This window comes from Jaculus jaculus, chromosome 11 (genome assembly GCF_020740685.1).
Source record: "Jaculus jaculus isolate mJacJac1 chromosome 11, mJacJac1.mat.Y.cur, whole genome shotgun sequence".
NCBI classification, from domain to species: domain Eukaryota; kingdom Metazoa; phylum Chordata; class Mammalia; order Rodentia; family Dipodidae; genus Jaculus; species Jaculus jaculus.
In genome coordinates this window covers 5389305-5443855 of record NC_059112.1, presented here as the reverse complement: position 1 = coordinate 5443855, position 54551 = coordinate 5389305, and the positions used below count along the sequence as shown (strand labels likewise).

At 41.8% G+C, this 54551-nt stretch overlaps 1 protein-coding gene across 1 annotated transcript; it reads right to left on the bottom strand.

Annotated features, from left to right (window-relative positions):
• Positions 1–1730: 1730 nt before the first annotated feature.
• Positions 1731–35994, bottom strand: LOC101617634 (transmembrane serine protease 11F). Its single transcript, XM_012950343.2, has 11 exons — positions 35899–35994; positions 27993–28102; positions 27681–27832; positions 27422–27540; positions 13330–13397; positions 10273–10436; positions 9606–9644; positions 7744–7945; positions 4356–4615; positions 2692–2834; positions 1731–1889 (listed from the first exon to the last, which is right to left on the bottom strand). The coding sequence occupies exons 1-11, from the start codon at positions 35992–35994 to the stop codon at positions 1731–1733; spliced, it is 1512 nt and encodes a 503-aa protein (XP_012805797.2).
• Between the last annotated feature and the right edge of the window lie 18557 nt (positions 35995–54551).

Genomic DNA, 54551 nt, shown 5'->3' with positions numbered 1-54551 from the left:
GCAGAGGTAGGAGGATCACCGTGAGTTTGAGGCCAGCCTGAGACTACCTAATGAATGCCAGGTCAGCCTGGGCTAGAGTGAGACCCTACCTTGGAAAACCAAAAAAAAAAAAAAAAAAAAAAAAAAAAGGAAATGCCAGACTTTGCTTTGATACAGACACAGGCTGGAGGTGGACACAGATCATCTCAGTGGTCAGAACGAGGGTAGCAGGTTGTGGTCTGTGGCTCTCTCCACAAGGAAGCACAGCACAAAATAAATGACAGAGACATAAGTGACCTTGAAAACATAATACTTCACTTCATCTTTTACAATGTAATTTAAGGGATTTTTGGAATCACCTGCATTGTTTTAAGGAAGCAAGGGGGACTTATTGTATACATTTAAAATAACATATATAATATATAGAGTATATTTGTTGAACCCAAAGCACATTATTACAGTAGCTTATTTATTTTTGGTATCTTACGGTGTGTACATGCTATTGTAAATACTTTGCATTAACATATTGAAGCCTCATGAGAACTTTCTGAGGTAGTATCATTTCAGTCTCATTGCAGAGATGAAAGAACCAATGAATGAAGAGATTCTGCGTCACTTGTAGACAAACGCACATTGCATGTGGTACAGATGAGCTTCACACTATAGCTTCCTTGTTCAGAGAGTACTGGCTAACTCTGCACCCACCAGTGCACGTTGGTCTGTAGCTAATGCCCAAAGTCATTTGGGTAACAAAATCCTTTGTCTTCAAGATTCCTGAGGCATTCATTTACTTCTATCTAGGGTGCAAAGCACACCAGGGGCTGACTGCAAAAGTACTCCCCACCAACATTCTGATAGACATATGACTAGAAACAAGATAAAAACTTACAAAAGCACCATTTACCATGTGGTGATGTAAATATTTCTAAATATTTGGATAGCACATTCCATTGACAATCTAGAGTGTCCCGCTTCTAATCATTTGAAACCAATACTATCTTCATCTGCTTCTAACTGTCCTTCTATTTCTCACGGAATTAATATTTCTGTAGTTTTCTTTCTTCCTCCTCTCTGGGCTGATCATAACTGATGTATGGACGGCAAGATGCTGCTAAAGAGTGAGACAGAAATGCTTTTAACAGTGCAACACGCTCCTGGAGCTGGTCAGCGCTCAGTGAACAGGGCAATGCTACTCGCAAGAGGAGGAGGTCCATTTCAGTAAACCCCAACCCTGATGGCCGATGACGCTGCTCTGCTCTATTAGAGATAAATCCAGACTCACATCCAGGTTAAATTGCAGAAACCACGCTCCTTCATTCTAGCTATTGAGTGTCTGGTCATCAGTTCTAGAATGCGGAAGTCTTGATTCCTTAAGGAAGATGCTATGCTTTTTTCAAGATGAACTCCCGGGGCTCTGGGTATTGTGAGGTACGTTTGTTGCAGCCGGGAAGTTCTTCATATCCAGTGGAAACTGATGTTTCTAGTCTTCCCTTGAGGGAACCACTTAAAAGTATTTGTAAGAAGTATCACAGTTTCCCTACAGAGCACGGCTTGTCACCGTCTGAGTCATGTGCCTCCAGAGTAGACAGCTTATGTTCACAAGGCCACCCCATGATACCAGATTTGTCCCGGACTGAAAAGTTCCTTCCAGCAAAATCACTGATTCAACTGACATGAATCTAAGTCATAACACACACTAGGCAGCTATTTCTGCTCCATGTAACATGAGCTTAAGTCATAAGCCATCTACATTAGATGCCAGTCTTGGAGGCAATCCAGTCTCTGTATTTAGTCACTCTTGTGTAGACCCCAGGTTTTTTTGGAAGAGCACATGACTGTCCCCAACTTACTATACCCACAATGTACCAGATGTCCCGATTGTCATAAACCAGAGGTCCTCCAGAATCGCCCTGGAATAAAAACAAACACGTTCTTGTCCACTTTCAATTAATTCAAGCTCATTGTAATCATCTCTATTCCATCGACAGAACAAGGACACTATTATGTGGACCATGCAGCTGGACTACACTGGATCACGCCCTTCCTTCACCCTTCATTCGGTGGAGCTAAAATGTTGTGCTAAACCTTAAAGCATATTTTTTTTTTAGAAAAGCCAACACTTATTCACATGTAATGCCTACATTATTTCTAGTTTAGTGTCCTTAGATTTTTGTTTGTTAAGTCAGATATTTTATGAATAGCTTAACATTTTATGCATATAACATGTAAATATGAGCTGAGTTTTTACAGTAGTACAGGTAGAGAATTTGAAAGGTCTCTTCTGAATAAGCTTGACTATTTTATTTCCATAGGCTTGGTTTTCTTTTCTTTTACTCATCTATTTCTAATTTATGTTTTCCTCCTGAATTTTGGGAAAACTTCACCAATTTTCTTATATAGTCAGGAGATAAAGAAAACAAACACATGAGGAGGGAGAGTGAATCCAGGGAAGCAAAAGAGAACAGCAATCCTAATTTCCTCATCTACAAAATGGGGACAATTATAACACTGGTTGTATCTTATTTGAGTAAAATAATATATTAAGGTGTTTTGTTTTGAGCTTTGTTGACATTAAACACTCAATACAGTAATATTTATTGTTATCATTATTAAATAAACAGTTTGATGGGATAGACACCAATTTCCTTGCAATTAACTAAATACCTAATGGAAATGTTCATTTTGAGGGCTTGAGCTTGATATTCACCTCACCTTACACGCATCTACTTTTCCTTCCATGAATCCTGCGCACAGCATCCCTGGGGTAATCAGGCCGTCGTACACGTCCTTTCTGTTGCACACATCAGTGCCAATGGTCTCCACTCTGGCTTGCCGGAGCTTGTTCTGTGTGGGCCCTGCCCAGAAACAAACAAACAAGCAAGCAAGGTATTTTTCAAATGCAATCACATCTCAGACGTCACAGACAGGACAGAAGCACAAATGATTGTTTTAATGTTAATTGTTGCCTAATTATATTTACTGTGCATGCATAAAAAAGACACAAACTGTGATATTACATCTTATTAAGTAAGTCTTCCAAGGCACCCTTTGAAACTGTGTACAGATGTTATAGTTATGCAATTTTTGGAGAAAAGAGTCCAGAATTCTCACAGGGTTCTCAGAAAGATCCACAACACTGATCTAGCCCAAGTGGTAGACGTTCCTGAAATCCACTGGTTTTCCAAAAGGTGACCAGGTAGAAGGCATGATGCAGCACACACGTCTATTTTTCCTGCTATTTTCTCTACTGCGCTATTCAAATCTCCCAGCACAGGAAAAGGAGAACCTACAATTTATGCCGTGATGAGATGCCAACACAGAGTGGGGCTAGGATTAGGGGTAGATACCGCATAAGTAGATGCAGAAGGAAGGTAAATTAGGGCTTCTGGGTGATGCTATTGGTGTTTAGCCATGAGCTAGAAGAAAAGAATACTGAATTTCAAAAGACACAAGCATCTCTCACAAAGCCAAGTTGGATATACATGGAATGTTTGAAAAGTTTTCATATAACATAATTATATTCTTAAAATAAAAGAGCCAGGGCAGGAGAGATGGCTTAGCAGTTGACACTTGCCTATACAGCCTAAGAACCCAAGTTTGATTCCCCGGGACCTACATAAGATAGATGCATATGGTGATGCATGCATCTGCAGTTCAACTGCAGTGGCTGGAGGACCTGGCACACTGATTCTCTCTCTGTCTCTCTATCTGCCTCTCTCTCTCTCAAATAAATAAATAAGCAAATATTTAAAAAATAAAAAGATCTACATTAAAGTATATTAATATTTAAATTAAAGTATATTAATATTTGTCTCCCATTCTCTTTAATATAGTCCTGATAGAACTTTATATCATATTTTCCACTTTAAAAGTCTGAGTAGTCTCTGTGTGGAGCAAACTAGCACTTAGAATTCTGAAGGGCTAGTATTCCATTTATGAAATTCTTTAACTTGATGTATTTTAAAACATCTGAAGAGGTAGAATGAAGGAAAAATGAAAATTCTCACACCATTCATTACCCATGTTCACATTTGTTACCATCATATGTTCTCAGTGAGATGATGGAGAATTGAAATAAAGAATTTTCATTGAGATTGGGATTCCTAGTATTTCCTCTTCCCGATCAAAAGGATTTACATCTGACAAGTATACAGTTTCCCTGTCTCTCCTTTGCTGAACTCTCTGACTCAGTCTGTTCTTTCTTCTGTGTTTTTCCCTCCCCTTTCAGTTCCGGTTTATTATTTCTGTAGTGAGCTCCAACACAGGCCTTCTCATGCACAGCTTCCTGTCCTACCAAGGGTCACACACTTGGGCACACCACTGTTATTTTTATACAACGCTTTTTGTACCACAGAAATGAAATTGAAACTACTGACCATCATCCACAATTGATCCAAACCCTGTGACAAAGACACTTGTTTGCGGTGGCAGCTTCATGGAGGAGTCTGGAAGGCAGACCCTCTGGACTATATTTGAAAACTCTACTCGGGCAGTGAGCTGGGCCACAGCTATGTCATTCTCATTGGTCTCTCGGTGGTAATCTTCATGGACGATGATTTTCCCCAAGTTTCTTTTCACTGCAGGTGGTGTTATAGTTGTCCCAAAAGTAGCAATCCATTGACTTGGGTCTTTATTCCTACCAAAAAATCAAAGAGTAAGACTTCTGATACCTAACTCTAACATCTAAAAGAAGAAAAACTGTGATCATACTTCTCCCCAACTTTTAGAAATATGCTCCTGAAAAATCCCTATAGTGAGAACATTTACATGTGGTGGCTTTGTGGGGGAAATATTTTCTATGCTTAAAGAATTGTATGTATTTTATTAAGGAATTTCAAATTATAAGTTCCTGGTTCATTAAAGGCTCGTTAGGTTCTCTTTCTTCCCTCATTTCAGTGAATTGTGAAAAACTGATTTTGATTTGTGTTATATAATAAACACACTAGTCAGCATTTTTCCTCTGTATCAAATCATCCGCTTTTGTCCCATGATTTACTTGCTGGTTCTTGTTTGCTGCGATCTTTGAGGCTATGTGGAATGTGTCTACTGTGGAGCCCTGAGTGCATGCTGAGTCGTTCCTCACCTACGCCCACACCCCTCCCTGATAGCACAGGCTGAGCTGACCTCTCTGGAAGCCAAGCTCCCACCTCCCTGAGCTGCTCTGGCCAAATGCCCCTCTTACGAACTCCTCCTTCCCACACATGCTGTTCTCTCCTGTGGTTTCATCACAAGCTCTGTTCTAACCAATTAACTATTTACTACCCAGATTCTTCTCCGAGGTCCATTTCACGCTTTTAAAAATGATCCCCATCAGGAATGACTGGACTTGGGCTGAAGAGATGGCTTAGAGGTTAGCGTGCTTGCCTGCAAATCCAAAAGATGCAGGTTCTGTTCCCCAGGGCCTGTGTAAAGCCAGATGCACAAGGTGGCACATACTTCTGGAGTTTTTTTGCAGAGGCTGGAGGCCCTGGCATGCCTATTCCCTCTTTCTCTCAAATAAATAAAATTAAAAAAACAAACAAACCACAATGTGTCTGCCAATAAAAGTTAAGGAAAAAAAAAAAAAGAAGAATGATTGGATGCTGGCGTGGTGGCGCACTTCTTTAATCTCAGCACTCAGGAGGCAGAGGTAGGAGGATTGCCGTTACCATGATTTCGAGGCCACCCTGAGACTACATAGTTAATTCTAGGTCAGCCTGGGCCAGAGTGAGTCCTTACCTTGGAAAAAAAAAAGAATGATTGGACTTACATAGGAATTTAGAGTTCTTGGGGTGAAGAGAAATTAGGTAGAAGGAAATAACTCAGAGGAACATTTAAGTGGGGGATTTCCTTCTTCATAAGGGGTGACTGTTTAGGTGAGTCATCCACTTTTAAAGTAATGCAGACCTGAAATATCAGTAGCTTAGCGCAGGCCTGCCCCTGGGATGATGAGGCGCAGCCCAGAGACGAGGCGGGCCCTCTTGTGTTGTGCTGGGGAGATTTCGCACAGTCCAGAGAGGCTCAGGCCGGAGCACTGGTTTGAAACCCACACACTACCTACTAGAATTGTAAGAGAGGTAATAGCTTACAAAGACTCCAGGGCTAAGGAGCTCACGACTGAGTTGGGAAGACGAAATAGAATTTACCCACTCCTTTATGCGCCGTCAGTGGCCAAGGAAGCCTCATATAATTGGTCCAATCCAATGTGCTTTGAGAATCAGGACACAAGAAGATGGTCCAGGTCTCTTCACATCTAGTAAGGATCGTTGCTGCCCTCCCCCCCACCTGCACTGTTTCACAAGGACTGGAATAAGCATTAGGATTGGTCATAAATACACTTTATTTATTTATTTACCTATTTATTTGAGAGGGAGAGAAAGAAGCATATAGAGCAAATGGGCACCCCAAGGCCTCCAGGTACTGCAAACGAACTCCGGATGCATGTGCCACCCTGTGCATCTGGCTTTTTGTGGGTATTGGGGAATTGAACCTAGGTCCTTAGGTTTCCTAGGCAAGTGCCTTAACTGTTCAGTCATCTTTCCAGCCCTTAAATACACTTTCAAAAATATACTAATTCTGCAAAAATTGCATTCATTAAAATATGAAAGTTATTTGGGTAACTGCTATATTGTCCTCAAAATAACCCCTTATCTCTTTTCTCAATAGTATATCCCATATATGATTATATGACATTATACCACTCCCAAAATGTAAGCATTTTTCTTTGAGGTCATCCCTTACCCAGATCTCTTTTGGATTATTATCAACATTAAAAAATGCTATATTCATCATATTTCAAAAAACTTTTCTTGACATTACCAATACCATCAACTACCAAATTTCTTTGGTCCCAGTAGTTAAAACTTTTTGTAATGGATTTGAAAGTTATTGCATCTGGTCCTCTTCCATTTCCTCTTTAATCCATTATACCACTATTTCTTTCACCAAAGTCACCAGAAATCTTTATCAGCTTTCATGGCCCATTCTCATGTAGGTTTGTCAGTCCAGAAAGACTGCAACTGACCTGCCAAAACTACCATTTCAATTGCTATATTTGACATTCTTCATTACTAAGTTGTTATTCTGGTTATAATCTTAATTTATATAAACATATCAATCACAAACTAAAATGGATTAATACTCTCACAAAAAGATAATATTGGCAGACGGAGAACGTGGTGTATATTTATGAATGAATACTGCTGAGTTTTGAGAACTATGACCGTGAAAGACTAAGTGGAGAGATTCTGCTGCCCTGTTCCTGACCAGCCTTCCAGACTGCAAGGGCAGTGTGACAAGGTAGTTAAGTCTACTGCCTTCGACACACCCTCTGAATCATACAAATCCATTGGAAGATTTGGGATAATACAATGAGAAAGAAGAGATTTAGAACAGATATCAATTTTTTTTTTTCTTTTTAAAGTCAATTTTTATTTGCCTATAAAGAAGTTGGAGAAAAGAAATTTGGTTTCATTATGTTGTATTTCACATTTCATTTTTTGTTTCCTTCTCTTAAGCCCTTCCTAAACTTATTACAAGTATAATAGTCTTCACAGCAAAATAATCTATCTATCGTAGGAAAGATGGCAATAGTGTTAGTATGATACATGGACATAAATGGTAAGAACTACCAATGATGCAGACCAAGCATTGTGTACCTCAGGGCCTGAATAGGGTCCACCCTGGGCTGAGCAGGGAGGGTAAACGGATGAGATCAGGCTCTGTTCTCACCCTGAATCAGTGGCAAGAGAGGAAACGGGGCTCCCAACCGCGCGGGGCACTTACTTCCTGAAGCAGTGAGCCGCAGTGAGCAGCCACGTGTTGCTGATGAGGGTGGCTCCGCACTGGTGGCCAGCCCCTATGAGCTGCAGGCTGGCTTGCCACGGCCACTCCCCTTCCATAGCCGTCTCCCTTCCTTGCACAATCCTTTCAGTAGAGGAGGATGCTGGCAATGGCATGTTGGAAGATGTCACCCTTATCCCACAGCCTATCAAAGAAATACACATTAGTTTATTCTCCCTACAATGGGGCGAAAAAGGTATTCTGATTTGTAGTCAAAGATGTTACTTACAAAATCCATTTTCCCAGCCACTTTAATGTATTTCTAGCATATCACTGAGTTAATTAAATATAACTCCTTTGACTATTTTAGGATTATGAGCATGTCAAGGTATCCAGTGCGGTAGCTAACTCTTTTCTTTCTTCATATAAAGCATAGGCAGAAGAGGGTGGTGGCATGCACCATTGGAAGGTGGCCTGGGACTTTTAAGCCAAAAGCGAATATAGCATTCTTTGGGAGAAATAAGAAAGACTGGGGCAAATTCAGTGATCAGAAACTGATGAAGACCTTAGTTAATTTGATTTTTTTAAAATTTTTTTTGTTCATTTTTTATTTATTTATTTGAGAGTGACAGACATAGAAAGACAGATAGAGGGAGAGAGAGAGAATGGGCGCGCCAGGGCCTCCAGCCTCTGCAAACGAACTCCAGACGCGTGCGTCCCCTTGTGCATCTGGCTAACATGGGACCTGGGGAACCGAGCCTTGAACTGGGGTCCCTAGGCTTCACAGGCAAGCGCTTAACCGCTACGCCATCTCTCCAGCCCTAATTTGAATTTTCTAAGTCTGTTGATGTCCAGCTCAGGAGGCAAACTGCTCAACGTAGTGCGCCATACCCCTAGCAAGGCATTTGTGAGAGTACAGAAATGTTAGGACTTGTGCATTCCTGACATTATGCCCATGTGGTAATCTGTCCTTGTCAGTACACATTTAAAGCCAAAAAAAAAAAAAAAAAAATGTTTTCTTTGCATTTAGGTCATTCTGTAGCCATTCAGACTTTTACCTATACATAGATCATTTGTTGAGCATCAAAAACCTAGGTTCTCTGCCAAATGTTTTAGCAAGACACTTTTTAGAGAAGAGAACCCAGCCTGGAGGGGAGAGTAGGTTGCTGTAGGTACCTACTGGTGAGTAACAGAGCGCGGTGCACCATGAAGAGATCCCACGTCAAAGTCAAGAGCACTTATGAGAGAGCTCAACACTGAGTGCTCTTCACATAACTGTGGAGAATAATTATCATCCAATTGTCATCTTTGAAAAGCCTATATTTTAATAGTTTAATTTTCTTTAATTTGCTAAAACATGAAAAATGAAGAAAATCCTTATATCAAATTCCCAGTCGGTTAGACTTCAAATCAACCTTTCAGAATACTGGAACATGTTCTTACAAAATGTCAACATGTTTATCCATAAAGACTCAAAGTACACTGGGGATTGTGGGCAGAGTGGTAAAAGGAGAACAAAATGTATATGTCATATATTTCAAAAAATGCAAAATAAAAAAACCCTTAACTTGGTGCCACATTAAAACACACTCTCAAATTATGAGAAATCTTTAAGGAGATTATAACACCTAGGATACTATTTAGCTTTGATCACACTCATAGGCCATAAAACAAGGTAATATTTGTTATAAATTTATAAATTAAATATGCTAAATATTTAATTTAATAGAAAATAAAAAGGAATGTTTATTTCATGAATGTTACATTGCAGGAGGAAGCTCAGTAAATTGTACTTGGAATTTTTTCATGACTTGCTTATTATCTTTCCTGTGAAATAAGCAATTAATGTGAATTTTGAAACTTACGACTATTGAGGAGATTTCTCATCTTTTTGCTGTCAATTGCTGGAATAGACAAAACATTTATTAGTTGGCATAACAACATATTTCCCTTTTCATGCCATTTTTAAAAATGTTCATTAATAGCAGTCATTTGAAACATTTATATGTCAAGAGGACACTGGATTTTTCATAACCATGTAATATATAAACAAATCTCTGATTTGATTTTTGGTTAAAATTGTAAAATTTCATTTGAAAATAAATTCAGACAGAATTTTATTTTCTGATTTTTTCAGAAACAAAAAGAAATTAGAAACTTAGAAAATGGGTAAAGATAAATATCTTGATGGCTTTCTTTAAAGGGCTGTAACAAAAGTCAAAGGTGCAACCCGTAGTTCCCATCACAAGTGGGGTTTGCCATACAGTGTGATCTGGATACAGTGTACCAGTGGTCAGTGATGAGAGGCATACTATGTCATACTAAACCACATTGTGTGGATACAAAGAGAGAAAGACAGAAAGAAAGACAGAAAGCAAGAAAGCAAGAAAGAAAGAAAGAAAGGAGGGAGGGAGGGAGGGAGGGAAGAAGGAAGGAAGGAAGGAAGGAAGGAAGGGAAGAAAGGGAAGAAAGGGAGAAAGAAAGAATATTTCATCTTCTTAAGAGCACTGTCAATTAAAAGAAAAGGCTTACGTGTGAGGCTAAATGATGGTTTGCTTATAGTCAAAGGCATCTGCTTAATCTTCAGGGTCTGATACAAAGTTCTTTCGATCCTTTTCCTGAGGCGCTCGGTTCTGTCCGTGGAAGGCGATCGGAACATGAGCACCATGAGGACGTTCACACCTTGCTCATCTGGACTAAAGAGCAAAACAGCACACAGGTCAGGCCGTCTCTCCAGTCATGAACTGTTTCACCTACTAAGACCCATTCAGCTTAAAGAAATGACATGTGAGTCAGATTTAAGTGATCTCTCACTAAAGGGAACAGGGACTTTGTATGATGGTGGTGTGTTAGATATGTTGTAGAAGAAACAAGACAAAATGCTACAAACACTGGACAAAGTATACTCAAAAAAAAAAAGGCTATTCTCTGCCTTCCCCTAATTTTCAGGGCATAGTGGAAGGAGTTCTTCACGGAAGCACACTGTGCATTCCCTTACAAGGTTTGCTGTGTAAGGCAGTTGAACCACAGTTGTAACTGAGGTCAGTAGTCTTCAGAGAGATGTGGCAGAGACAAGTTTGCTTATCAGATCCATTGTCCTCTGCCTCCTGAGTGCAGACAGCTGGCCTGCCTGCCCAGCCTCTGAGGCACTCTTCCCACTGGGTTATGGGCAGAGGTGATGCCCCTCACCTCCAGCCTGGCTCCTCAAACACCTGTCACACCTTTCTCCTTGCCGGCCAAACAGAAGCAGAAGGTTCCCGTGGGAAATTCCACAATGGCCACCAGCACCAAGCAGTTTGTCCCACTCCGACTTTTTAGACTGAGCCATGGATATAAACAAGCCTTAACTATATTTTTTAAAAAATTATTTATTTGTTTATTTGAGAGAGTGCAGACAGAGAGAGAGAGAGAGAGAGAGAGAGAGAATGAGCATGCCAGGGCCTCCAGCCACTGAAAACAAACTCCAGACTCATGTGCCCCCTTGCGCATCTGGCTTATGTGGATCCTGTGGAATTGAACTTGGGTCCTTTGGCTTTGTAGGCAAATGCCTTAGCCACTAAGCCATCCCTCCAGCCCCAAACCTGAACTATATTAACTGATATTTTGGTGTTTGGTACTCAGTAAGTGAATAATTTGAAAAAGCAGTTTTAAAGATAAATCATTTGATCAATTGTTGGACTATATTAACAGCAGTTCTAATCCTTACAGGATTGAACAACTTTGACTTTGTAAGCTTTTGTGTAGGGCTGGGAAGACTGCAGAAGCCTTTTAGAAAGGAATTTAATTTGAAGGACAAAAGAAAAAAAGAAAAGTGCCTAAGATAGAAAAGGGAGGACAAGGGCTAGAGAGATGGTTTAGTGCTTAAGGCGCTTGCCTGTGAAGGCTATGGACCCAGGTTTGATTCCTCATTACCCATGTGAGCCAGATACACAAGGTGGCACACGTGTCTGGTGTTCTTTTGCAGTGGCTGGAGGCCCTGGCACACCCATTCTCTCTCTCTCTTTCTCTCTCTCAAATAAATTTAAAAAAAACTTTTTTTTAAAGAAAAGGAAGAACAGCAAAGAAAAGTGAAAAGGAATAAAAGAAGGAAGGGCAGGAGGGGAAGTAAAGGCCTCTAATTTTTTTTAAAAATGGTTTATTTATTTATTTGAGAGCGACAGACACAGAGAGAAAGACAGATAGTGGGAGAGAGAGAGAATGGGCGTGGCAGGGCTTCCAGCCTCTGCAAACGAACTCCATACGCGTGCGCCCCCTTGTGCATCTGGCTAACGTGGGACCTGGGGAACCGAGCCTCGAACTGGGGTCCTTAGGCTTCACAGGCAAGCGCTTAACCGCTAAGCCATCTCTCCAGCCCAGGCCTCTAATTTTTTAACCATATGCACATGTACCACCAGGCCGTAAAGTAAACATATATCAGCATGGCATCTATAAACATTTACCACCAGGCAGTGAAGTAAACATGTATCAGTATGGCATCTATAAACTTGAACAGGTATAGGACCAATTCCAGTATAAAAGTTTAATCTCTTTTGACTTATGTATATTATCTTTTGCCAAGTTGTTAAAATTAAGTTAATTGAAATTAAAAAACAAGAATGCATTCACGTCAAAGAAAAGCATTGCAGAGTGTGGTGGTTTGATTCAGGTGTTCCCCATAAACTCAGGTGTTGTGAATGCTGGGTTCCCAGTTGATGGAGATTTGGGAATTAACGCCTCCTGGAGGCAGTGTATTGTTGGGGGTGGGCTGACAGGTATTATAGCCAGTTTCCCTTGCCAGTGTTCGACACACTCTCGTTGTTATTGTCCACCTTATGATGGCCAAGGGACGATGTCCACCCTCTGCTCATGCCATCGTTTTCCCCTGCCATAGTGGAGCTTCCCCTCAAGTCTGTAAGCCAAAATAAACCTTTTTTCCCCAAAAGCTGCTCTTGGTCAGGTGATTTCTGCCAGCAATGTGAACCTGACTGAAACACAGAGGAAGTCTCAGTGATGGTTGAAAAGTCATCAAGACAGAAAACTAAAAAGGCCTGCGTTCTACTGGGTTTAGGAGTAGGGAGGTATGATCAGAACTGTCTCATTCCCTTCCCTTCTGTTTTTTCTATTTAACAACTGAGACTGTGGCCATATCGCAGTTTACATCCTTTGTGACTCAGAAGTTGTTTAAATGGTTAGACTGTACAACCTGCAGAGTTAAAAATTTCTGGACCAGGGCTGGAGAGATGGCTTAGTGGTTAAGCGCTTGCCTGTGAAGCCTAAGGACCCCGGTTCGAGGCTCGGTTCCCCAGGTCCCACGTTAGCCAGATGCACAAGGGGGCGCACGCGTCTGCAGTTCGTTTGCAGTGGCTGGAAGCCCTGGCGCGCCCATTCTCTCTCTCTCCCTCTATCTGTCTTTCTCTCTGTGTCTGTCACTCTCAAATAAATAAATAAATAAATAATTTCTGGACCAGAGTGAGACCCTACCTTAAAAAACAAACAAAAAAATTTATGGCTCACTTTGCTGCAAAGATTCTCAGGGAACCTGAGTGGATACGTCAATTAAATGTGTTATCTGAATAGTAATGTTTTGGGTTATGAACTAAGTCCACATACCTTATCTTGATAACATGAGATTTGATAAATCGCCCCCCTCCAGAAGAACGGCGAAAAATCCTAGACATCTGATAAAAATAAAAGGATTAGTCTTAATTAACATGTGACTCCTTGTTGTATCTAGAGATGTGTGATACACAGGATTCTCAGTTGGTTCACCATGATATACAATGGCTTTTCACAGTGAGGAGACTAAGCTTGGGTTGTGATCCTTCAAAGACCATACAACATTAACAAACCTGCTAAACTTTACTAAGCCTTTATAAAATCAGGTAATTGCAACATCTGCCTCACATAATTGAGTTGAGAATTAAGTAATAAAATTATATCACATATTTTATACCTTGTTTAGTATCGAGAAAATTATTCATGTTAGTAGTTTTAATTATTGTCAAATGAATAAAATATGTTCTATTTTTTAAGCCAGCATCCCAAGTCAGTTTGCTTCACTCGTTTACACCTGGTCTATGATTTATACCATTTGTTGAATTCTTTGATGCTTATGGTATTCCTAGGCCCTCTGATGTATCCTGTCATAATCTTGTAACTCTGACATCTCACTTGTGAGTCATGTCATCATGCAATGCAGGAATTCACACCAGACACTAGGAATGATAATAAGTTTCAGCCCACTTCACACCAACATTGCGTTTCTCAGTCTTTGCAGCCTGAATTTGTAAAGGATGTCTAGATTTTTAAAGACCTGATTTTGTAAAGGGTTCTGGATCCCTAAAAGGTGTCCCACTGACGGGGCGCTGCCTTAGTATGAAAAGAAGACTGCTGAGTGAAGTCAGAAGCCACTGTGTAAGTTTGTACAAGGTCCATTTTCCTGTTAACTTTTGCCCCTATTTGTTTGCTACATCATCTGGTAAAAGGGAATGTTGTGTACCTTGTCCATGAGATTCCTCCTTCTTTCTGAACCCTCGGAACCCGTGACAGGTATTAAGTCCTTTTCATTGCTTCAGCCCACTGGATCATCTAAACTCTACTTAGAAACTCATAAACAATGAAACTGCTGTCTTTTCGGTGTGATGTCACAATACAAGCAACCACCGCTGACCACACACTCCCACATGAAGATCACAGGGGACTGGTCATAAACCACGGCCTGGGCTCCCAGATATATCACACATTAATCAGTCCTTCAAGGAAGGTTCCAGTCTCAAAAGTTCTGTAATGAGGGCTGGAGAGATGGCTTAGTGGTTAAGACATTTGCTTGTGAAGCCTAAGAACCCAGGTTCTATTCCCCAGTACCCACATAAGCCAGATGCACAAGGGGGTCCATGCATCTGGAGTTCGTTTGCAGTGGCTGGAGGCACCGACATGCCCATTAGTTACTTTTCTTTCTCTCCTCCTCTCTCTCCATCTATCCGTCTGCCTCTCAAATAAATAATGAAAAAAAAAAAAGTCCTGCAATGATCATTCAGTGCATACCAAGAACATACTGAGAATAGCATATTGCTTGTAAGAGCTTCCTCCTGAAAACAGTCCCTGCCTCAGCCTCCTCAGGAACACTCACCACTGAGACAGCAAGCGGAATAACACCCCGCTCGACTTCGTCTGGAGTCAACACATGGAGCTGCCGACGCTCACGGCAGCACCAACTGCTCTTACTCCAGAGAGCGGATGGCTCAGCTACCCCGCTCACGCCTGTGCCCATGGGCCCTGCTGACAAGTGCCAGCGAGGGGCATGCAGCCTCTCTAAGGTGTGATGCCCCAGCAACTGCAGCGCCCATGCCCTCTGTAGTGGTTTAGTCTACTGGCACTTGGTGGCCCCTTTGGGTCTACATGCTTGTGTGGAGAGGCAGCTTTGGTGACTGAGTGAGAGGCACTCACCCAAGGCAGAGGCCTTAAGACTGCTTTGCCATCTTTGCCCCATAGACATCCCGGCTGCAGTCAAGATGGGGGTGCAGGAGGGTGGAGTTCACTGCCCAAGCTGTCTCCATCCCTGGGCTTATCTACTCCACCAATGCTCTTTGCTAGTTACACAAGTCCTGGTCACTAATGCTGACCTAGCATATACTTTCCCCTCTTCCTACAATGCACCTCTTTGCACCCCAGGCTAATTTCCTCCATCATAACATTAATCTCCGAGCAACTCCAACTAAGCTCTCATTTAGCCTCCTCCAAGGGAGACGCTCCTTCATATAGGCAAAGCCGGGACATCTCGTACATGGTTCTGTTGTAGTGGGTATGAGCCATAGCATAACAATGTCTCTCCCACCCTAGCATCTGAGCTGGGTGAGGACAGCAGTTTATGTGATTAATGTTTGCACATCTACCTTGTCTGCTCTAGAAAAGCACACTCACTGCAAGGCTGATGTGTCAAGGTATGCGTGAAGAGATGAATGGATGAATTAAGAGTCAACAGTGCAAGGAAGGAGATGGGAGGTGGTGTATTGTTTTATCAGGTCACATTAGCACCTATATATCCCTGAAGCAAGGAGGGGGCTAGGAGAACCCAAGGGCGATGTCCCCTAGAGGGTCCTTTGATAGGTTGGAGTCAGCTCTGAGTCAGGGCACCTACGACTTTCTGAACTTCTCTGAGCTTATTTTCTTTCCACCTTTCAAAGAATAGGGAGACAAGCTGATTTTAACTGTAGTCCTTGTTTCAAATTCCAGCATTGAAAAACAAAATATGGTTGTAACAATGCAAGTAGCTCTTACTGAATGGACCTGTACCTGACCCATTACTGTTTGGGGCAAGTTTGCACGTTCCTCTGACGTACAACTACATGTAGTGCACGCATGTTGTCCTTTGGGGAGTGTGTGTGTGTGTGTGTGTGTGTGTGTGTGCAGTGTGTGTGGTGTGATTTGGGTGTGCCATGCGCATGTATGTGCAGATGTGCGCGCACAGACCCCATGTACGCTCTGGAGTGTCAGGTGTCACCCTCTTTTCGCTCATCTGTGCGCGTCCTTGTGACGGGATTTCTCACTGGTCTTGGAGCTTGCCATATTTGCAGTCCCCAGTGCTTTTGGTCTCTGCTCTCCACAGGCCTGGGGCTACAGATGCGCACGGCCGTGCCCCGCTGTTCATGTGAGCGTTGGAGACACACTCAGGTGCTCCGGGCCCTTGCCCTTGTATTGCGCTTACCCAGTGAGCCATCCTACCAGCCCCTGGGCTGCCTCTGAGAAATAGACTCTTTGTTACTATACACCGGCTAGGGAATTCCTTTTGAGCTCATACAAGGAAAGAAGACAAGACCAGCAAATTTCTTGCTTTTGTCCGATTAAAGGACAAACACCTCAATAAAACTGATCCCTGGGCTGGAGAGATGGCTTAGCGGTTAAGCGCTTGCCTGTGAAGCCTAAGGACCCCGGTTCGAGGCTCGGTTCCCCAGGTCCCACGTTAGCCAGATGCACAAGGGGGCGCACGCGTCTGGAGTTCGTTTGCAGAGGCTGGAAGCCCTGGCGCGCCCATTCTCTCTCTCCCCCTCTATCTGTCTTTCTCTCTGTGTCTGTCGCTCTCAAATTAAAAAACAACAACAACAACAAAAAAAAAAAACTTATCCCTTTTCCACTCCAAGCAAGCTTCCTACTGCCTCAGATGGGGTTTCCCTCCTCTGATCTCTGAAAACACTGCTTGGCATTCAAGTCCCACAGTTCAAATTACACGCCACACTGGGGCAGGACTCAGGCTGCCCTGTCTTCTGTTACTTGTGTTAGTTACTTTCTTGTTGCTATGAGTAAATATCTGACCAGAAACAAGGAAAAGGCTTATTTCCACTCCCATTTCTTATGTTTCTAAGGGATACAACAGGGAATATATGGCAGGCTGTCTCATCACATTGTAGCAAGAGGTAGAAAAAGTGAAGAAACAGCATGTGGAGCCAGGCTGTAGAATGCTCAGGCTGACCCCCAATGACCCACTTCCTCCAGCTCCACCTCCTAAAGGCTCCATAGCCTTCCCAGACACCACCACCAGCTGGGGACAAGTGTTCAGATACATGAGCCTGTCGGGGAGAGTTTGCATCTAAATCACCACATTACCTAATGTTCATTTTGTATTCTCCCCGTCCCCCCCCACTTCCATTAAGAAAGGAGATTATAAATTCCTTAAAGGAGTGAACTCTAGTAATCTTTAAGTCCTTAACAGTTTTGCACAGTGGAGTCTCAATAACATTTTCATTAATGACTGACTATTAAGAGTTACGGTTAGGAGCTGGAGAGATGGCTTAGTGGTTACAAAGTTTGTCTGTGAAGCTTGAGAACCCAGGTTAAATTACCCAGGTCCTATGTAAGGTGTAGATGCCCAAAGTGACAGGCGCATCTGGAGTTTATTTGCAGTGGCTGAAGGCTCTAGTGCCTCCATTCTCTCTCTCTCTCAAATCAATAAATAAACATATTTTTAAAGGACTTATGGTTAATCCTTACCAACATTATGAAGGGAAAATAATACTGGCTTTTGAACTCCTTTGTGACTTTTACTTTACTTGGGCTATTTGTTTTCTGTTGTTTTTTGATTCAACACAATCAGCTAAGTGTCCCTTGTGTTTAGAGGATTGAGATGGGAGCTATAGGTAGAGTATGGAACAAAAGAATCAAAAGAATAAAAGAATCAAAGTAAGAAGATTGGGGGTTGTAAGTAAAAAGGCACTGATATCAAGTGCTATTCATCAAGGAACATAAGATAACGACCGGGAAAGCACAGCAGGGAAGGGATCTGCGAGTATGTGATGTTTAGACGACACTTGAAGGCAGGGAGATGACCAGAGATGGGTGACCTTCGAGTAGAACGAGCAGAAGGCACAAGGGATTGAAAAGCAGGCCGCCATGGCTGAGAGGGAGCAAGGAGGAAAGTGCAAAGGAGGGAGGAGCCAGAGCTGAAGCACGCGGGTGGGTTCCGAGAGTCTTCTGCAAGGAGCCTGGATCCATTCTAAGTCTGTGTGAAAGCTACGTGTGAAAGCTTCACTAGAAGTAAGCCCAGCGTTCTTCTGAAGGGTCCTTCTGGTATCTGCGTGAGTAGTAGAGGGATACTAAGGAGGAAGAAGTGATAGCTGTGCATTGCTTCCTAGAGGAATTGTTCTAGCTAGTCTGAAAGGGCTAGAGGTCGAAATGTGACTTGTGACTAGACAGCATAGACAGAGGATAAAGAAATGTAAGTATCCTCCATGGAAAGGGAGGGAGCCCTGGGAGAGAATGGGTGAGGGCACAACCTTCAAGGAAGATGTTGAGATGCGGCTAGTCTGAGATGCCTGAGAAATCTTGCGGTAGAGATGTCAGGCAGGCTGTGGAATGTAAGAGGACAGGCAGTTCCATCCATGTAGTTCAGGTGGAGCAAGGCATGTCCCCTCTTCCTCTCCGCATGACACAGCACTGTCTCATCCTTTTGGCCAGTCTTTCATGGAGGAAAGGGCAGAAGCTCCAAATTTGAAGAGCCAGATAACAAGATTGCTTCTTTATTTGAGAACAATTACGGAAAAACTGTCCCTACTGTTTCCATCAGTATCCTAGGAGACTGGTGAGGGAGCTATGAGCTCTGTTGCCTGGGGAGAACAATGCAGGAGAGAGCAGGGACGGCCTTTGAGCTCCTGGGGAGCCTCTAGCTTTCCACACCAGTTTCCACTTTGCTTATTTACATTTTTGCTTTGCTATGTTAATTTGCTTTCTGTGATTTGTAAGCCAATGAGTGCTATTGTGCTAATAGATGAGATAACTTCTAGGTCAGGGGATGAAAGAGAAGCTGGCAAGGCCAGGTGCATTCTCTGGATGACAAGAGACCTTGGCCAAGGGGGATTTACTGCTTATTGTTATTTTCCAAGCAGAACAAGTCAGCTTTCTTTCTTTAAGAACTTCTTAAGAAGCTATGCTGACTTACATGGTGGTGAATTGTGATGCAAGAATGACAGCATAGGAATATATTTACTCACATAGAAACAAATCTCTACATTCGTTCTCTCCCCAGATTGCATTTAGTAGGTGAGTAGACCCTCCCCAGGCTTCTGGAAGTGCGGGCTGATAGATACCCAGTCACACCTGCACTCCCAGAGGCTTGTCCCCACCTGGCGCAGTGACATCTGAGAGGTCCTGCTCCGCCTTTCCTGGGTGTCAGGCAAACAGCCCAGCGCTCTCAGCTAGCCGGACCTGTCCGATACAAGCTCAAGCTGAGGCTGCTTGGTTTTGGAAGCCCCATTCTGTCATGCTTCTTCCTGTTGTTCACACCTCTTCAATAAGTGCTCCTGGAAATTCTTAGTTTAATCACTTAACCAGGAGTCTTCAGTTACAGATTCTGTCTCTTGGCACCCAACATGGGGCGAGAGAGTGTTGAGCTACGCACCTACTTCATTCTTTTTGTTTTGGAAGCTGGGTTGTACATTCCTGATTTTTCTTTTCTTTTCCTTTCTTTCCTTCCTTCCTTCCTTCCTTCCTTCCTTCCTTCCTTCCTTCCTTCCTTCCTTCCTTCTTTCTTTCTTTCTTTCTTTCTTTCTTTCTTTCTTTCTTTCTTTCTTTCTTTGTTTTTTTTTTGAGGCAGGGTCTCCCTGCAGTCTGGGCTGACCTCACAGCAGTACTCCTGCCTCAGCTTCAGGGTGCTGGGACTAAATGTGGGCGCTGCCAGTGCCTGGCTTCACGTCTGAATTTCAGACGAGGTTTAACTTGCATCTGGGAAGACAGTCAATGAACTTGTGTGGAAAAGCAGTCTTAGATGTAATATTTTGTGGCTTCAATGGCAATTTTTGTATTTTAAGCATTATTTCCTTAATATTGCAAAAGAAAGGAAAGCAAAGGAGATGAAAAGAAAGGGAAAGGAGAGGAGGGAAGGGGAGAGGAGGTGGTAAGGAGAAGAGGAGAAGAGGAATTTTAAAATTCTCTTGAGCTTTATTGTTGTTTTAAAAGTTAAGGAACTCTACAAAGAGAGTTTCTCTAGAAGCTGTGTGAAACATGTTAGAAAAATATAAACAGCTTTAATTTAACATAATTAAACCTGTAATTCGGACTATAAAAACAATTATTATGTTGTTTGAAATACTACTCTAATCATTTTAATTCTTTCCCAAACAATAAATTACTAACAAAGTATACATCCAGTTTTCAAACAAAACATTCCATGGCAAATCATGCCACACATCTGGCCCTGGGGAAGGTAATGATGTTAAAAACAATGACTAACCTTAGAATGTTTACTAAAGTATCCTGGTTTAATGTTTTGTTTTAAAATGTTCATATTTTTATATATGGGTACATTGCTTCGTTCACAACTTCTCTTGACTACTAATAAAATAAACTTACTTGCAAATGCCCAGTATTTGACAGAATCCTTAAGTACAGGATATTAAAAATAGTCATTAAATAAAATACCTGAACAAAATGTTGCTAAAGTCATGGACTGGATGAACAGATGGATACGCTACTCACAGGCCATGCTTTTCAATGTCCCCTTACATAATAATGAAACTTAAATCTGTAAAGAATCTTTGAAAGATAAGTATAATGGTTACATAAAAGAAGAGAAAGAAAATTGTAGTTAAAATTTAAACACTATTGAATACTTTTTACATTTTTGAGAAGCTCAATAATTCTGGTGCTAAAACATAAAAGACCAATAAGTTATCATAGAAGTTAGGAGAGTCAACTAGGAAACTCTCATTTGCTATGTACAAATCCTTCCTGCACAGCTTCCACGCTTCCATATATTGTCCTTTAAGAAAACTGAAGTGGAATGAGAAAGTGTAAAAAGAAGTAGAGATAAAATATTCATGACCGGGCTGGAGAGATGGCTTAGCGGTTAAGCGCTTGCCTGTGAAGCCTAAGGACCCCGGTTCGAGGCTCGGTTCCCCAGGTCCCACGTTAGCCAGATGCACAAGGGGGCGCACGCGTCTGGAGTTCGTTTGCAGAGGCTGGAAGCCCTGGCGTGCCCATTCTCTCTCTCTCCCTCTATCTGTCTTTCTCTCTGTGTCTGTCGCTCTCAAATAAATAAATAAATAATTAAAAAAAAATATTCATGACCATAGAAGTACTATAAGGGTTACTAAGAACTAGGAATTTTGAAAATGTACATTAACAACCCTCTGCCCAGTGTGACAAAAAAATCAAGTCTCCAGAGCTTTCCAAGTGTCTTTTGGAGGACCACACTCTTTCTTATACAGATTTATATGTTGGCAACAGGTCTCAGCAAAAGAAATAAATCTTCTGCTCTAAAATGTCCACGAAAGGATAGAAAATGCCAAACACACACACACAAAGTGAAGTGGGGCTGCAAAGAAAGGGATAACCAAGCCCAGCCATGTTCACATACACAATTAGGAATAAGTGAGAAGTACTCTTTTACAAGTGTGTGTGTGAGAGAGGGCAGTATGCATGTGTGTGAATGCCTGTGTATGTGTGTGTGTGAGTGCACGCGCATGCACGCACACAAGCGCATACATGTAGAGTCCATAAGACAATCTCAAGTACTGTTCTCAGGAATGCCATCCACCTTCTTTGAGAATCTCTCACTGACCTGAGGTTCACTAGTGTGTTAGACTGGCTGACCAGTCATTTCAAGGTGCCTTCCTGTGTCCATCTCCTTAGCACTAGAATTACAGGTGATCATGACATGCCTGGCTTTTGTGTGTGTGTGTGAATAGAGAGGGCAAGTGTGAGTGTGAGTGTGACTAGGTACCCATGTTTTCCAGACAGGCACTTTCCCCACTGAGTTATCTCTTTAGCTCCAGAAAATTACTTTTAAAAGATTACAGAAGCTATCAATGTCAAAAAATAGTCCATAGGATTAAATTCAATGAACTATTTGGCCTGTTCAGAAGACAAATGGATCCTGGAGAATGACCGTGGATTATTGGAAACTTAATCAGGTGGTGACTCCAATAGCAGCTGCTGTACCAGATGTGGTTTCTTTACTTGAGCAGATTAACACATCTCCTGGTACCTGGTATGCAGCAAATGCTTTCTTCTCCATACCTGTCCATAAGGACCACCAGAAGCAATTTGCCTTCAGCTGGCAAGGTCAGCAGTACACATTTACTGTTTCACCTCAAGGTTATATTAACTCTCCAGCCCTGTGTCATAGCTTAGTTCATGAGGATCTTGATCACCTGTTGCTTCCACAAGGTGTCAGGTTGGTCCATTATGTTGATGACATTCTGCTGATTGGATCAAATGAGCAGGAGGTGGCAACCACTCTGGAGTTGCTGGTACAGCATATGCGCATCACAGGATGGGAAATACATCCATCTAAAATTCAAGGACCTTTCACCTCGGTGAAATTTCTAGGAGTTCAGTGGTGTGGGCGTGCAGGGATATCCCTTCTAAGCTGAAAGTTGTTGCATTTGGCCCCTCTTACCACTAAGAAAGAAGCACAATGTCTAATGGGCCTTTTTAGATTTTGGAGACAGCACATTCCTTACTTGGGTGTCTTACTCCATCCCATGTACCAAGTGACTCAGAAAGCTACTAGTTTTCAGTGGGGCCCAGAACAAGAGAAGGCTCTTAACAGGTCCAGGCTGCTGTGCAGGCTGCTCTACCCCTTGGGCCATGTGATCCAGCAGATCCAATGGTACTTGAGGTTTCAGTGACAGATAGGGAAGCTGTTTGGAGCCTTCAGCAGGACCCCATAGGTGAAGCACAGCAGAGGCCCTTGGGATTTTGGATTTTGGAGCAAGGCCCTGCCATCATCTGCAGACAATTATTCTTCCTTTGAGAGATAGCTCTTGGCCTGCTATTGGGTTTTAGTGGAAACTGAGCATCTGGCAATGGGCCATCAAGTTGCTATGTGACCTGAGCTGCCCATTATGAGCTGGGTGTTATCTGACCCACCAGACCATAAAGTTGGATGTGCACAGCAGTGTTCCTTCATCAAGTGGAAGTGGTATATACGTGATCAGGCTTGAGTAGACCCTGAAGGTATGAGTAAGTTACATGAGGAAGCTGCCCAAATGTCTATGATTTCTATTCCTGTAACAATGCCTTTTGTCCCCAGGCATACCCCTATGGCATCATGGGGTGTGCGCTATTGTCGCGACCACCTTGACCGGCAAGAATGACGTGACCCGAGAGCTCTTCTTTAAGCAGTTTATTCAGGAACCTTGAACAATCTTCTGACCTGGGGAGAGCCGACCCACAAGCTAAGTAGTCCTGCGCTAGCCAACCCTAGTGAGCCACGTGGCCCATGCAGATAGGTCCACGATGAAGGAAGCAGAATTAGTTAAGCAGCCTCAGCCAAATAAGGACTTGTTTATCCCAGAGAGCGCTCGCTATCGGGCTAGCGGAAGGTGGAAGCCGACGCCATCTTTAGGGCGCGGCACATCGCAGCTCTCCACACCCTATGATCAATTGGCTGAGGAAGAGAGGACTAGGGCATGGTTTACAGATGATTCAGCACATTGTGTGGGCACCTCCCAGAAGTGGACAGCTGCAGCATTACAGCCCTTTTCTGGGACAACTGTGAAGGACTGTATTGAAGGGAAGTCTTCACAATGGGCAGAGCTTTGGATAGTGCACATGGTTGTGTGTTTTGCTTGGAAAGAAAAATTGTCAGATGTCCAGTTATACACTGATTCATGGGTTATGGACAATGGTTTGGCTGGATGGTCCAGGACTTGGAAGGAGCATAATTGGAAAATTGGTGAGAAGGACATTTGGGAAAGGGGTATATGTATAGAGCTCTCTGAATGGGCAAAGGACATAAAGATACTTGTGTCACATGTTAATGTTCATCATAAGGTGACTTCATCAGAGGATAACTTTAATAATCAAGTAAATAAGATGACCCATTCTGTGAATAGGTCTTTCCTAAGCCATCCCTGTCATTGCCCAATGGGCCCATGAACAACGTGGCCATGGTGGCAGAGATGCAGGCTATGCATAGGCCCAACAACATGGACTTCCACGAACTAAGGCTGACCTGGCTACGGCTACTGCTGAGTTCCAAATCTGTCAGCAGCAGAGACCAACTCTGAGCCCCTGTTATGGTAGTATTCCTCGGGGTGACCAGCCAGCAACCTGGTGGCAGGTTGACTACATTGGACCACTTCCATCATGGAAAGGGCAGTGTTTTGTCCTTACTTGAATAGACACTTATTCTGGGTATGCATTTGCCTTTCTTGCATGTAGTGCTTCTGCCAAAACTACCATCCATGAGCTTACAAAATACCTTATCCGCCATCATGGCATTTCACACAGCATTGCCTCTGACCAAGGAACTCACTTCACCGCCAAGGAAGTACGGCAGTGGGCTCATGATCATGGAATTCACTGGTCTTACCATGTGCCCCACCACCCTGAAGAAGCTGGCTTGATAGAATGGTTGAATGGGCTTTTAAAGAAACAGCTACAGCACCAACTAGGTGGCAATAGCTTCAAGGGCTGGGGTAGTGTCCTCCAGCAGGCTGTATATGCTCTGAATCAGGGTCCTATATATGGTACTGTTTCTCCTATAGCCCGTATTCACGGGTCCAGGAATCAGGGGGTGGAAATGGGAATGGTCCCATTTATCATCACCCTAAGTGACCCATTAGCTAAATTGTTGCTTCCTGTTGGTCTGTTGGCCTACAAGTCTTGGTCCAGAAGGGGGAGTGCTTTTGCCAGGAAACATGAAGAACATTGCATTGAACTGGAAGCTAAGACTTCCCCTTGGCCTCTTTGGACTCCTGATGCCCTTGAGTGAACAGGCTGAGAAAGGAGTTACGGTGATAGCAGGTGTGATTGATCCAGACTACCAGGGAGAAATTGGACTGCTCCTCCACAATGGAGGCAAGGAAGAGTATTCTGGAGTGCAGGAGATCCTTTAGGGCATCTCTTGGTTTTACCATGCCCTGTTATCAAAGTCAATGGATGACTGCAACAACCCAATCGAGGTAGTGTGATAAATGGCCCAGATCCTTCAGAATGAAGGTATGGGTCACCCCTCCAGGTAAAGAACCAAGACTTGCAGAGGTGCTTGCTAAAGGTAGAGGAAATACAGAATGGATGGTAGAAGGCAGTTCCAAATATCAGCTAAAGCCACGTGACCAGTTACAAAGACATGGACTGTAATTGCAATGTTTCTGTCCTACCTTGATACAGTGTTTGTACATATCTACACCATTATTAAGATTATGTCACTAGGGGCTGGAGAGATGGCTTAGCAGTTACGCGCTTGCCTATGAAGCCTAAGGACCCCAGTTCAAGGCTCGATTCCCCAGGACCTACGCTATCCAGATGCACAAGAGGGTGCAAGCATCTGGAGTTTGTTTGCAGTGACTGGAGGCCCTGATGTGCCCATTCTCTCTATCTCTCTATCTTCCTCTTTCTGTCTGTGTCTGTCTCTCTCAAATAAATTAATAAAAATAAAACCAAAAATTAAAAAAAAAGATTATATCACTAGGGCTGGAGAGATGGCTTAGTGGTTAAGTCACATGCCTGTGAAGCCTAAGGATCCTGGTTCAATTCTCCAGGTCCTAAGTAAGCCAGATGCACATGGTGTCTCATGCATCTGGAGCTCATTTGCAGTGGCTGGAGGCCCTTGCACACCGGTTCTCACTCTCTGTCTCTCTCTCCCCCCCCCCCTTGTTGTCTCTAATAAATAAATAAAAATAAAATCTTTTTAAAAAGATTATATCACTAGCTAACTATTGTTGAATTTATATTAGACCTATTAAATTAGAGACTAAGCATTCCTCAAGAGCCCTTGCTTTGTGTTAGGGAAGATTTTGCATTTCTGGTTGTATGTGGGATAGTTATACCATGTTAGGCAGAATTACGAGCTTGTTACCATTTTTATTTGGAAATTAAGTATAATATAAGCAGATATGGTTTGGTGTCAAGTTGACAGGGGGTGGACTTGTCATAGTTAAGGTGTCGTCAACTTGATCTGCTTAGTAATCCACCGAAATCCCTTTCGGGTGGGTCTCTGAGATTGCTTTCAGGAAGGATTCACTGAAGGATGAAGTCCTTCCCACAGAGCAGGCAGCTCCTCTCAGAGGGGGGCTTTATATAAGGAATCTCTGTGCAAAGAGCCCCTTTCTTCCTTCCTTCCTTCCACTTTGCTGACAGAACTGCTTGCTGCCTTCCAGTGCAAACTGAAGACCAGCATCAATTGAAGACCTCTGTGGATCGAAACCAGCCACTCCTCAGGAAGCCTCCAGGCCTTCAGTGCTGGATTGGGACTGCTGAGGCATCTGTCCACGTGGACTGAGAAGCTACTGGGTTCCTTGACTCTTGGGACTGCAACTGCTATTGGACTACCATAAGCTAATCCAATAAATTCCCTTTTTAATATAATTCATTCTAGCAGTTCTGTTCCTCTAGAGAACCCTAATACAGAGTCTGAGGATAACCTTGGGTGTCATAGATCTGCACACTGCTTACCTCTGCTGGAGACATAGCTCATTTATTGGGAGTTCACCAACTAGGCTAGACTGGCTAGCCTGAAAACTTCAGGTATCCATCTATCTCTGCCCCTTAGCATGGGATTGCAGACACACTTCATTCCTGGCATTTGCATGGATATTGGGGATTGTGGTAGTTTGAATAGATGTTCCCCATTAGATTCAAAAGTTTTATTAAAGCTTCTTGGATTTCCAGCTACCTGGCTGGAAGAGGTATCACTGGGGGCAGACCTGAATTCCAGTCTAAGATATACAAAGTACCTGAGTTCTGCCTGGATTCCCTGTGGTTTGGCTGCTTCTGTTTTTTGCTTATTTTGGTGGTGGACTTTTTTCTCTTTTTTTTTCCATTATAGAACTTCCCCTGGGCATGTAAGCTTCAAATAAAATCCCTTCCTCAGTAACTGTGCTTGATTTGACATGAAGCTGTCTGCTATAGGGATTGAACTCAGGTCCTCAGACTTGAGATGTAAACACCTGACCAGGCTTCATCCTCAGCTCCCAAAAACATATTTACAATACACATAGTTAACATAGGTTTCATTTCTAAAGAAATGTTTTTCTAATAAAGTTTTAAAGAGGCAAATGCAGAAAGAAATGGGCAAAAAATATCATTAAAAGAATTTATAGGAAATCAAACATACACAGTGGCTAGCAATTGATGGACCTCATTGGTAATCTGGGAAATGCAAATTAAATTCTCAATGAGCTACTGACTACAGCATGGAAAATTGATATATCCATCTTGATAAACTTTGAGAGAGATGTGAATCAAAATTTCCTGTTGCACTTACCATTCTCTCAATCTGATGGCTCCTTTCTGTAAACTCTCTGGATGATCTTATGCCATAATTTTGCTTGTATTTGATGTTTGTGACTTTAAAAGAAGCAAGGTAATAGAATGATTTGTCATCTGAAAAGCGAAGGGAAGGAAGAGCAAATTATAATTTATCATCAATAACAGATGACTAATTACCATGTTAAAATCATGCAAATGTCGTTTTTAATGCAACAGAGAGTACGTGCGAAACAGAATGTGACCTGGACACTCACCCTCGACGACGAAATGAGTGACAATGCCAATGGCAATTCCTATGATTGCTACTATAGCCAACGTGAAAAGAGCCAACCGGACAGGGTCCCAAAATTGCTGTCTTCTTTGATATTCGATGCGTGGGTACTCAATTTCTGAAAATTCAACTGGTCTGTGATAGCAGAAAGAAAAAAGAAACATTAGTAAGACCCTAAACTCCACTATGGTTGTACTATAGGTACACCTGTTATCTCTTCTATCTATTGCTTGCATTGATAAATAATACTGGATTACAAAAATCTTGAAAAGAACGCTAGACATAATTCACATACCCTTGTCCAATAGCAAAGTGCAGTACGAGTTCTAAAGGGACATTTGCTCTGCATTTCATGCGGCACACTGGTAATGTGAAACTTTGATCGTAAGGTATAAAAGTTTTACTCTAAAAAGAGTAATTTATATCACTTCAATGAGATACTCTATTTACAAATTTATATACCATTACTATGCTAAAAAATACAAAAGGGATTTTTACGTAACCTTAGGAAATACTTGATGCTCGTTTTTGGAGTAGTACTGTTGTGTTGAAGAGGCATGGGTCTTTGTCGTTTGTTAGCTCCCTCTGGTGAGCTTATAACTTGTGAGTTGTGCTTAATAAAACTCCAGTATTCAAGAGCACTTTTCATTTTCACTGCCTTGTGTCTGCTTACCCAGGGGCACTACCTCCTATTTCTACAACTTCTGTCATTTAGATTATTTTTCGCCAATGTGAAAGTCAGTGTTTTATTTCCTGAACCCTCAAATGGAATCATTTTTCCAGAATCTTAATTTAACAAATATGCATTATAATTTTTTTTTTTACTAATTGGGCTAAGGAAAATTCTTAGAATATACCACACCATATTAAACTAATCTGTTTTCTAAACAGCCCTAGATCCCTAGAGACATGTACATTTTAAGATACACTCTGCTCTTAGGATGCTCATACTTTTTAAAAGGGGGGAAAGACATGGAAACAAGTTGTTGCTACATAGCTGACATAAGTTTACACTAGAAGAAGTAGCCATTGACTTTTTCAAGACCCATGTCAGGAGGTTTTATTGACAAGGCAGCCCTATAAGAATCATGAGGAGTAAATGCCTAACATGAAGAAAACAAGAAATAAGAACAGAAAGAAGAAAATGCAAAAAAAAAAAAAAAAACCCACAAGAAAAGGTGGATTTGGGGGAAAGTACTCATTATAAATAATTAGTGCTGTAAATAAAATTATAACACTATGGATTTTTCCCTCAAAGAATTCATCTTCTTGCAATGAAGTGCAGGCTGCAGGCCTTTCTCAGCCCCGCAGCACCGTGGAGGAGGTGCCAGGGATGGGTCACAAGGAGACTTATGACCAAAGGACAGAGATCAAAGTCCAGCAAAGTGATAACCAGGTAGTGAATTTGTAATGATCAAACATGCCTAAATAAATTGACTAGCCAATAGGTGGGCACAGAGACCAGGTTAGCGGTCATGTGGATGAAATGAGAGAGAGAGAAGGAGGGAAGGAGAGAAGGCAAAGACCTGGATGAAGGCTATGTTATAAAATAGGAAAAAAGAAAAAAAAAAGAGCTATATTTAGCTCTAATCCTTGATCCTTACTGAGTGATTGTTAGGTGTGAGGCAAGGAAAGGATTAGCAGTGTGGATGTATAGAAAAATTGTTGCGCCTCCAGACAAGATGAGGAAGATTAAAGGAAAAGAAAGTGCAGTCAGGCACCAGCAATGTTAATGCAGAGTAATTTTCTGTTCTTATGCTTATGCCCAAGCCAGAGGGAAAGACTTTTGTTTTACGCCCTTTGTCTCTGACTCAGTTTGCCCTGTGTCACCAATGCCTATTTACATGATTTCAATGAAAGTAAAGGTCAGACAGGAGAGATAGCTCAGCAGTTAAAGGCACTTGCTTACAAAGCCTGATGGCCAGGGTTCAACTCCTCAGTAGCCATGATAGACGCAGAAAGTGGTGCATACATCTAGAGTTCGTTTACAATGGCAGGAGGCCTTGGGATGCCCTCTCTCTCTCTCTCTCTCTCTCTCTCTCTCTCTCTCTCTCCTTCGCTCTCAAATAAATAAACATCAAAAAAAAAAAAAAGGAAAAGAAAAGAAAATAATAGTCAAAATTGAAACTACACAATCGAGGGGGGGGAAAAAACCAAAATACTGACAGTCTCATGTACAATGCCTTCTTGCTCATAATCAAAACCTTTAGTTCCAAGTTCTACGGCAGCAGGTATCCTCAGTTATTCTGTGCAAGTCCTGAGTGCTGTCATTCAGTTATGTCCCTGTCCCTTTCCCTCTAAATTCCGTGGATTTCAATGCTGCATCTTGAGCCCATAATGCAGTAACCACGTGTTCACGACCTACTGTGCTCACGACACTCATAGTCACCAGGTCACCAGGGATACATCAGTCAAGCACATAGGCCTTCCCTGTGGCTCCCGTGGGAAGGACACGGGTGTGAGAAGGAGGTCTGTGCATTAATGTTACAGGTAAGGGAAGACAACGTCAGTCAAGCACATAGACCTTCCCTGTGGCTCCCGTGGGAAGGACAGGGGTGTGAGAAGGAGGTCTGTGCATTAATGTTACAGGAAAGGGAAGACGACATCAGTCAAGCACATAGGCCTTCCCTGTGGCTCCCGTGGGAAGGACAGGGGTGTGAGAAGGAGGTCTGTGCATTAATGTTACAGGTAAGGGAAGACAACGTCAGTCAAGCACATAGACCTTCCCTGTGGCTCCCGTGGGAAGGACAGGGGTGTGAGAAGGAGGTCTGTGCATTAATGTTACAGGTAAGGGAAGACGGCAGCATGAATAGGGGCAGGGAAGTTGGGGTCACGTTAATCAGGAAAGAGGATTTTGTATGAACAAAGTGAGACGTAGGCAGTGAAGCATGGAGACACATAGCTCATCTAAAGCAAGTTTTACCAGCAACAAAACAACAACAGAACAATAAAAAAGAAAGAAAACAACGAAACAACATAAAATAACAAAATAACAAAACAATAAAAAAACAACAAAAACAGGGCTGGAGAGATGTCTTAGCCATTAAGCAGTTGCCTCTGAAGCCTAAGGACCTCAGTTGGAGGCTCGATTCCCCAGGGAATCCATCATTAGCCAGATGCACAAGGGGGCGCACGCGTCTGGAGTTCGTTTGCAGTGGCTGGAAGCCCTGGCGCGCCCATTCTCTCTCTCTCTATCTGTCTCTTTCTCTCTCTGTGTCTGTCGCTCTTAAATAAATAAATAAAAATAACAACGAAAAACCCAAAAAACAATAAATAAACAACAACAAAACAATGAGGAGAAGGACCCTAAAATGAGAGCTGATGACCTATTTTCAGAAAAGCAGAAAGTTCCTTTCTTGTGGCCAATATGCAGTTAGCAAGTGCCAAAGAGAGAATAACGGGGTGAGAGATTATATAGAGGCCAGATCTCAGCAAGGCATCTACAATAAGGACTTCGTGTCATTGAGTCAAACACAGAAGCCATTACAGGGTTTCCATCAGTGAACGGGAATAATCCCTTTAAAGGATCACCAGATCAGGGCAGGATGAGAAAAGTGCACAAACGAGGTGTTAAAATTAGACTTGGAACTTGGGGCAGATCTGGGAGCCAGCACTTAGGGGTCACTGGGGATGGTCCTGAATTCCAGTCCAAAGGTATAAGAGAGCAGTCTGACCTCTGAAGGTCCTGCTTGCTGAAGGTTTGAGCCCGCTCTTTGGGCTTGTTTCTGACCGCTTGGCTGTCTCTCTGCTGGGATGTGGGGAAGCGGCTTCTTCCACGCTGATGGAACTCCCCTATCCACAGGTTTGAAATAAGCCCTTCTCCTGAGCGCTGTGCCTGGTTGCACGTTAATCCCAGCACTGTGGAACTGTCTGCTGCACGCAGCAATGTTGAGAGGAGAGGCGGACATAGGCAAGGGCACGCGCAGTGGGAAAGGCATCAATGTAATTCCAAGTCACAGCTGCTGAATTCCTGATAAATTTATTGCAGAATGCAAAAGAGAATAGTCAAGCAGAATTCCCAGTGTGTTTAACCTGAACAGGGGAATGAAAGGCAGTCCAGGGGTTCTGAGTTCTTTTGAATGGTGTAAGATTCTCTTATGTAATGCACAATGCAGACTTGAAATAGGGTTCTCAGAGGGGGAGGGGTGGGGAGATCTACTCATGTGTCCGCTGCTCACTGCCACGACCTCTCTGACACACTGGCAGAACCTACATGTTGAATTTTCATACGGATACACAAACAACTCTTTATTTATTTATGTTTAGTTTTTGACACACAAACTACTCTTTAGCATGACTCTGGAGGCCCCACATGATGAGGCTCTTGGCAGCCTATGTGTCACAGAACCGTTATTTACCTCTCTCACATTTGGGTCTCCATCCTTTACCACGTGTGCTCTCAGACACCATAACTGTCATTTCTAGAAAGTCTTTTCAACACGGGAAACTCCTAAGCAGACTGACTTGCAAGCAGGGACAGGCCGATAGATGATGGTTATAGTCACAGCCACCTAATCTTCCTTTCCAGACAGCTTGGAGAGGTGTTAGCTACCTTACCATCACCATGACAAGATGCCTGCGGGAGCCTTCATGGAAGTGTGCCTTGTAGACTCATGCATTTGAATACACAACTCCCAGCTGCTGGCAATCGAGGAGCCAGGCTTGTTGGAGGAGCAGTGTTGCAAGAGGAGACTCTGAGGTACCTGAGCCCAGCGCCAAGCCCACGACTCAGACCACTTCCACCCTGAGATGTGAAGCTCGTTTGGCTGCTCGTGTGATGCTTTTCCGTGATATATCTTCCCCTCAAAGCTCTAAGCCGAAATTTCAGCTGCTGTGGTCAGGTGTTTTGTCCCAGCAACAAGGTAACTGCAAGCATGCCTGACACAGTACACTTTCGATAAGAGAAAGGGATTGTTCTAGCTAAAATGTTTGGTGGGTTGACTATGGGGTTATTTAGGCCCATTTTTGAACCTATGGAAAGACAAAGTGCCCTGATGGGAGAAAGGAAACATTATCACTGCAGCCAGAGTCATAGCAGAAACACCGCTTTTGAAGGTATGACCTCCACAGCCTAACTTCTGCCCAGCAGAGTCCACCTCTTATCAAAGGCTCCATCACTTAGTGCCTGGATGGGGCTAAGCCTTTAACACAGGTGCCCAAGATTCAGACTGTTGCTAAGAAAGGCTGACGAGTTAGATTTTGGTAAAGAGACCTGCTTCCTTTGAGACTGGTAACATGGAGGTAAGGTCATAATGGACTCTTTTTTTTTTCTTAAAAAATTTTTTGAAACATTTTATTTATTTATTTGCAAAGAGAGAGAGAAAATAGGTGGCAGAGCCTCTAGCCACTGCAAGCCAACTCCAGATGCATGCGCCACCTAGTGCATCTGGCTTTACATGGGGGCTAAGGAATCAAACCTGGGTCATCAATCAGGCTTTTCAGGCAAATAAATGCCTTTACCACTGAGCCACCTCTCCAGCCCTGTACTCCTTTCTTGATTTTACCAAATATCCATGTAGAATCACAATATTTATACTAAAAACAATCTACAGTTAATCCACTTCAATCACCATCTAACACTGCCATAATACTTTCTAGCCAATTCCTCAAACTTTTTTTTCCTAACTTCCCAAGTCCTCAAACTTTTTTCCCCCTAACTTCCCAATCAAGAACATCTCATTTTGATTACTTGATTGATGGTATTTGCAGACATGCATCACATTCCCAGCTTTTCCATTTGTTATACAAGTTGTATTTCCTTAGAAATATACAAAAAGTCAAACCACCCTGTTATTTGTGATTGGTTCAAGAAGTTACTGACTAAAACTTTGTTCCTACGTTATTTTAGGCAGTGGTTTTTCACTAAGGAGCACACCAACATCCCTGTTGTCAAGTAAATTCAAGTCAGCTGCAAGATCACATTTTCCTCCACCAGGCAGCCACGGGAAAGGCTGGGGACAGGTTGATGGGGCATTCCCACAAATTTTTCTACATTGGCAAAGATCAGTAACAATCACACAGCAGGTGAGTTGAAATGAGTAAAGCGTAGCTCCCTAGGAACTTTGCAAACCTTCCTTTGCTCATTCAGAGTTTAAGGATTCAGCTTTGTTTCAAAATTAACCAAGTAATGTTCTCAAATTTAGAGAGTCAAGGGTGTGTGCTAAATAGATGGCATATTTAAGTTCATACCAGTGGCACAAATGGAAGAAGAAATTCATTAAGGGTTTAAGTATAGTAGAGAAGTTATTTTGTGAGGATTATGTACGTATCTTTAATAAAGTATGTTATTTAAAATTTATGATCACCCTTAAATGACTTTCTTATTGGGCTTTTGTTTATTTATAGTGCCATTAAAATGTCATAAGAAAATACTTTGCCACTAATTTGAACCTGGTAAAGTGAACCAATCAGATAATTGATGATACCAAGATGCAGATTTAAATATCTGACTACCCTTAGCACTAAAGAAATGTAAATCACCTAATGTAACTTGAGTGCAAGGCATCCTCCTGCGTATAGCATAAATATTTATGCACTAATCAGATGTTCTCACAGCAGCAGCCCTGAGGGGAAATTCTTTCTGTGTCTTACACATGTCCTGACATATTTGTATTCAACTGGGAGCATAGATACACATTAGATATTCTTGGGCACAATCTTCTCAACTTCTTGCCAAAGCCCTTCATTTCTGGGCATGCCCATGATTAGTAACATCATTGCTAATACCTTCTTAGTATGGGTTAACTGAGGCCAATGAACTTCCTTAACACACATATATGCATCACAAGCAGTAATAAACATTGTATGCAGAGTTGTAGCAACAGAAAAAATATAGCATTCATTTCAAATGCAACTTTTTAAAATAAATCCCAAGATTTTTTTTGTTGAGAACGTTAAGACATAAACTTACTGTAGTTTGATCTTATTCCATCCTGTTTTCTTCTTATGTTCCCCCTCCCCCACCCCATCCCACTGAGAATCCTCCTCTTTCAAGTTAGTCCTTCCTCTGTTTTGTTGTCTCATTCCTTTTGTCCTTCCTCCTCCGTGTGAAAATGTTGATGGGCTCACACTGTGATGGTCTTGCAGGGGTATCGGTTACCACCACCGTGAGGTCATGAATGCACCAGTGGGCATGTGTCATAAGACAGCACACCAGAAAGCGTCTTACATCCTTTCTGCCCCTCTTCCACAATGTGCCTTGAGCCTTGGAAGACTCCAGTGCAATTTTTGAATGCTCCAAGAAACCAGTGAATCTCAGCTCTGTCCACCAGCTGAGAGACATCCTCCCCAGGGCTGAGCAGTGGGCATGAGGGCAGAGTGGAATCTAACATCAAGACCGACTTGTATTTTAATGCCAGGTATGGTGGTGAGCATTTGTAATCCCATTGCTGGAGAGGTGGAAACAGGCAGGTCTCTGGGGCACTGGCCAGGCCATCTAGTCTACCTGGTGATGTCCAGGCCAGCGAGAGACCCTGCCTTACAAAAGGAAGACAGAAGCTGAGGAAGAACCCTCAAGGTGCCCTCTACATGCACACCCACACGTGGACACCCCGCCACACAAGGGCACACACTATGCATGCACCCACACTCCAGACAGAGTTTTAAAATAGAGCTGTAGCTAAGGTCAAGCCGATGATAGAGATAATGGGGAAAATCTAAGTAATTAAGTAATCTAAAAAGAGTCATAAAGCTGGATGTGGTGGTGCACGCCTTTAATCCCAGCACTTGGGAGGCAGAGGTAGGAGGATTGCCATGAGTTTGAGGCCACCCTGAGACTACAGAATGACTTCTAGGTCAACCTGGGCTAGAGTAAGACCATACCTCAAACAACCAAAAAAAAAAAAAAAAGTCATAAAAGAATAAAAAGAGAAAAGGAGAAAAAGCAGATGAAACAATTACAGAATATTTCAAACAGCGACTGAATGTATTAAATGTATATATGATCTTAGAATCCCAATTAAAAAGCAGATTGTCAGATTAAATATGCAACAGACCAAGTTGTGTGCTATCCACAGCAAACTTGCTGTTTTGCTTTTGTGTGTGTATACGTGATTGGTGTGCATGTGCATATGTATGTGTGCTGGTATGTGTGTAGATTCGGGTGTGGGGGCACATGCACACACGTGTGTGTGTTTGGAGGCCAGAGGTCAGTGCTGGATGCCTTCTCAGTTACCCTCCACCTTATATGTTTCCATTCTCACACGGAACCAAGAATTCGCTGACTCCGCCAGGTCGGCTAACAGCAGGCCCTGAGCCCCTGGCTCTGCCTTCCCGGTGCTGGGCTCACAGGCGTACATGGCCGCCACGCTGCCTTTCCAGTGGGCACTGGGACTGTGACCATGGCTTCTGCCAAGCACCTTTTCTCTGAACCATTTCCCAAGCCCCTAAACTCACTTTGAACATAAAGACACTTGTTACAAGTAAAAGGAAAGAGGCTGGGGTGGGGGTGGCTCAGCAGTTAAAGGCTCTTGCCGCAAAGCCTGCAGGTCTGTGGTCAGTGCCCCAGCAGCCGTGGAAAGTTGGACACACGTGCAGCGTACATCTAGCATGCATGAAAGTGGGAGGTGGAAGCAGGAGAATCCAGCGTTCAGGCGCCTGCTCGGCTGACGTTTGTCTGCCATCCAGCAGGTTGTTCGCACAGGCCAGAGGCCCTGTCACGCAGAAAGTGGCGGACGCACCCACAAGGGTTGCCTCTAACCTCCACACCTGTGCCATAGCACACACACACACACATCATAAGTACATTGGTGTAAAATAAATGTTTTGAAAAGTTTAACTTCTGTCAAAGTACCAATGGCATGTTTCATAGAAAAAATTACCTAAAAGTTCATCTGGAACTGAAAACGACTTCAAAGCTACAGAATTGGGGCTGGAGAGATGGCTCAGTGGTTAAGGAGCTTCCTGCAATGCCTGACGACCCGGGCTCCGTCCCCCAGTGCTCAGGTACCGTTCACACAAGTAGTTCACACATCCGGAATTTGTTTGCAGTGGCTAGAGGCCTTGGTGCGCTGTCTCTCTCCCTCTCTCTCTCTCTCTCTCTCTCTCTCTCTTTTCTTGCAAATAATAAATTAAATTAAATTAGATAAAAAAGCTATATAATTTGAGCAAGAACCATCTTTGAAGGATATTGTTCCTTAAGAAACAATATACACCCAAATTCAACAGAACAGACACCCTAGGTAAAAAACCTATTCATCTATGTTAATTGAGCTTCTGAGAACAAACAAAAAATGATGCTGGGAAAACTTTATGCTTATGTACAAAAGTATGAAGTCGGACTGTATTTCGCACCATCCATAAAAATTGATTCAAATGGATTGAAGATAAAAATTCAAGTCTGGAAGACCTACTAGATCTCCCAAAACAAACAAGACAGACTTCTGTAACAGCACTTAATTACCCACCAGAGGTTAATGGTAAGACCCTACTGCTGAAGACACCACATACTGTCTACATGGATGGTGGAGAGACCTGGTTGGAATCCAGAGGACAGCCAGTCCCCAGACAATTAGCCCATCTAGTGCTAGAAGGTGCTACCAAGGGAAGGTGGCAAACATCTGCCCAAGCAACTCAAAGTCTGAGACTCGATGCAAACAACCTGATGTGATGCTCACACAAGTGCAATAGTGGCACACAGCCATGGTAGGTAACCACCCGCTCTTGATTGGCTAACTGATCTGCTCAGTAGAAAGGAAACCATGTCTGAAACTGGGAAACAAGTCAGATTCATATCCAGATAATGATTCTGCTTTCCATTGTCAAGCTCCCACTAACCTTAGACTAAGAGGATCTACACCCTTTAATTCTGTCTAAATCAATAATGATTATCCCATTTAATTGGTGCTGACTTCATTCTTCATTGGAGAAACTTCTCCTTTTCAAATGGGAACTGGACCTGAGGAGATGAACCACTCAGCGCACTCCACCCTGGCCCCACCTGAAACCACAGAGGAATTGGGGAAATGAGCAAGAGTCCTGCTTTCTTAGTGAATCTGATATCAGTACAAGGGTGATGGAGAAAGATACTGAGGACACTCAACACCTACCAAACCAGAGATCCAGAGGCTCCTAAGTGCACATCACTGAAGTAGACTTAAAATGCACCCAGCATGGCTCAGAGAATTTTGCGAAGAGGGAGCAGAAAGATTGTTACAGCCATAAGTAGGGACATTTTGCAGAGACATTGCCTCCCCACAATGCATGACCCACAATCCCATGGGGCTGACCTGCATCTCCAACGAGGAAGGCCTCTTCAGAAAAGGGGCAGGGATGATGGAAAGGGTGGTACTAACATGTGTTGTTTACATACTAAATATGTCCATCTAATAAAAAAATGTTGCTTAAATTAAAAAATTTCAAGTCCAAAACAGGACTGAGAAGAAAACAACAAAGGCTTCTAGATGTCAGGCTTTGCAATAACTTCATGGCTACAGAGTGAAAGTACAACAGAAACAAATGTAGATGAGCTACATTACATCAAATTAAAATGCTTCTTGGGCTAGAGACATGGCTTAGTGGTTAAGGTGCTAGCCAATAAAGCCAAAGGACCCAGGCTCAGTTCCCTAGCACCCATGTAAGACAGATGCACAAGGTGATGCATGCATCTGGAGTTCATTTGCATTGGCTAGAAGCCCTGATACACCCATATTCTCCTTCTCTCTCTCTATCTCTCTCTCTATCTCTCTCTCTCTATCTGCGTCTTTCTCTCTCTTTTTCTTACTCTCACAAATAAATAAATAAGTAAAATTTCCTCCATAGAAAAGTAAATAATTAACACAATTAAAGGTCTAACTTATCAAATGGGGGAAAATATTTCAAAACCACATATTTACTTAGAGAGCAATATATATAAGAAGGGCTGGAGAGATTGCTTAGTGGTTAAGGTACTTGCCTGTGAAGGCTAAGGACCCAGGTTTGATTCCCCAATATTCAAGTAAGCCAGATACACAAGGTGGTACATGCATCTGGAGTTTGTTTGCAGTGGCTAGAGGCCCTGCTGTGCCCATTTTTTCTTTCTCTTTTTCTGTCTCTCTCTCTCTGCCCCTGTTTCTCTCTCTCTAAAATAAATAAATAAATAAATAAATAAATAAATAAATAAATAAATGTTAAAATACATAAGAAACTTTTACAACCACCAAAATGCCTGTTTAAGAAGTGGACAAATCTGTGAATAGACATTTCACCAAACAATCCACATAAGTGATCATTAGTTACATGGGAAATGTGCAATATTCCTCACTTTGGAGAAATGCAAATCACAGCAGTGAGCTGTAACATCCTATCTGCTACAGCAGTTATTACCCAAGCCAAAAACAGGTATGCAAATCAATGAAAAAGGGAGCAGCAAAAGAAAAATGAAAAGAAAAGAGAAAATAGTGTAACAAATGTTAGAGAAATTATAAAGAGAACCCTCAGTGAAAGGAATGTAAATTGGAGTAGATACTACAGAAAGTGGTTGAAAAATTGCTTAAAGTGTAATTATCATTCAAACTAGAGTCTCACTTCTGCAAATATATCCAAAGGAATTAAAGCAGGACCTAAAGAGATATTTGTGTCTCATATTATCTAAGTATCACTCATCCATGATGGTGATGTATGGACACAAGCTTAATGCCTTGCTAAGGGTGAATGGATTAAAAAAAAAATAGCAAATACAAGCAATGGGATATTATTCAGCTTTCAGAAAGATGAAATCATCAGAAAAATGCAAATTAAGACTACTTTGAGATTGTATCTCATCCCAGTCAGAATATCTATCATCAGAAAAATTAATGACCATCAACATTGGCAAGAGAATGGGAGAAGGCAACCCGTGTTCACTGTTGATGGGAGTATACACTGGGACGGGGAAATCTGTGTGGAAGTGTTTTATAAAGCTGAAAATTGCACTGCCATATGACCCAGCTACGACACTGCTGGGCATAACAACTAATGGACTCTACATTATAGCACAAAGATACTTGTACATCCATGTCCATTGCTGCTCTATTCACAAGAGCCAGGAGGTGAATCAGCCTGAATCTCTATACACTGGTGACTGGATAGTGAAAATGTGGTACAGAAAAGCAATGGAGCTTTACTCAGCTATAAAGGAAAATAAAGTTTTGAAATTTGTAGGAAAATGGATGGAACTGGAAAAATTATACTAAATGAGGAAACTCAGGCACAGAGAGACAAAAACCCTATGTTCTCTCACATAGGCAGATAGCTACTCACTTTTAATGTTTGTACATAGATAAGTAAGGGGATGTGAGAGTGACCATGGGAGGGAAAACTTGGACCAACATGACCTGAAGATCATCTGTTGAGGTGGCTCTTAAAGCCGGGAATATCACCCACAGAGGGGCCAGCAGCATATGCACGTGAAGAGCCCAGCAAGTACATCACTGGAAAGGCCCAAGTGGATGAAACCAGTGAATCTGAAAGACATATGGAAAGTGTGTGTGTGCATAAAAGAACTTAGGTGTGAGCTTGAGATGAATCTTGATAAAGCTATGAAACATTCAAGCACATAGAGTTCAATAATGGCTACTCATGTGAGCAGATAGTGTTGCATCAAATTTATTTAGAATTCAATAAATATGAAAATTTTAGGAAAGCTCAGCAATAAAGAGATACTAAACAAAGGACGTACAAATTACAGGATTAGGGCCAGTGATATTAATTATGAATAAATGTCCTTGCATACCGTTGACATCCCGCACTTTACAATTGTTTCTACAGCCTAACGGTTAAGCTTTGCATGTGTGTAGAGTTTACTTCTCCAGGACACAGGTTTGTCTTCTGCTTTAGAAATGTTTTTAAAGGTCTTTGCATCCAACTTAGAAGAGCTTAATGTTATGGAAATTCCCAGCTCTTAAAATGGACCACAGTGAGCCATGTTGGGGGAAATTCGTGGGAGAGTGGAAAGATTGTTAGAGCCACAAGTTGGGTCATTATGCACAGAGACATGGTCTCTTACCCATAACTGATGGCCACCCCACAATGCATGACCCACAGTCCCCTACCAGGAGGGTCCCTGCGGAGGGGAAACGATAGGGAGGAGGTGAATGATGGTACCAGCATGGCTGGATACACACTGTGTATGTAGCTAGTAGGGAAAAAAGGATCACAATGATCCTCAGGCTCACAATTGACTAGAATTACCTGAGGACAAGGAAGGAGTACCCGACTTAGTGTTTGACACGCAGCAATTCAGAAGCACAGTAACTTCCCCAGTAAGATCAAAAATCCCGGGTTTGGGGACTGGAGAGATGACTTAGCAGTGAAGGTGTTTGCCTGCAAAGCCAAAGGACCCAGGTTCAATTCCCAGAACCCACATGAGGCAGATTCACAAGGTGGGGCATGTGTCTGGAATTCATTTGTAGTGGTGCTCTCTGCCCCTTTCTCTCAGATTTATATATATATATGTATATATGGAGAGAGAGAGAGAGAGAAGTACAACTGCCTGCCTCTTGTAACCGTCTCTTAGTGAGAACAACAGGATTTTTCCACTAGGGTTTAAACTGCAGACAGGGAACCCAGTGGAACATTTACTTTGACCCCTGATAGGACCTGGAAATTTCCGTCTTGAAGAACTGACATGATGTAAGTTGTAAACAAAAATGCTGAATTACAGCAAAGCACATAGCAGTGAGTCTCTTATCATTCCACAGGGAGGGCCCCGACTGACAGGTCCATACTGCTCATGTGAACGCATGTCACTTTTTTTAAATTTTATGAAATAGTGTAATAATCTCTCAGTAAGTTCTCTTTTAAACTCAAGTCCAGTTACTCTAACCAAAATAATTTTAGTCATTCTCATCTAATAACTCATAAAATGTTTCCTTGAATCAAATCATTACTGATGACTGAGTCTGGATGAACTTTTCCAGAGATACAAGAAGAATTAGTGACTGAAATAGATTTCATACATTTAATCATTTTCTCCTGAAGACAATTTATAGTTTGTATTTTTATCTTAGTTTATTTTATTTTAGTTTAGTTATTTGAGAGAAAGAGGAAGAGAGAGAGAGAATGGGTGCACCAGGGCCTCCAGGCACTGCAAATAAACTCCAAATGCATGTACCACCTTGTGCATCTGGCTTACATGGATACTGGGAAACAAACCTCAGTCCTTAGGTTTCATAGGCAAGGGCCATAACCACTAAACCAATTTTCCAGCCTGACAATTCATATGTATATATTTTTTGGAGGTAGAAGTAAGGTTCAAGGTAGTCTTGCTTTATCTCAGGCTGACCTGAAATTCACTATGTTGTCTCATGGTGGCCTTGAACTCATGGTAATCCTCCTACCTCTGCCTCCTGAGTGCTGGGATTAAAGGTGTGCGCCACCACACTCAACCTCTGACAACTTAGATTTTGATGTTGAAAAGTTTTGTATGTGATCCCTAAAACCATTAATATTTTGTTTCCTATTCAAAGTTGGTTACAGAACTTGTTATTAGTTGCAATGTATTTAAACTTGTAATAAATCCCAACTCTATTTATATATGTACATATATGACATATGCCAAATGGTATGTATTATTGCTATTCAGTTTCTGGCAAAACAAACAGCCAAATACACACATATATGGTATATGTGTATTCACATTTAGATGTAGATGTATATTGAAATGCAGTTGTTTTCCATGAGTCGTGATGGTCTATGCTTAGTGTCCTGTGTGGTTGTCTGGTGAAAAGATTTGTGTTTAGAAGTCTGTTGCAACCTGGCACAGAGGGAGGAGCCGTGAGTAAGGTGTAAGTGCCCTAGATAAAAGAAACAGCAGCGTTCTCATCTACAACTCACACAATTTGCATATTCAACAAACAACATTAGCATGTTCCAGAATCTCTCTGCCACATTACTGAAAGGCCATGTGTGAGAGATAATGAGCAGGCTACAAGGCTGCTTAGGAAGAAGTTCAAGAGCTTGTCATTCTTGTATTTTTCCCTTCAAATGCTGAGTTGCCTTATCAATAACTAGTTAAAAGATAATGCCATCTAACTCAAATTTCATAACATTTATGATTTTTTTTTACAACTCCTTTTCTGATATTTATTTTCTTTTGTTTTTTTGAGGTAGGATCTCGCTCTAGCCCAGGCTGACCTGGAGTTCACTATGTATTCGCAGGCTGGTCTTGAACTCATGGCGATCCTCCTACCTCTGCCTCTCGTCTCGAGTGCAGTGCTGGGATTAAAGGTATGTGCCACCATGCCTGGCTTCCTTTTATTATATCTTATTGTTAAATACAAAGGGCCTCCCTGATACCTAATTGCTGCCATAAAATTGCAAACTTTCCAGAAATTTAAAAAGAACATATAATCCTGGACTGCGTAGCATAACAGAATTTTTACTTCACAGCTTTTAAAGAGAATTTACAAACTACATGCTGAGCTTAAGGATAAGAATTAAATTCCATTTTTATAAAAGTGGCTATATTTCCCATTATTACTTTTCAGATTTGGACAAGTCCTATTTTTATTTTCATAAATAAGCCGATAGACATTTGCTTTTACATTTGTTTTGAATCCTAATTAACTAATGATAGTGTATTTGGTTACAGATAAAGCTAGAAAAGACATTACAAGCAGATAAAAAGCCTCACTCAGCTCCTGGCTGCAGAAGCAATGCCCATGTCTCACTAAGTGTGCTGCGGGGTTTTGAAACTAGTGACCATGTACCTTTCACAGGCCACTGAACAGTTAAAGTTTACAAATGCAGCGTTTCCTCACCACTACCATACGAATCAAAATTGCAGTTCTAGTAAGTAGATTCCATTTACGTGATGTTTATGTCACTTATTTTAATGTGTAGGCGACACATAACTCAAGGAGATTTCCTAGCATCAGATCCCAGTACATGCCTCCTTTAAAGTTTACTAAATCTCTTCCAAAACAACATTCATGAAATCGCAACAAGCATTCTTATTAATTTAGAGATGCAGACATTTCAGTGCTGCTTGAATTCTTGATTTACCTACAAACCTTCCTTATGTGCCTGGGATTGTAAAGTGATGGTTAATTTCAAACCATGGTTTAGGAACATCAGAAATATCAACCCAAGTGTGTTTAAGTTTAGCAGTGAGTTAAAAACCACAGTTAACTGTTGACTTGTCCATGCTACTAACTGCTAGACTGCAACTGCACCCAGTAATCTAGATTTCTGCTGGAGCTCCCTCTCCTACGGGAACCAAACCCCGCATCGTAAACACACACGGAACAGGACTAGAACCTTGACTCGGTGCCCTCGGTGTGTATAGCGAACAGTGAGTAAGCCTGTGTGTGTTGCCCCAACTTACTTGCAAGTCATGTTTAATGTTTTGTTTTTACAATTTTATTTATTTATTGTTTTTAATGTTTATTAGCATACAAAGAATTAGTTTTCATCATGGTTCTTTTCAAACAATCTTTGTTTTCTGTGTCCTCCCCGCCGTCTTTGCTCCCTGTGACCTCCTCCAGCACACCATACCTCCTTCATGCTAAGCGTCTCCTCCCACTACAGCAGGCAACGCTGTTTTAAAGCTGCTCTCCAAAGTGGAAGATGAGAGCTGACTAGCTAAATGAGTTCAAACAAGGAGGCACTAACCCTCTTTACTCTTGCTGACTGAATTCTCTCTGCTCAGTTGGGTGAAGAAGTGAAGATTTCAGTGCTGGTCTTGAGTAAGAATTCATTGCCCCCGCCCCACAGAATGAGCCATGGAAGGCAAGGAATCCGTCTTCTCCCCTAAGCTCCGCATGGTGGCGCATGCCTTTAATCCCAGCACAGAGGCAGAGCAGGAGCACTGTGAGTTCGAGGCCAGGCTGACACCAGATAATGCATTCCAGGTCAGCCTGGGCTAGAGAGAGAGAGACCCTATTTCAAACAAACAAACAAACAAACAACCCCCCCAAAAAAAACCAAAAAAGCAGGGCATGGGGTGCACGCCTTTAATCCCAGCACTCAGATGGCAGAGGTAGGAGGATCACCGTGAGTTCAAGGCCACCCTGAAACTACATAGTGAATTTCAGGTCAGCCTGGGCTAGAGTGAGACCCTACCTCGAAAAACCAAAACCAAAACAAAACAAAACAAAAAAACAAGGGTGTAGTACTTGTGAACTACTGAGAGTGGTTTTGCCCATTCCACAAAACATGAAGATGCTCATTTCATCCACTTTCTCTGGCAGTACCCACATACTCCATTACTATATCCTATTAGCTAATATACCTTAAAATATGATGTAACTTGTAAAGGGTCTAAAATGATCTTTTCTTTACCTATCAGACATGGGGGCCAGTACTACTAACATCTGCTGAAATGAAGGGGCAGTCTGGAATCACAGCCACCAAGGAGCAAGATGGCATGGAAGGATAGCTGATTGGAAGGAAGGGAAAGCAGGCAGGTGGGTCACAACGGGACAGGAAATGCCACCCTCATGTCCCAGAGAGGAGAGTTAAGGGGATGTGGCTGAGGTGGTTTTGAGGCAGTATCTAAACTGATACGTCAAACCCAGTCCCTCAACAGGTCTCTACAGCTGGCTCAGGCTTATGCCTATGACTGGAATGTGCTCCATGTGAAAGATGGGAGCAACATAAATACCTTACTTTAAATCTATTTTTAACAACTTACATCAAGAGAAACCTGATTTTTAACACCTTTCACCAAGATAAACCTGTAGGCTTATATTATTTTATATAGCTTCCCTTGTTGCTTATTTTAGGCCTGTTCACATTTATTTGGCTGATTATACAAACAGCAATAACAACAATGGCAAAAATGCACCAGCAGTTCCGAGCAAGCACGTGAGCCTGTCAGTGAGTACGCGGGAAGATAAGGCACTTGCTTAACGCTATAAATCTCTCACTGATCTGTGATTTTCCTGTGTGCTCACAGCGGCACCCAGTCACATCCTACTTTTGGATTTATTTATTTCTCTGTTTTTAGGAGTTCTTGCCAATCCTCTGTATCTTATCTCATCTGTTGTAACAACGTGTCTTCAAGGTTGTTTTTCATTCTAATATCTGTGCCAGTGCTTTTAAAATAGCATAGAGCACTGAAATGTACCTTGGCATTTAATTGTTGAAATCAATTATTCTGAATGGTGCATTTAGATGTTCTGTATATTATGCTCTAATATATAGAAAAACAAAACAAGACCAGGAAGATACTTGATAAATTTGAGCCATTTGAAATTGCCAATGTGAGTGGTTTTTAACTGACAAAAGGGTTATGTTGCTCCACTAACCCAATAATAATGTTGTATAAATTGAGTGCCTCAAAGTCTCTTGTTTTCAGATTTTGAGCAGCAGTAAGCAGTTGATGGTAAAATATTAAAAACCACTGCAGAAAAAGCAAATTAATAAAACACTTTAAATAATGATGGGGAGCAGCTACACTGTTGAAAGAAAATATAACGCAAGAAATAGAAAACAGTAAACACATACATCTCTAGTATAATCCTTTTTTTTTTTTTCTTTTTGAGGCAAGCCCAACAGACTGGTCTTTTCTTATGCAAAATAGTGAACGTGAGAAAGAGTGAGAGAGAATTGGCATGGCAGGGCCTCCAGCCACTGCAATAGAACTTCAGACTCATGCGCCACTCTGTGCTGATGTGTGGCTTTGCATGTTTGTCTCACTTTGTGCATCTGGCTTATGTGGGACCTGGAGACTCTAACATGAGTCCTTAGGTTTCATAGGCAAGGGCCGTAACTACTAAGCCATTTCTCCATCCCTGTGCCTGGTGTACTCTTGAGTTTTGAACTTTGATTTTGGAATATGCTATTCAAATACTAAAGGTTCATCATGCTTCATATTACCATGTGATTCAGAAGTATGAAAACTCTACTTGTCTCTAAATTTCCTTGTATTATGAAAACCCACTGTCATAAGCAGACCAACCTCTTGGTATTCTCAGAGCCCAAGACCCTTCATAAAGATTACTGCAAATATCTGTGTCAAGCACCAGACGTGCCCTCTTAGCATAGATTCTGCCTTCTGCACTTTTGAATGGTGTTAAGAGACAAAGTAGGTCTTCTCAAGGCTCCTTGGAGCAGTGTCAAATGACAGAAATATGTCATGCTTTCCACATGCATTTCACTACTTTAACCTTAATGTATTTGCAAATGAATGAAAATAGGCAACAAAATATTAACACATAAGCTGAAAGTCAACTCTACGATGCTGGCAGTTAAACTAAGCAAATTGGAAATTTGAGGGGAGAAAAGTACAAAACCTTTACATCATAGTTATGAAGTTTGTAAATCACTTCAATCTGTTTACTTGTTATCATATCTCCTCATATAGATATTAAACAGTAGAAAAATATGACTTTTCTTATATATGTACCTGTTTAGTCTTCTATGTATATCAGATATGTATATATACATAACATACAACACGCATGCATATAATTTATGTATGCTACTAGTAAACTTCTATAAGAAATATGTATGAATTAATGAATGAATGAAATTTGAATTCTAGTCTATCAACATTTATCAAATGTTTCTTCCTTTTTTAAAATTTTTTTTGTTTATTTATTTATTTTATAGTGACAGACACAGAGAGAAAGGCAGATATACAGAGAGAGAGAATGGGCATGCCAGGGCCTTTAGCCACTGCAAAAGTATTCCAGATGCATGTGCCACTCTGCATCTGGCTTTAAGTGGGTAGTGGGGGATTGAACTCAGGTCCTTAGACTTGGCAGACAAGTGTCTTAAACGCTCAGCCATCTTTTCATCTGTTAATTTTTTCTCTTTTAAGAGCAAATTCCTATCATCATGGTAATACAAGTTTATTGGAATAAATTCTATCCACTGTTGAGCTTCTAATTTACCTTCTGATTTGCTGCACTGCAGATAGCTCATGGGCATTGTTAATACATAGGTAATGAGTCATGAACGTGAGGCTTTCGTTCATTCCAGGCTTTTCCTCTGTTCTCAGTGTCTGTTCATTGGCTTTGGACACATGTAGTCTTAACAGAGCACACAAACACTGAAGGGTCTCCAGTGAGATATGTGACGTGGTTGGCACTGGGAATACAGAGAGCTCTCTGTTTAACTAGGGAGACATAGTGACAACAAATAATCGATATGCAGAGATACAGCAGTGGAAGTGGATGTACATGCGTGTTGTGCAAGTCTGAAGGGATTCCTGTGCTTCATGAATAGCTACGATGTCAGTGCAGAAAAAAAGTGTCGTGGTGAATTTGATTAGAATCCTGAAGGAAGACTGGAAGTCTCACTTATGTGGGCTGGAGTGCTCACCATGGGTCCAGAAAGCAAGCTTAGCGGGTGGTCTTGCTGCCTTCCTTCATCTCACCCAGCAGTTGTGCCTACATTTAGCAGTAGACCGAGCGAAGGGACCTGGTCCCTCCTAAGAGTTCTAAAGAGCAAATCACATCATTTCTTCTTGTTGTTCAAATTTTCACTAATTTTCAATCTGGTACAGCATGCCCTTCATGATCAATTCAGTCTCATTGAACAACTTCTAGAACTTACTGGCAAGTGTCTTTATCCTCTTTTGGTCCAGAATATATCCTTCTTTTCCTCCAACTAAGTTCCACTTGGGTTTTAAGAGTAAAATCAATTGTTTTTAACTATTTTAGGGAGCCTTTATGAGACTGGGTGGATACATTCATAACAACCTATTTGTGCTTCTTGAATTTACATATATCACATTGAAGCATCAAGGTCAGGTTTACTGATTCAACTCTTGATACCTGTATATGCTTTCTGGTAACCATAGCAACTATCTCTGCCCCTTGTACAGGGTACCAAACAAAGTGGTTCTCTTGTGCCTTAAAAAGAGTTAATGCTCTCAGCAGGGGGTAGTAGCATACACCTTTAATCCCAGCACTTGGGAGGCAGAGGTAAGAGGATCACTGTGAGTTTGAGGTCAGCCTGGGAAAGTGAGTTTCAGGTGAGCTTGGGCTATTGTGAGACCCTACCTTGAAAGAAAACAAAGAAAATAGAGTTAATGTTCTCTGTATTAACTCACTGTTATTTCTTCAGCATCATAGAATTTAGGTATGCCAAAGGAATTTTGGGTTATCTGGCTCAGCGTTTTGGATCTGCTCTGTGTGTGTGCATGCATGGGCGCATGTGTGCATGTGCATGTGTGTGTGCCCTTGCAAGTGCCCCATGAGCTTGCCTATGTTGGCTGGAGCAGAAGGTCAGGTATCCACTTTTCTACCCATTCTTGTTTGAACTGGCATTGCTCACTGACTCTTGCTGTTTTTTGTGAGCCATGCCATTCCTTGGTGTCCGCTCCCCTTTGCAGGACGGGGGATACAGGTATGCAAGACCACTTCCAGCTACCTATACAAAACCTGGAGATTCAAACTTGGGTAGTTTCAGCCTCCCTCAAGACCTCATGCTTGCTCAGGAAGCACACTTAGCCTCTCAGGCATCTCTCCAGCCCTTAGCAATATGTTCAGAAATGTTCCATCCTGCAAAATGGTGCATCTCTAAAACACTCGTATGCTAGAAATGTATCCACAGTTTGAAACACCATACTATTTGAAATATAATGAAATATAAAATGTATAAAACATTGTTCCATTGCTACTTAAACACAACAAAGAAAATATCATGCAGAAATAAAATGAGTAATAAACTGATAAAATAAAAAGCCACAAGAATGATTTCAAAGTCCATTATGGTCTGTACTTCCTCGCCGCAGTCACCTCACTGTCAGCTCTCCCACACTTCACAGATAAAAATGACGTTTAGAGCAGTCAGTGGCTTTTGCGAACTACTGAACAACTGAGCGAGAAGCTGGAAATAACACACGTAAGAAATCTTGCTGTTTCTTCCCCTTCACCCCAAGGGCAACGGTGGGACTTTTGCTGAGGAGCCACAGCAGATCTGACTCACTCACTGCAGAAACTAGATCCCTTGGGCAAAATACCTTTGCTAACAAACTCAGTGAATCCACTACCTAATCTCCCTGTACTGTTTTTATGACTAGTCCACCCTTTTGGTAGAATATCTCTTCTAAGAACAAATCTTGTCTGGGGTTCAACTAGAACAATTAAAAACCCTCATAACCACATTCTATGAGTCAAAGCTGATGAGGCTTCAGTGTGAAAATTTCACATTTGTAATAAATTTTCCGGATTGGAAAAGTGACCGAGTAGAAATTAGGCCATAAATTAGATGCGGAGAACCAGGATGTAAGAAAGCCGTGCCGCAGAATGCTGAAGCATGTAAGTCTGAGACAACTGCATGTTCTCCGTCACAGCTTTGTAACTGTTATCATGCCACAGTTTACCAATGCTCATGGAATATAAAATCTTCCTAGCATATGCTTTATTTTGTCAAGTAAGCAATATGCCTTCTTGTACTTAGACCTACAGATAGCGTGCTGAATTACTCGATTAGGAGCAGGTCTGCGGGAGGAAGCAGTCCGCATGAAGTGGGCAGTTTCCCGGACTCCTGCTGTGATTGGAAAGTAAACTTGAAGATTAAGAATAATCCATGAAGCACCTGAGGGCTCACTGGCTTAAAGTCTTAGAATTGCATGAAAACAAGCTTCATGACCAAACAGTTACAATGATCACAAAGCTGTGACTAATCTGATGCACTGATCAGGGGAAAACATGAGAAAGAAAGTCTTTAAGGAAAAATACAAACTTAGGCTACATTAGCGTTTGAATGGAATTACTTATCAAGTATCAGTTATTCACATTAGTTTAAAAAATCGCTTGAATGCTACTTAAATGACAATACGGTGTAAATTTCTTAATCATAACTTCATTAAATGATCAATTATTTTGAAGTTCAAATTTGAAACTTTCACATGCAATCTAAATTTTGTTAATTCAGTCACTTACATATGAGTATTTTAATCATTTTATTCATTATTCATATATTATATCTATGTGTATGTACCTATAAATAGTAACTCCATTATACTTTCATTTATTTGAAGTTACACAAATAGAAATTTAATAGACTTTTCTTAGTTTGTATTTTGTTATCTCATAATACATTTCCATAAATAATATATGATAAAAATATTTGTCATGCTACTAAACATAGTAAGAAAAATAAAGTAATCAAACACTTCCTTGAAGCAAAAATTTTTCTATTAAACTATAGTATACTTAATTTATTATGGCATATCATTTCTACTTCCCGTTTCTTTAGAAAGAAAATACCACATAAATCCCTTTTGTTTCATTCAAAAACAACAACAACAAAAAACCCTTCAACCTAAAATACAGTAACACACATGAAAACCTCATGTTTAAATTGTCTCTACCGGCCAGTAACTGCACAGCCTGCCTGGGGAAACGTGAACATCTGTGCGCGCTGTCAGCTGTGGGAGAAGCCGGGTACTTACGCGTACATCATGGACCCAGGACCGGGCAGCACCTATTCAGTCACCATCTGATCTCTATCAGCCAGGTCAGGGCAGGGAGGCTGGAAGATAATGACAGTCACTGAGGACAAGAAAGGAAACAAGTCGGACGGGTTTCATGACTGAAGTTGGCTGTCTTGATATAGCCTGATAAGAACACGGTCAATTTGGTGCCAGCCATTTCCACACAATGAAGTAATTGTCAATAGCTGGGCAGAGAAGCTCTCTGTAGCAGAGGGCTCACAGTGTGCAACTGGTGACTCAGAAAGGCACACTTTTCCGGTTAGGGAGGTATGATCAGCATTGAGGTGTGACCTCAGTTTCTTGAAGAAAAAAAGAGAGAGAGAGAAAAAACACTAGAATAGACACAGGTCACTTCTTGCTTCTCCACTGGAAGTGTTCCATCTCTTCTCTTTGAGGGAGTCATGAGATGATGTAGAAAAGTCATGGGCTGGAGACCCAGCACCTGGGTCTGTCACCTTGGTGATATGACCATGGGCAAGCTGACCAGCTTGTTGAGACTTACCATAAGCAAAATGGTAAGGTTGTATTGTTTTGTTTTTTACATGATCCAGTGTACCTCTAAAAATAGGATATTTTGTTGAAAAAAAAAAAAACCACCATCCCCCAGAACAAAAAACAAAAGTGAAACACAACAAAAATCCTCTTTTCTTGGCTGGGAAGATGGCTCAGTGGTTAAAGGTACTTGCATGTTAAGCCTGTCAGCTCCGGTTTGATTTCCCCATTACCCGCCTAAATCCAGACGCACAAAGCAGCAGAGCTCATCTTTGGGGCAAGAGGCACTGGTGGCATGCCCATGCTCATTCTCTCCCTCTTCTCTTTCCCTTTCTTCTCACCAGATTTATGGTCAGCCCAGCTTAGTCGCATGGATTTCCCTTCATATACTTGCGATGCATCCTTAGAGATGCTTGTCTGAATATATGAAGGCTCACAGCCAGGCCAGGCCTGGTGGTGGTGTCGTCAGTCACAGCTCTTCAGGAGGCTGAGGCTAGATGATCGCAAGTGTGGGGTCTGTCTGAGCTACAGTGAGTTCACAGGTCAGTCTGAGAAACCTGGGGAGAACGTGCCTCCACATAAGAAGAAGCAGCATGGGGACGTGACCCAGCGCCGGAGTGCTTCCCCACATGGAAGGTCCCTGGGTTCATACCTCAGTGCGATTAAACAAACATTCAAAGCTAGGCTATACTAAAAGGCAAAAAGCTGTGAAAGGGTTCCTTTGCTGTTCATCCAGAAGACCTTTATCTAAAGAACAACGAATACATTGAATCCAGATTAATCTTTACATAATAGTCTCCCAAGGTATTCATTAGAAATGTATTTCCACAAATGGAAAAAATGAGACGTGATAATATAATTTGATAGAAACAGAAATTTCTAAACAAGTAGTGTATAAAACTCAGTCACTTTAATAGAGTGAAAATTATCTTGATTTAGTAAAAACAGCTTTCCTCTTTGAAGCATTCTTTTTTCAAAAGTAAAATAAAATAAAATAATAGCAATTTTAAGCCATGACTAATATTTTCTTGTCTTTGTGATCTAGAAGTGTAGATAGCACTACTTATGATAACTTTAAAATTGTGCAAACAGTATTCTGAAGTTGCTTTAATACAGTAAAATCTTTCCCATTAAAAACTAATATTTTTGGCCGGGCGTGGTGGAGCGTGCCTTTAATCCCAGCACTCAGGAGGCACAGGTAGGAGGATCACCATGAGTTCAAGGCCACCCTGAGACTACATAGTGATTTCCAAGTCAGCCTGAGCTAGAGTGAAACCCTACCTCAAAAAAAGAAAAAATATTGATCTTTTCATAGTCCTTGTTTGATAAAATTCATAGGAAACTTCCCAAACCTTTATATGACTAAGCGATGACAGCAAAGAAAGTAAACTCTGTGGCTTGGGGAAGAAACTGTGGTGCACCAGAGGCATGTGGAAGTGAGTACAGGAACCAGCTGTAAGGATTTTGGAATGATGTGTGTGTGTCATATATATATTTCATCTATTTTAAAAAAATCAACATTTTCATATTGAAACATGAGCTTAGGAGAGAAAAGCCTTTAGTAATATAGAAAAACATGGTTTAATCATTTCTATTATTATAATTATTATTTTGGTTTTTCATGGTAGGGTTTCATTCTGGCCCTGGCTGACCCGGAATTCACTGTGGAGTCTCAGGGTGGCCAAGAACTCGCAGCGATCCTCCTACCTCTGCCTCCTGAGTGCTGGGATTAAATGCATGTGCAACCATGCCCAGCTGGTTTAATCATTTCTAAATAGTTAAAGGTTGGAGTAAAAGCAATCTAGTTTTCAAAAGTGTCAAGCTTAAATTCAAGGCTGGAGAGAAGGCTCAGTCGCTGAAGGGTGCTTGCCATACCAGCTGGGTTTGAACCACGCTCACGTCAGTCAGGTGTGGCAGAGCCTGAGATCTCAGTGCTGTGCGGGAGGAGGCAGCGCTCCCTGGTAACGCTGGACAAGCAGTCCAGCCAAATTGGTCAGCTCTGGATTCAGTGAGAGAGCTAACCTCAAAAAAATGTATAAATAAGTAAGTAAGTAAATAAATAAATAAATAAATAAAAGGTGGTCCCTGGTGCTTGCTGGACAACTAGTCCAGCCAAATTGGTCAGGTCTGGATTCAGTGAGAGCTAACCTCAAAAAAAAAAAAAGAAAGAAAGAAAGAAAGAAAGAAAGAAAGAAAGAAAGAAAGAAAGAAAGAAAGAAAGAAAGGTGGGGAATGAACGAGGAAGGCTGTCCTCTGACCTCTGCTCACAACTGCACTTATGTCTGTTTACACACATGCAGACACATACACACACATGTACACACATACACAATTTTTACAAATTATCTATTTTTTAATTCCAAATTTTGTATCTTTTGTTAATGTATACATGCACTGCTTTAAATAAAATGCCGTTTTCATTTTTACTCTCAGAGGTAATTCTTGACCGTGGTAGGTGGTGGTATAGAAGGGTCCTGGGTGAGATGCCTGGGATCAGTTCTGTGGAAATAGTCTTAACCCTTCACCATGTCTCTGTCAAGTGGGGGGTGACACAAATAAATGTAATAGTATCTTGATAAATACTGAAAGAAGCGAGGTGTTTAATTTGCTATCCACTCTTGTTTTTTTTCCCCAGAGCTAGCATACCATTACTATTTTCAATAGACTGCATTTTTTTACACTCCTTTGCCACGTGGCTCTTTTCCATCAGCTTACTGCCTTGAGTTTTGTTTTAAGTGATTAATTAAAGGCACCTATCTATTAAGTTCTAGTTAATGCAGCATATAAAGATGTTTAAAAGAATGTTCTTCATAAGTCTGGATAACTAATTCTGAGGCTTGGCAGACATTAGTAATTTTTACTATAAAAATGAAATGATTGCATGTGACTTTTACTTCAATGGCTTTCAGAATCTCCAGACACATGTTGCCACGTGGTGGAAACTGTATTGATTTCTACTGCTGCATGGTTTATTGACTGGTTATCTAGTATTTACAATTAGGCACACTATGT

Excerpts from the sequence above, each read along its gene's own strand:
- LOC101617634 (XM_012950343.2), bottom strand. The coding sequence starts at position 35,994 with ATGTACGCCTGTGAGCCCAGCACCGGGAAGGCAGAGCCAGGGGCTCAG. Across the intron at positions 28,103-35,898 it reads CAGCGAATTCTTGGTTCCGT|AGTAAAACTTTTATACCTTA; the intron begins GTGAGAATGGAA and ends TACTCTTTTTAG. Across the intron at positions 27,541-27,680 it reads CACTCATTTCGTCGTCGAGG|ATGACAAATCATTCTATTAC; the intron begins GTGAGTGTCCAG and ends TTCGCTTTTCAG.